General features: G+C 39.3%; 1 pseudogene; it reads left to right on the forward strand.

The window, feature by feature from the left end:
• The first annotated feature begins 8097 nt into the window (after window positions 1-8097).
• Window positions 8098-59571, forward strand: LOC118499361 (annotated as a pseudogene).
• Window positions 59572-67699: the final 8128 nt, after the last annotated feature.

Here is a 67699-nt window from a genome sequence, read left to right on the forward strand (position 1 = left end):
CCTGCCTCCTCAAGGCATCAGCTGCTTTGTTTGTGACCATTTTTCATTTTTTAAAAAAATTTTGTCATGCACAAGAATTTTCCTTACCCTAAAGAAGTTGAATTAAAATACTAGTCCCCCAAACTGGGTTTCAGTACAGGTAACGGAGCCTCAGAGCATTAAAAGAGAAACCCTATTTCATTGACTAGATGTGGTGACCGAGTCTTCTCTCCCTTCCACACATTGTTGGTTATGTGTCTCTCCCAGCTGAACCCAAATACCCCTCAAAAAGGATGCACCTTCTCTTATGAATAAAAGCAAAAAAGGACATACATGCTTCCATTTCCTTTAAAACAGTCACATCCAAAGTTTATCTTTTTAAATCATCTTTAATGAGGAAATTTCCACTGGAAACAGTGATTATCTAGTACCAACTATGTCAAGACAAGGGTAAAGGTCATAAAATCCAAAATACTAGATCAGTGTCCCAGCATAACCCACAATAGTGCCATAAATGGAAACTTTGTAAAAATGTTTGAAAAAATTGGAGTCAGGAACGTAACCACTCACAGACCCTTCTCTCCAGTGAGGAGTTCTCACTCAAGTTTTTATTGGGTTGCATCTACCTTATAGTTTCCTCTGCTGACAAAATGCAGATCCAATGCATCTGGTCCTCGATGCACGTACAAGAGGGAAGAGGCTAACATGACACAGGCTGCCTCGTTCCTGCTCACAGGAGCCGACACCCAGTGTAGGTGCTTCCTGCATAGCACCTGCAGCTCACCTCAAAAACGCACTGCTGTGTCGAGCCACCTCGAGCACTTGTCAGGGAAACTGCGTGGCTTAGACTGGCTCAGGGGAACGCTGCCCACTGAATCCAAAAAGACACTTGATGTTTCTGCTGACATCTTTGGGCTAAGGTGAGGGTATGACTGGATAATCATTAGCCAGGTGGATTCCTAGATATTGAAACAAACTAAGAGAGCTGAATAACGATTCACTTTAAAATGAGGGAAAACTTATAGTCCTTTACGTGAAGACACCACAAGTTCCATAGAAGGTATTATCAAATTTACAGACAACAAAGCAAGAATGGTTAAATATGATTAATATTTAAAAATTATTTCAGTGCTAGGAGGAAAACCTGACTTGATAGTGGTACTGAGACAAAAAAGACCTGGCAGTTTTATTTGACCAAATTTCAATATAAGCTCACTGTATAGCACACCTGGGAGGGCCGCAGGAGGAGAGAACAAAAGCTTTATAAGATTGTATTGAGTCCTGGCTGGTGTGGCTCAGTAAACTGAGTGCCAGCCTGTAAACCAAAGGATCACCAGTCTGATTCCCAATCAGGGCACCTGCCCGGGCTATGGCCCCAGTTGGGGGCACATAAGAGGCAACCACACATTGAGGTTTCTCTCCTTCCCATTCTCCCTCCCTTCCCCTCTCTAGAAATAAATAATAAAACCTTAAAAAAAAAAAAAGTGTATTGAGCCCTGGCCAGGTAGCTCAGTTGGTTAGAGCCTTTCTCAGATACACCAAGGTTGCAGATTCAACCCCTGGTCAGGGCACATATAAGAATCAACCAATAAATGCATAAATAAGTGGAACAACAAATCAAAATTTCTTTTTCTCTCTCTCCCTTCTTCCTTCCCTCCCTCTTCCCTCCCTCTTCCCTCCCTCTCTCTAAAAGCAATATAAATAAGCGTGTATTGATGGAAAAATGTATCCAGATCAAAAGAATAATGCCTCTGGACTCCAATGAGGTAAGATCAATCACAGCTAGAATATCATGTTCTAGGTGTCATATTTTAAGCAGACAATGACCAAGTATTACAGTGTTTGGCTGAGTAAGAACAGAAGGGTGATGACCTTGAGCTTCTTGAGAGAAATATATGAGAGAATTAGGGAAGTTCTGGCTGGAGAAAAATTCAGAAATGTAAGTGAAGCTCTTCAAATTCCTGAACTATATGAGAGAAAGAATAGGATGATTCTGCATTGTAGGAGAAGCCAAAGCTTAGAGAAACGGAAAATACAAGGAGGTTGTAGTTCAGTGTGAGGAAGCAGTTTCTTACAATTATTGTCAATTACAAATACATTCTGTTCCTGCTAAGGAGTATCCAGACAAAGCCTGTGGTTGCCGGGAGTGTTACAAAGGGGACTCCTTCAAGTAGATGTTTGTACTAGATCAGATTCGAGGGTCTCCTCCAGAGTTTAAGATGCAGCAGATACATAATCATCAGAAAAACATCACTCGAGTGAAATGACCATTTACATGTTGGATCTTAGAAATGGCATTTTGATGGGTTCAGCTCCCTCCTACTGCAGGGATATAGTTCAAGCATTTACAGGTGAAGCATCGCTCTCCTCCTCTAATCAGTGACTGCTTATCTGGAGGTTATTATCAGTCTTATGAGTAATCCGATAAGAAAATGGGAGGGTAACAGTTCTCTATGACCATAATAAAACCAAAGGCTCTTACAACATGAATAATGGTTTTCTCCCTTTACAGAATGTACAGTTGCGCTCTGCCCGTCTCTGGAAGGCAGAGAGAGCAGAAGTCTGTGAGTGCCCTAAAATTATGTTGAAATGTCTTTGCACATCGATATGTGCATTTCTTCTAGGGAAGGGATCCCTAGTGTTCATCAGAAAATTTTAAGAGCTACTGTCTTAAACATTTATTTTCTTGTTTTCAAACTTTTGGTTTTGATTTCCATCTGAACACTGTGAAGTGCCCATTACCTTAAGGGCCTGTGCTTTGTACTGAAGGTAGACAAACGACAGCCCCGAACCCAGGTGGTTCGTAGTGTGGAGAGGAAAGCAAGAAAGTGTATAATACATTGAAATAAAGAGTAAAAGAAAGATGGGTATAAAAAGCATTTATGTTGCTTTCTCCCATACTGGTTGGCTGTTGTACCATGACACCTTTGTCCCACAATGTTTTATGACACCACGCGACCTCACACCAAAGGGTGGATTTCCCTTCCTCAGCGTGTCCACAGCAGGGCTAAGTGGTGTTCCTCCATCCTTGCTATAGCCAGGAGTTCCTTAGACCCTGTGGTTAAAGAACTCAGGAGAGAGGGATGCAAATACTCACTTTTACCATTTTTATGAATCGTGATCAAATGACTGTACACTTCTAGCCCTAGAGGGGTGATGTGGGCCACCCCTGGGCCTAGTAAGATGGTCCAGAGTTAGTCAGGATCCCTCACTGCCTCCCACCTGTGTAAATAATTTGGTATTACTTCTAAAAAAGAACTGAAGGAAAAACACCCAACTCTTCAATGCCTTACAGCCTATTTGTAACTGCTTTACACAGCAGCTCCTTAAGCAGATCAGTGAAAGACTGAAAAACTCCAGAGGGCCAGGGTTCACGAAAAGGACTAGAACTGGACTTTGAACTTCCATCCCATTTACTTGTGCAAATGTACGGTAATTTATTTCATCAGTCTTCTGTGGACTTTTAGATTGTTTTCACTCTGAACAGTACTGCCAAGATTATCTTTATAAATATGTTATTTTCCACATCTGTCAGTTTATCTGTTAAATAATTCTTAAAAGTGTAATTCCTGGTTCAAAGGGTAGAAGCATTTCAAATGTTGACAGATACTGTCAAATTCAAGCCATGTCTCTTAATACTGTTTTACTACAATTGTTTAACATTGAGGCAGTCACAGAAGATAAATGAGGAAGATATATCGCATCAGATATCGCATTATATCTGATGCGATATAATTTATAGTGCTTTCTTTCTCCTTTGGGTGAGGAGGACTAAAGGTTACTTCTTTCAGAAAGTAGTAGGAGTGACTCCAGATGGGAATTTTCTTTCTCTATTAATGATTGGGTAGGTCCTAAATCAGGAATGCAAGACTTTTTCCCAGAACAAAGCCATCATCAGTCCCTTTGTATTCAGGGCAAAGTGGGGGAAACCAAAAGATCCATTTTGTCATCCCTTTCCCAAATCAGATGCCTTTCTATGGTCCTAAACATTTGTGTGACAAGTGGGACTTCTGTTGTAATTCACAATGCAATCACTGTTCTACACATGCACATGGCCCACTCTGTCTCAGTTTCAATTATAAAATCTTCAGCCAGAGGCTATTATCCTCTGTTTTGTTCAGTCAGCAACACAGCCAGTGAATTTTCAGCTGGGATCAGGTGACAGGGAGAAATTTCTCACACTTCATCTATCAAGTCTTTATACATACCAGTATGTTTTCTCCTTTTGTGGGTCCCTGATTAGGAAAACTCCTCTGATGCCGTTTGGGAAGATGACCCACTTTACATTTCCTTTTCTAATTCTACTTTGTTAAGGACAGGAAAATAGGAGTAGCTGAACAGTGACGATCTAAATGAAGATAGAACCTCTCAATTCACAGAGCTCAATGCTTCTGCCTTATTATTTAATTGCCACTAATTCTTTAGTAGGTAAACTACATCCTGTGGTCTAACCAGCCATACGAAGTATCTCTTTCCTGCCCTCCCCTCCTTTCATGTTTATCTTCCAAAAAACTAATTAGATGAATGGAAGATTCTGAGCAAATCTCTCCAAATCCCGGCAGGAGCGTGACAGAGGTCTGAGTCAGAGAGGCCCAGGCTAAAATTCTAGATGTTTTTCTCACAGCATCTCATTGTAAATTACAGCCAATATTCTAATGCCTGCAAGCTAAAGAAGATATTTGAAAAGATTAGAATAAGGATAAATTATATAGGATCCCTCTAAAAATAAGTGCCTTTTTAAAAATGTCTATGGAGGATACATTTTAAAAAATAGCTCCTTTCTTAACTCACCTGATTTTAAGTAAGATTAGGAACTTGTTCCAGGAAAGCTAGACTGCTATCTAGTTGACCTGTATCTACCTGTATCTACTGAAGTTCAGGTTAAGGTGGATAAAAGAAAAAAACTAGTGAAGCCCTTTTAAACTTTTTAAGCACTAGTTTAACTTTTCCCTAGTTAAAGCCAGGTTGTTTTATAAGGATTGTGTGTATTTGCATCAGTCTACAAAAACTTGATAAGTTCCTCTGTCTACCTGATAAGTTTCTCAGGACCCTATCAGAATTTGGCTGGGGCGTGTTAATACAGCAACACACTGTTTTCCGTGGTGCCAGTGAAGAAATGTCAATACGCCTGCTGCATTCCTCTGAGATAATAGAAATGAAGTCATCACATTAGAAATGAATCATGTGCCCAGGATACACTTCTCTCTCCCTGAACATACTGACTCTCCCACGTTAAGGTCACTGACCTTGCAGTTGGAATGGTTACATTAGCCAGGAAAGGGTGAGGCAGAAGTGCCACTTAAGGAACATTGGAGGTTTGTAATATTTGAGGTGAAAATGACTGAGCTTGGTGTGGAGTCTGAAGTTCAAATTTGCCTGTGAATGCTGGGAGGTCAGTGTTAAAATGGAGGGCCAAGAACTTGACAGCAGGAAGTGCTGGCTGTGAACTGTGGCAATTTCAGAAAGGCTAGGTGGGGTTAGGGTTAGTGTTTTTGACTTCATGAATGGGCTTAATTAACAAATTATTATTTTAATTCAAGGTGACTAAGGAAATTTTACTTTGCAAAAATAATAGAACATCTAACCACTTCCAAAACGTTTTCAGGTCTTATGAATGAACCTTCAATAATAAAAAGTATGTGTTAGAAGAAAACTAAAATCTTCAGTATTACCTCTTACGTATGAAAGTTTTTGTAGTCATGCTTGAATGGAACATTACCAAAAGTTGACCTTTACTGTGCATGCCAGAAAAATCTAACTGTCATCTGAAGACACTAGAAAAAGCAATAAAAGTAGCTGTTTGAAAAACTTGACGACAGTTTGTTAGATTTCTGAACAGCTTAATCAATAAGCAAAAAGAACAAATTGTGTGGCTCAACTCTCTGGGAACCGACAACCAACATAAATAACTATCCCATCAGAGGCATCTGTCTTAAGTCTTGGAAATTATTATTTGTATTATGATTTTCCTCCTGAATATATCTCCATGCCCAAAAAGCTACCCTGCACCTCCAGACCCTCTCATACACATCATCACTTACACCACAATCTTTGAGCAAAGAAAACACAGTTGTAGGCTGGGTGTTTCTTTTGATACTAAGATTCTTAAAAGGCAAGTATGGAAAGGTGAGAGAAATACATGTTTATTCCTCTTCCATCTGCATTTTGCAAAGCAAACTGCGAGAGAAAACAGTACCGTCTCAATTAGAGTGCATTGTATTCCCCCTGCCCCCACTCTGCCCAGGATTAAATGTTCCCCTTGTCCTCAACCAAAATAGAAATATGATCTCATGTTTGTTTATTATGTTGACTTTATATTTCCTAGGTCAATAGGGTATAAATTTTGACTTACTGATGTGACTGACTTCTTCCTACAAACACAGAAACCCTTTGGGGAGGTTGCTGTAAGCGTATCCAAGTGCAGTTAAATCTCTGAGGTAGACACAGTGTAAAAATAGAGTGTTGCTTCAAGATGCTGAAGGGGCATCATCGAGTAGTGTCATCTCTAAACTCCAGGTGCAAGTCCACGGATTCTGTAGACAGAGTTGCCAAATACTAATTAAACTAATTGGTTATGAATGCTGTTGTTAAATCTTCTGATCTTAGGATGTTCCCAGGAAGAAGAAAGAAGGATATATTCCATTCCCCATACAAAAATGCAAAAATTCAGACCACATTATATACGTAGTCAAGTGAGCAAGAAATTATCAAGAAAAAAATTACCATATCTCAACATGTGTCTGTATATGTCTGTTTGTTCTTTTCTCTCATTATTATTGTTCTATGTCTAACAAATAATAAAATACATTTCAAAGAACAAAACAGTCTACTTAAATAAGATATATCAAGACGAAGAGACTCATAATAGCAACTACAATTTTCTATGATAAAGGAAATTTTTCAATGTAGAAAATAGGATAAATTTACAAAACTGGAAGGTTGTAAACACATAGGAAATATAAGAGAAAAAAGAAATTATTATACTTCTGAAACCAACAATACAATTTCATTTCACAGGTGTCAGATTAGCAGCAATCTGACTATCTATTAAGGCTAAAATGAACACAGGCAGTAGTTCCGTACCAAGGTAGGTGCTGCCAGACAAACTCTTCTGCAAGTGTACCATGAGATACTTACTAGAATGTCCACAAAAGCTTTGTGTGGCATAGTCAAACAGGGTAGAAAAACAGAAGTGGATAATGCATCGGGGTGTATTTGAATGATGGGCTGTGTTGCAGTGAAGGTGTGTGAACCAAAGCTGCAAATATCGACATAGATGTCACCCAAGAACAGTGTCCAACTATTGTGCCATTACAGGAAGATATATAGCCAGATTATCATTTATATATATCATTCATATTTATTATGTATATAAATATATATATTCACATGAAAATGGACACCATATTCAGGACTGTGGTGAGGGAAAATGGAGAATGAGATCTGGGAGAGATATCAGAGGTCTTCAGCTATGACTGCAATCTTTTTGTTTTCTTTAAAAATTCAAAGCAAATGGTGCAAAATATTCAGGGTTTTTTTTTATTGTCAAGCGATCTTTACTTGCAGCATTTTCCTCTGTAGTTCTTCCCTACCTGGGCAGCCCACTGCCCCACTACTGGCGTCATCTCTGATGCCATGAGGGAGGTGGCCGCCAGCATCTTAGCCCTCAGACCCGGCTGTCTCCAGGATCTCTTTATGGGTCTAGAGAGTTCTCTAGCTAAAGGTCTCCACCACATCTGTCGGGCAATGTTAACAATATCATCAAAAGTGGTACTTCCAATGTGCTCAATGTTTCTGCTGCTGTTTCTGTGTCTGGGTGGTTCTTTGGGGCTTTGATGATCAGGGCAGAGGCGGAAGGCACTGCCTCGATCTGGGCCCATCTGTTCAGAATGGTCAGTGTCACCGTAATCCTCAAGATTCATTGAAGGGTAATTCCATGCCCCTTGCCAGTAATTGATTTAGGAGTGGGCATATGACTTAATCTGGGCCAGTGGTAAGTGAGGAGAAGTTTGCTATGGACTTCTGAGGACAGTTTTCTGGTTTTCAAGATAAAGCTACAGAAAGAAAGGGTCTTTTCCTCTGTCATTCTTGGAGGCACAGAACTGCATCAGACTGAAGATGAAGCCACCACTCAGTGAAGGACAGAAACGAGAGAGTAATGAGGAAATAGAGTCAGTGCAGCTAAATGGTGTCAACCCTGAAGACCACTGGCATCCGAGTAAGTGAGCCAATAATTTTCTATGTCATTTAAACCAGTTCAAGCAGGGCTTTTGCCACTTGTGGCCGAAGACATTCTCACTGAAGCATGCATGTGTGATTCAGCTTCCTCAGCTGTAAGCAGGGAGGGACATCAATGCCTGTCCGGCCTGATGACTTCACTCGGTGCTTTGGGAGGTCAGGATCTGCCAGTGTACGTGAATGTGCATTGTAAAGTATAAATTGTTATTCAAGGGCAAACTGATACTATTATTGTTTTAAACTGGTATTATTATTAATAATTTTGCAATGGAGTGTGAAGTAAAAATTGTAGTTCTTTGTATAAATTATGTATGTCTAAGAATGTATAGTTATTTAATTCACTAACTTTAAAGTGATACTTCCAGAAACCTTATAGAATTTATAAGCAATTCTTTGAATCATATAAAGCAGTTACATATTTATAGTATCAGTTGGGAATATGCTTAACAATGCATCTTTGTATACAAATACAGGGCCAAGGTGTTTCAAATAACCATCTATGTTAAAGGTGTTAAAAGATATTTGTCTGTAAAATATGGTTTCCTTACTTAACTGTGTGATCTTTGGCATAACCTGCTGTGTCTGAGTATCTGTAGCACCTGTAAAGATTAAGGGAGAAAATACATATAAAATACTTAGAGCAGAGCCTACCACATAGTTAACAAGTAAAATAATAACAGCCGAGACTTATTTAGCATTTACTATGTTCTAGATATATTCTAAGCACTTCCCATTTATCAACTCATACTGCAGAACCTTCAAATTAAAAAACTAAAATGTATTTAATTTTAGTAAAATAAAAATAAAAATTGTTGAATTTTTAATTTTTAAAATAGCTTTATTCCTTTAGGGAAAATATTACATTCTTATTATTTAAATAATCTAAACAATACAGAAAAGTACAAAAATGCAGGTCACTCCAAATTACATCCTATTACCTGGGTTCTGGATAAGCAACCAGATATTTCTCTGTTTAATGTGGCATGTGCACATACAGGCACATACATGTACACACGGGCATGTGTACCCATTTATGGCATATGTGTGCACATTGCATGCATACATATGCATACACATACATTTTTAGTAGGGCAAGAAATGGCATTATTTCTAAACTACAGAGTTTACTGCACACCCTAGGGATGAAAGAAGTAAGACTTTTCCATATTGCTTGCGATATTGCTCCTCAGTGGGTAGGGTCCCATCAGGCCATGGACACCTGCACGTATCTCTCCGTAGGCAGGGTCACACGTTTTTTACTGGTCTTAACTATTAAGTTAAAGGAACCCTTCAGTTGTAGCACATCATTATCATTTTTTTATCATAAGTACTTATTTCTACCTACTATTTCCCTTGTTAATTTGTTTATTTCCTCTAACAATAGTCACTTTTTTATTTTTTTGCTACTAAATACTTTTTAATTATGGTTAAAAAAACACTAACATAATATTTAACATCTTTAGTGAAGTCTAGTAAAGTATATTTACATTGTTTAGTAAAGTATATTTACTAAATATAGTAAATTCCAGTTTAGTAAAGTATATTTACGTTGTTGTGCAACCAATCTTCAAAACTTTTGCATCTTGCAAAACTGAAACTCTGTACCCACTAAACAAAACTTTCTATTTTCCTCTTTCCCCCATTCCTAGTACCATTTTACTTTCTGTTTCTGTGAATTTGCAAGTCTCATATTTTTATCTATTTGTTTATTTATTTTTAGAGAGAGGGCATGGGAGGGAGAAAGAAAGGGAGAGAAACATCAATGTGTGGTTGTCTCTCACATGCCTCTGACTGGGGACCTGGTCTGAGACCCAGGCATGTGCCCTGACTGGGAATTGAACCAATCGACCATTTAGTTCACAGGCTGGCACTCAGTCCACTGAGCCACACCAGCCAGGGCCAGTCTTATATTTTTTAATTCCACCTTTATTCCCCAGCATCTAGGATAACCATGCCCCCAAATATTTAAGTAAATAAACAAATCTATATTTACACTATACAGAAACAAATGAAACAAAAAGGTCATAGCCTCATTTGTACTAAGAAATCAATAACCTCCAAATAGTTAAAATGTATTAAAAATTTCCTATGTAGGCACTTTACTTTAATTCTGAATGTGGTCCCTACCATCAATTCCTAACAGCAGACAGACCGATCCTTTCAATAAACATGTCAAGTGATGTCACACCTCTGCTCAAAGCCCTGCAATGGCTCCTCCTTATACTAAGATTAAGAGTCAACGTTTTCACAGGGGCTATAAGGCCTTATCTTACCTGGACCTCTTCTCTTACCTGTTCTCATATTATCCCTTTACTCCAACCACGTTGGATTCTCAATAACACCCACCACCCGTCATTGCACATGATGTTCTTTCTATCTGGGACATTCTTATCCTACTGTCCATATTGCTCATGCCCTCACTTCCATCACATCTTTGCTCAAACACTGCTTTACCAGCAATGTGATCTCTGACTCCCCTCTTGCAAAAGACAACACGTGCCCCACCCCCACTCCAGCGCTCCCAATCACTTCCCCTGATTTTGTTCAGTTATCACCATGTGACACACCACATATTTCCTCATTTATTTAGTTTGCTTTCTATTTCCCTCTGCATAACAGCAGCTATTTTTATCTTATTCACTCCTATATTCCAGCACCCAGAACTATGCCTGACACATAGTTGCTCAATGAGTATTTGTTAAAAATTAAATTAACCAATAGTGACAGAAAGCAGGCCGGTGGTTGCTGTGGGCTGGTGTGTCGAGGGAGCTGACTGGGGAGGGGCCGAGGAACTTGTTCTGTATCTTGATTATGTGTGTGATTACACAGGTGCCTAAATTTGTTAAAACTCATTGACATATACACTTCAATAGACACATTATACTATACACACATTATACCTCAAAAAAGGGAATTTATTAAAACTAAGAATTTTCTTAAGGTCTCAGTATTTGCAAAATAGTAGAGGCTTCATTTAAAGCCAGGTGTGTCTGATTCCCAAGTCCCTCATCTTTTCATGAGGCATGCCACCTCCACCTCTGCCCTACGTGGGTTCCACACGGCACCCCTGGGCTCTTCCCCAGATGCCTCAGTCCCACTTGTTTTCAGGTTTCTGCAACTCCAAGACAGACAATACTTTTTTGGTTCTGTCTCTCCCACATTTTTAAGATCTTGGGAACTGAATCAGACGGATAGTTGGACTGCATATGTCTCTGTCTGAGAAACCCTGTATGAAAACAAACAAACAACAAACAGACCCACAGCCTGTTTTCTAGGACAAGAGTCATTATCTCTCAGAGGCTCAGGTTCCAAATCTAAAATCAGATACTTGCCAGATACTCAGTGACATTTAACTGGTGTGCTGGTCATTTTTATTTGTCAACTTGGCTGGGCTATCCAGTCAACTCTAGGTGTTTCTATGAAGAAGGTGTGTTGTAAATGTCGTAAACACCTGCAGTCGGCTGACATCAAGGAAAGTACAATGCGTTATCCTTTAGAATCTGGGTGCACCTGATCCGATTGGTTGACAGTTCTAAGAACAGAAGGGAGGTCTCCCCAAAGAAAAAGACATTCTGCCTGGGAACTGAAGTGTCCACTCCTTCCTGAGAGTTTTCAGCTTACCTTCCAGGCTCTTTCATGTAATTGAAAAATAATATCTTTAAAAAGTAAACAAGTGAGCTATGATGATTGGGGATCATGTAGCAAGTCCATCGCTAATTCTAGTTCTTTTCATTTTTAGAACTCAGGTTCTGATCAACTTACAAGGCAATGACCCATTTTGAGAAATAAAAGTTGACTCATAAAATTGTAAAAAAAATGTAGATACACCATAATGTATTTAATCAGTCCACTAGCAATAAAAGATTTATCTAAATCTTTTTATTTAGAATAAAATCTGCTGTTTCCAACACCTCCTTATTGTAAACAATGCTTCGTGGAGGTCTTGTATGTATATCTACACATATTTGTCTGATTCGTTTACTGGGATAAATTCCCAGAAGTTGAATTTCTGGACCAAAGGATATGCATATTTAATTTTTGATATCCTGTATATTGCCAAATTACCTTCCAGAAAGGCTGGACCAATTTATCCTCTTAGTGTGTGTGAATGCCCATTGTCTCACCCCTTGCCAAATTGGCATGCTTTCAACAATGGTAAAAATAGGGGCTTGTCTGCTTTTCTCCCGTGAATCCTGCCAAAGTGCATGATGTGAACTAAATGAGAGGAATATAAAGTTGACAGATGGAGGTATTTTGGTCACTGTAATGTTTTATCTGAAGCACACCATTTTCCCCTCAGAGCAAATGTGATAGATAAGTCCCTTTCATTTTTTAGTGTAAGTCCTAGGAAGTAATTTCCTAAGTGGATTAATTCCTAAGAGAGATTGTCTTTGAGGATGTAGAAATTATTCAGACCAAATGTGCATTGGGTTGATAGCAGATACACATTTTTTTAACATCTTTTTTTTAAAGATGCAAAGTGTTTTACTCTATTCTATCCCAAGTGTTGTTCCACAGCGTATTCTGAGTGTACTCACTTATTTGCCTGGAGTTCTCACAGAGGAATTTTCCCCCCAATCTTGTTTTATGTTCTTTACATTTTAAAATTGAGGTATAATTTACATTCATTGTGAATTAAGTTTTTCTCTCTAAAATCTGATTGCAGATAAGTGCAACTTCGTAAAGATAATCCTCTTAGTACAAGGTAGTTAGTGAGAGAGAAGTAATTTTAAACGTACTTTCTTTGGAAAGCACAAAGAGGAAAGAATGGAGTTTTAAATTCCCTGGATATATGATCCCAAGCACATAATTTAACATAATATGCTTCTGTTTTCTCATCTGATAATTTAGAAAAATAAAATCTGTTCTACTATAGAGCTGTTGGAAATAATAGGGTTGTCTCAGTATTATAGTGTATTAAATTATACATTAAAAAAAATATGTATCTAATCTACTTGTATCTCACCTTGAATTTTTTGTGCCCAAGATTTTTTAAATGAAAATATGTAAGTCAGATGTCTGCTTTAGCAAATAAAAGTATTTTGGAACTATTTAGATTCAATGATACTACTAATGAAACTTACATGACAAAAGCCAGAAAATAGCTAAGATAATTATAAAATGTAAACTGTACATCAGTAATCACTCTTATTTCCCTCCTTAAGCCAGTTAATAAATTGAGTGTATTAAATTATTATAAATAACAGTGGCATTGCCAATGTTAGCAAAATTATGTTTTAAAAAGCACATACCAATAAAACTGTTTGAGAAAAGAGAAAGATAACCCCAAAGCCTGTTATACTAACAGTAAAACTTTGAAAAACTTCTAAGTTTTTCATATTACCTCCCAGTCTACAGTCTAATGCAGTGATGTTCAACCTTTTTCATCTCATAGTACATATAAACTAATTACTAAAATTCTGCCACACACCAAATACACACACACACACACACGAATGAGGTCTGTCCAGAAATAGTCCAGCCATTGTTAATATAACAAAAATGGTTTGTGTGACATCGACATAATCTGGCAGCCAAGGAAAGTGGACTGGAATGCACATGGGTGAACAATGATGGCTTCACTGTACTAGTTAGTGGGGGTGGTAGATGCCATTGAGTGAGCATGTGTACTCTGTGGCTGCTGCATTCAAAATGACTGAGTGAGTAGAGCAACTGATCTGCATCAAATTTTGTATTAAGCTTGAACATTCCTCCATGGAAAGTATTCGGATGATTCAGAAGGCTGCAGCTGTGGGCAACTGGTGATCGGCACCTTCATCACAACAGTGTGCCCATTCATGCATCATGTCTCCTGCAGAGTTTTCTGGATAAACATCAAATTACCCAGGTGACTCATCCCCACTATAGCCCAGATTTGGCACCCTGCAACTTCTGGCTTTTCCCAAAACTAAAATCACCTTTGAAAGGGAAGAGATTTCAGTCTGTTGATGAGATTCAGGAAAATACGATGGGGCAGCTGATGGTGACTGGGAGAACTGTGTGAGGTCCCGCAGTACCTACTCTGAAGCGCACTGAGGTGTCATTGCCCTATGTACAATGTTTCTTATATCTTATTTCTTCTTCAATAAATGTCTCTATTTTTCTATTACATGCCTGGATACCATCTGGACAGACCTTGTATATTGCCAATCTGACAAAAAAAATAGTATCAATATAATTTTGCTTGATTTAAAAAAAATAATAGTACTTACCTACCCTTTTTGTTCCAAAGTGAGTTTTTGAAAAATCAGATCCTTATACTTGTATATAAAGATTTCTGGCCAATTAGACACAAACTTGTTACGAAATGTGACCAATAACATGCAACTCTATTATATGATTTACTTATTTATGGTTAAAGACAGGGCATTCACACTGGATAGCTACTTCTTCTTAGCTGTTGTCATTTTTTAATTTGCCAATCTAAGAGAAAATAGGCCAGTGACCCTAAATAGTCAGGTATTGCATGTTTTAAAAATTCTTGTGGCATACCAATTGAAAAATCACTGTTCTATGCATTTTCTTTTTAACAGACTGGTTAGGAGTAAATGCTTATTCCCTCGAATCTGTCCACTCCCCCGAAGGAACAACTCAGGAGGCTCAGACCTCTCCCCCTCATTCATTCTCTTCTTAGGAAAAATTCCCTTCTTTGGTAAGACTGAAGGAAGGAACTGCTGATGTGTCACTCAGCTCTCTCCTTCAGAGTGGTTTCTCCTTAAGAACTTACCTTGAGATAAGCTTATGAGTAGGCCCTGTCCTGCAAGAAGGTCTGGAGTTTAAAGAAATTTCTTTTAAACCAGGGAAGTATTAGTAAGCCGTTTGACCAGTGATCTGTCACATTCTCTAACCAACTGTATTAATAATGAAGCTTACTTTAAAAAAATAGTTTTATTGTGGTAAAAAATACATAAAATATAACGTTTTAGTCATTTCTAAGCATACGATTCAGCAGCGTAAATTATATTCACATTGTTGTGCAAACAATCTCCAGAACTTTTCATCTTGCAAGACTGAAACTCTCTACCCATTAATCAACAACTCCTTGTTTCCCCTTTCCTTCAGCCCCTGGCAACTACCGTTCTACTTTGTGCTTCTGTGAATTTGATTATACTAAATAGTTCAGATAAGGGCCATCGTACAATATTTGTCTTTTTGTAATTGGCTTATTTCACTTAGCAAATATCCTCAAGTTCTATCCATGTTGTAGCATGCAACAAAAAATTTACTTTTTTTAGGCTGAATAATATTCTAATGTATGTATATATTACATTTTTAAAATCTATTCATCCATCACTGAAGTTGACATTTTAAGCTCTTACCTGCCTGATCTCGGCTTCTATTTCTCCTTCTCAATTGATTCAAAACCGAGAGTGGGGAAGAGGGGTCCCTTAAGACCCATCACACTGGATAACAGAGTATTGTGGTAGACATCCATTGTTTTCTTTGGTGAACGTTAAATGTAAAATAAATCTAGACTAAGGGAAAGTGAGATTTTTTTATTATAAAGGATTATTGCAGTAAGGAGTGGGGAGCATAGCAATGAGGCAGGTGATCTGATCATGCACCATAAAGTCTGCCAGCATCTCGAAAGTTCAGCAATGTGGAGTAAACAGAATGGGAAGAGCCAGGTGTGGTGGATTGGGATGTGTAGAAGGCTCATTAAGGAAGGGTTGTTCCTTTTTATAAAACAGGCGTACCTCTCTTTATTGCACTTCACAGCTGTTGCTTTTTTTTTTTAAAACAAATTGAAGCAACACCCTCCACCAGCAAAAAGGTATGGCTCACTTTGTTGACCTTATTACTGGGGTCTGGAACCTAATCTGCAATGTCTCCAGGGTATGCCTGTAATCAAAGGTAGGCCAAGTTCCAGGACCAAGTTTGGGGGCAAGAAGAAAAGCCTGACTAAAGTTTAATCAAGCTAAGTTAGTGGACATTTTGTTCAGCATGGTGAGGGGAACAAACAATTCAGCTAATTATTTCTGAGACAGAGAATGGAAAGTTAGAGTTTGTGTCTGGCTGTCATAAGTAGACAAGGAGTCACCGGGAAACTTATCACAGTCACATGGGTGAGGTTCTTTGCAGTGAGCCGTTTCCTGGAACACAAAGTGGGGGCAGTATTTCAGAAGCACAGTCCCAGGTAAATTTCAACATGGTCATCAGTACCCTTTGTCACTCCATGTGGTGACAGAATCCCCTCGTGGAGAATCCACTTCACTTGGTTTGGGTGAGGCTGATCTATTTCCCTCCTTAGATGGACATATATGTGGCCCAGGCCCTACCCACACCCTCCCAATTCAGGTACCTTATTCTCTGTTTACTACTCATGATCCAGCAAAGGGTACAGGATCCACGCAGGACAAATTGGTCTGCTGAGATTTGGTCACATGGATGCTGGAAGAGAGAAGAACCCTGACCTTGTTGAAGCCCCTGGACGTAGCCTTGCCTGGCTTAGTTTCACCTCTAGACTTCACAGCTACACGAGCCAATAAACCCCCTTTTGCTTAACTACGTTCCCCCGCCCCCACAAATAACTTTGTTATAGCTCCCCAGGCTTTGGGTGCCTTGGGATGGTTAAAGATCCCTGACTATCTCCTATTCCAAAAGATTTCAAGGGTCCTGTTTTAATTCCAAGGGTGGGAATGTTAGCTATAGAATTCATGTTCCGTTTCAAACTGGAGTAATTCCAGCTGCCCTTCCTAAAAATTTTTGTTGCAAAAATATTCAATATTCTTAATTTCCTTCACTAGACTTGTGAGCATCATCAAATCTCCTTCATTGTTTTTGCTATTCAAAGTCATGTCCTAATCTTGGGGAAAATTTTTCATTGTTTCCTAAATCTAATTTTTAAAAAATATTTTATTTATTTATATTTTTAGAGAGAGGGAAGAGAGGGAGAAAGGAAGAGAAACATTGATCAATTGCCTCTCATACACCCCCAACCAGTGATCTTACAGTTTGCAGGCCAGTGCTCAATCTGCTGAGCCACACCAGCCAGGGCCTAATTCTAATTTAAAAAAAGAAATCCTAGTTTGTTTGTTTTTTAAATGAGCTGCAATGCCATTAGACATGAAATTGGTTTCTCAAGTTCTATTTAGTAAGCTATATGGGCAATAGATTAACATAAGGAATAAAAGGAATTGTTTCTGCAACTATTCAGGGGGAGTGCACAAGGCATCACAGAAGAAATACAAAGTGATATTAAAATAAATAACAAAGCTTTGTTTACAATAGATATTTTTACTTAATAAGGCAAATTGTCCTGATGAACAAGAAAAGTCATAAAAATGGAACATGGAAAGGATTTTAAATGTTTTAATTATGAAGGAAAAATAAGTAGCAGATAATCCTCATAAGTAAATATAAAAAAAAACAGTTAATTCAACAAATATTTCTGGACTGTCTATTAAGTGCCAGACACTGGGACACAGCAGGGAACAACACAGCCAAAAATATTTGCCCTGTTAGAGCTTCTAGAGGGAAAATGTACCAATAAAATAAAAATGACAAACCTCCCATGATAAACTGGTCTGGTTCCTCGGCCAGGAGAGCCTCTGACCCGCTCTTGTGCAGCGTTCTCTGCCTAGCAGAAATTGTCCTGTGCTGGAATGCTGCAGTGATCATCTCTTGTGTGGTTTTTTGGTTTCTTCCTCCTTAAAATTTTATTTCCCAAATTTTCTGCTAGAAGTCTTTATTACTTTTTAATTTAAATGAAAAGTAACTCATTAAGAGGGGGGAAAACCTGACAAATTAGATGCTCAATAATTACATCTTGGTAATGGGGAGGGCTGACCTTTGAACACCTCCTGTTGGCACCTCACTGCCTCTCCTGAACTGAGTGTTTTTAAAAAGCAGTACTTGTTGCTTTCACTCTGGGGGGCTCTCTCCCTCCCTTCTTTTGTTCTTGAGCTCATCTGATATAATCTAAAGCAGCTTATTTTCCAGTGTCACATACCTTTTTATCTTTCTTAAATTTTATTTATTTATTTTATTTATTTATTTAGTTAACGATTTTATTTATTTATTTTAGAGTGGAAGGGAGAAAGAGAGGGAGAGAAACATCAACGTGTGGTTGTCTCTTGCATGCCCCTCACTGGGGACCTGTCCTGGCCGGGCAACCCAGGCATGTGCCCTGACTGGGAATCAAACCAGCAACCCTTTGGTTCGCAGGCTGGTACTCAATCCACTGAGCCACACCAGCCAGGGCTATTTATTTATTTTGAAAGAGAGAGAAAGTCGGGCTACGAACCAAAGTGTCGCAGGTTCGATTCCCAGTCAGGGTACATGCCTGGGTTGCAGGCCATGACCCCCAGCAACTGCACATTGATGTTTCTCTCTCTCTCTCTCTCTCTCTCTCCCCCCTTCCCTTCCCTCTCTAAAAATAAATAAATTTAAAAAAAAAAAAGAAAGAAAGAGAAAGAGAGAGAAATATCCATTTGTTGTTCCATTTATGTTATGCATTCCTTGGTTGCTGTATGTGCCCTGATCAGGGATTGAACCTACAACCTTGGTACATAGGCATGACCCTCTAGCAAATCGAGCTACCTGGCCAGGGTTTCACATGTCTTTTTGAATTCACTTATAATGATTCTGGATGCCCAGAACCCTGTCTCTTTGCCTTTTTCTCTGACCTCCCTAGTTTTTCTGTTTTGTTTCGTTTTGTTTTTTTCTACAAAGATCACCATTGTTCTGCCTCTCTGTAGACCAGATAAACCTTATTTAATTTACTCAAAATTGCCCTTGTCACTTCCATGTCTAGCTGCCACTTTTCCACAAACTGAAATCTCTCTCCCAGTTACCATGGTGTCCCCTGATAAAATGTCAAAGTGCCACTTATTTGCTTACATTTCTATAAGATGTTTAATACACTTGTAAAAGAACCATTTTGCCCCTAAGCTGAAGCATTGCTTGATAGTTTTAAAGCTTTAGGGTCATTATAGAAAATTCTGTTTTTGTTTTATAATTGTTTTCATCAGAATTTTATTTTTACAATCAATAGTTGCTTCAAACTTTTCTCTTGAGTATATAAAGAAATTTTTAGTATTTTTCCTATTGCTTTGTTTTTAATTGACTCAGTATAAAAATTGCATTGACTTTTTTATGTAAAGGGCAAAACCATCTGACATTTGGTTGAGATTTTTAAAAATTATTTTATCAACATTTTTCAAATCAGTTATATATACTTGTCATGCTTTTTAAAAACTTTAAAAATTTTATAAATGTGTATACAGTAAAATATACTCATCTCCAGTGTAAAGCTTAATTATTTTTACATATGTACAAGTCCATTGCATACATATATTTTACACAGGTATATACTCATTTAACCACCACCCCCTTATGCTACAGAATGCTCCCAACCAAACAGTATCCTTTCCCAGTCAGTATCCTCCCTCCACGCCCTCACCTTGGCCTGACATAATCACTGCTCTGTCACCGTTGATGCATTTTGCCTGTTTTTTGAACTTGAAATATGTAGAATCATCCAGTATTTACACTTTTGTGTTTGATTCTTTAGCTCAACACTATGTCCATAATAAGTTATGTCAGATTATTTTTTTATGCTATGTGGTATTTCATTAAATAGATATACTTCAGGAACCTCCCATGCACATGGGGTGTCTAACTCTCATGTATGTGTGGTTCCCACACATATGTATGTATTAAATTTGGTTACTTTCTCTTGTTAAATAAAGAAATATATCAGTTTATTTGGACATTTGTGTTGTTTTCAGTTTTTGCCTACTATGAGAAAAGCTACCATGAATATTCTTATATATATCTTTTTTCCTGGACATATGCATTTATTTCTCTTGGATCTATGCCTAGGAGTAGAATTACTGGGTTATATAAAGCAAGCATATCTTTAGCTTTAGTCATATTATTGATATGATACAAGGCTCAGAATTCCAAAGGCACAAAAAAAAAAGTAGAGTGAAAAGTCTCTCTCCTACCCTTATATCTGAGTTCCCCCATTCTTTTTTTCAAAGGCATCAGCTTGTACGAGTTTCTTATATATTCCTCCAGAAATGCTGCACATGAAAAGCATGTGTATGAATAATCTCACATTTTACACCAAAGCTACAATACAATGCAAACTCTTTGGTCAACAATTGTGAATCTATCAACCCCAGATGGAAGGGTCAAGGTGTTCCAGATGGAGACAATAATTTCTGCCAAATGGACTGTACAACTGCAGGGAGGTAGTTCAGATAGTTTGATGTGATGGGAGTGAAGCCAGTGAGTCATTCCATCTCATACTGGGTCTTCCTCTGTCTGCTGCCTTCTGTTGTCCCAGCACTAAGGTCTTTTCGAAAGGGCCCTGACTTCTCATGATGTGTCCAAACAGGATTTCATATTTGTCATTTTTGCTGCCAGTGACGTTCCAGTCTTCATTTGCTCTAGGACCCACGTGGTCATCTTTCTAGCAGTCGCAGGTATCTGTAGAGCTCTCCTCCAACACCATATTTGGAATGAATCAACTTTTTTTCCTATCAGCCCTCTTCACTGTCCAACTTTTACATTCATACCTAGTAACTGGGAGGACAAAACTATACTCTCAGTGATCTTTCCTAGTCCTTCCAGTGCTTAGCAGACTTAGCCTTCTCTTGATTTCTTGGCCGAAGTCTCTACTTGAATCAGTGACTGAACCAAGGTAAGCAAACTCTTCAGCAGTTGCAGTGTTTTCATTGTCTATGTTGTAGTTGTGTACTTCTACTGTCATGAGTTTTGTCTTCCTTTTTTTTTTAATTCATTAATTTTAGAGAGAAAGACAGGAAGGTTGAGAGAGAGAGACAGAGAGAGAAACATGCATTTGTTGTTCCACTTATTTATGCATTCATTACTTGCTTCTTGTACGTGCCCTGACTGGGAATCAAACCTCTAACCTTGGCATATTGGGACAATGCTCTAACCAACTGAGCTACCCAGCCTGGGCGATTTTTGTCTTCTTGTTTAAATGCAGTTCTGCTTTTCTTTTTTCCATTTCATCAGAAGTCATTTGAAATCATTGCTGCTTTCTGCCAGTAAGATGGTGTCATCCTACTTTTTCTTTGAATCTAACCTACTTTTTCCTATATGTTCCATATATAGGTTAAACAAATAAGAAGATAAAAATGCACCCTTGTCTGATGCCTTTGCCTGTAGGAAGTCATTGTCTTTCCATATTCTGACAGTGGCTTTCTGTCCACAGTGCAGGTTACACATCAGGGCAATTAAGTGCTGAGGCATGCCTGTTTCTTTCAGAGCAGCCCGTAGCTTTCCATGGGTCCACACAGTCAAAGGCTTCACTGTTGTCTATAAAACATAGACTTTGGAGTACTCCAGTACCCAACAAATGTTCACAGTTAGATCTTGAGTGCCTCTCCCTTTTCTGAATGCAGCTTGCTCCAGCATCTTTTGCTTCCTACAAGGTAGAAGCCTGTGTTGCTTTACCTTGAGGGTTGATTTACTTGTGTGGGAAATGAGGGCAATTGTCCTATACTTACTACACTCCTTGATATGCCCTTTCTAAAAGATTAAATGTTTCCAGTCTACAGGGCATTGTTTTGTTTTCCATGTTGACACATTCTTATTACTATTTTGACAGATTCTGTCTCTATGGCTTGAAATAATTCTAATTGTATCCTATCTACCCCCTGGTGATTTACTTCTTCCCAGTACTTTCAGGGCAGCTTTCGCTTTGCTTTCTACAGTAGAACTACAGGTTCTTCTTCATAGGAACCTGCTTCAAAGGTATGTCCTCATTTTGTTTCTTCTGTGTGGAGGTTCAGTGTACAGCTTCACCTTCCCTGTATTTTCTCCAGGTCGAATACTGTACTTCCTTGTTGGTCAGTCAGCATTCCTAGTCTAGCTGTGGATTTCCCTGTTATTTCTTGAACCTTTTGTTAGACTTTCTTGTTTTTCCTTTTGTGTTGTTCTCTTTCATCTCCTTACACTGACTGTTGTAATAGTGCTCTTTAGTCTCTATGTGATGGTTGTTGAAAACTGCGTCCAGGACTTGAACCCTACTTTTGTCTCCTTTACCTTTTGCTTCTCACCTATCTCTAACAGCTCTCGGTGTTTCTTTCGTCACCCATCTCAATTTTTCTTTTGTTTTTACTCCTGGCATTGTCTTTTTTTTTTGCATTCTTCCCTAATAATATTTTTACTTTTAGTCTACAGTTCTTCTGGGTTTGGTCAGTGAAACTTAACAGTGCAAATTTGTTATTTATGTGGACTTTAAATCCATCAGGAATGTTATTTACATTGTATTTTGGCACTGGGATTCTTTTAGTGCTCTTCTCCAGCTCTACCCTAATGATTGATATCAATAGTTTGTGATCAGTACCACAATCTGCTTCTACTCTTGTTTTGGCAGAGATAATACAGCTTTTCCATCTCCTGCTTTCGATTATATAGTTGATTTGGTTTCTATATTGGCCATCTGGTGATGTCCATGTATACAGTCCTATCCTCGGCCTGGTATAAATCGTTGTTTTCTTTAAGGAAATAGAAGGAACTGTGGGCATATGTCCCAGGTACTTAACATATAAACAGGAAGTAGCATAGAGCCTGAGACAGTCTGGTTTCTTAGCACTGAAATGGAAACTTCAACTATTTTTTAAATTAGTAAGAACTTTTTCTTACTTATATAGGTTATGTGGCATGTGAGTATGAAAAGAGCAATGGACTCAGGGAACAGTCCTGGCTTTGGCATTAACTGTGTGGTCTTGGATGTATTTAAACTTCCGTATTAAATTAATTCAGATTCGGCCTTGTGCCTGCCTGTGAGCACTTCACTGTGACCTTGTGTGTCCACGCCTAGTCTGTGCCCACCTGGGACTGGGGTGAGATCAGCCGTCTCCAGATTGAAAGATCATGATTCAGGGAGAAGTCCCAAAGAAAATTCCATGGAAAAGGGCTATTATCAGAAGGGGAAATGTATTCTGGGCAGGCAAAAATGTCAGATGTCCATCATATCCAGCTGTGATCTTAGTTTCTTTATCTACAAAATGACAAGGTTGATATAAAAATTTTTGTCCCTTAGTCTGTTTAGGTCAATCGGCACAAGATTGAGATTATACTATTGCCTGAGGTAAAGTGTAAGAAAAACTGTGTTCTTCTCTTTGAGTTCTAATTTGTGACAGCCATTCCTTGTGACTTTAGGAAAATCTCATGAGTTCAGACCAAGAGTTTTAAAGCAGGTTCCTGAGTGACTTTCCTGTTTTTGTGAGCTGTCTGTGTATACTTCCTGTAGAGAGGCAGTTGTATTAATAGCAACACACGCCCTGAAACAACATACTTTGGAAAGACTATGATGTGTTACCGGGTGTTAAGAATAGTTATTCTTCAGTGTACAGTTGCCAAACTGAATTTATCTTTATACAAACTAGTAGGGTCTGACTAATACAATGACTTTCCAAAATTAAAGTTTTTCACAGCATGTCTTTTTCTTCTGCAATCCTGGGAGTGCGCTATTATCAAAGGAATGTACAAATGTACTATCCCCAACAACTGTTTCTCTCCAATCTCTACTTTAATGATTATTTTTAATAGACCTGGCTTTAGGAAGAAAATCCTGGCATTACATTTAACGTATATAATTACACAGAGATAATGTCTAAGAGGTTCCCTGCTCTAAAATTGTAACAGCAAATTTGTTTATTATCTTCATTGGGAAACTGTAATAATAATAATAATAGGGGCTTCTTATTTCTGAAGGTTGTTGGACTCATGAAAATTAGATAATGCATGCAGATTAAATCCTTGGCACAATGTCTAGCACAGGCCGAGTGGTTAGAAATGCAGCTATCGTGATTATTTGTAAAAAGAATACCAAACCTACCACAGGAGGTTGTTCTGAGGATCAAAAGAAATGAGCATGTAACGTGTTTAATGTAGTGCTGGGCATGTTGGAAACATTTAGAAATGTTTCTGCTGCTACTCTCAATGGAAGAAATAATAGCATTTCCAAAATCAATACTGTTTACCTTGGTCATGAATGAAAACATTCTTCTAGTTGGAAAAGCAGTTTTACTATTTATTAGTTTGGCACTGTTTTGAGTCAGCAGAGTAGTATTATGGTTAATTATATATAACACATTATATGAAAAGCACACCCCAGCTCTGCCATTTACCAGCTATTCTATCTTGGGGAAATTCCTAATTGTTCTCAGCCTTCCCTTCCTTATCTTTAAAAGGGCTATAATAATACTTATCTTACTTAATTCATTGACTATAATAAAAGTTCACATGAGATTGGGTTAATTAAAGAATTTTGCAAAAGATCAGAAGAATAATAATATAAAAATAATTTCTTGATTCATTGTGAACCTACTAAATGCCAAGTCTATACTTAGTCTTTTTTTTTTTTAATCTTTTTTTTAAAGATTTTATTCATCCATTTTTAGGGAGGGAAGGGGAGGGGGAAAGAGAGAGAGAGAGAGAAAGAGAGAAACATCAATGTGCGGTTGCTGGGGGTTATGGCCTGCAACCCAGGAATGTACCCTGGCTGGGAATCGAACCTGGGACACTTTAGTTCCCAGCCCGTGCTCAATCCACTGAGCTATGCCAGCCAGGGCTACTTAGTCTTTATTTATAGTATTTTATTTAATCCTCACAATAACGCCATGAAGTAGGTACTATTTTATGTCTGTTTTTACAAGTGAAGACACTAATTTACAAACTGAGGTTATGAGGAAAGATATGAACTAACATACTCCAGATTACTCTTAACCTCTACAAAGGCAAGGTATTAATACTGTTTTTTGGATAGTAATATAATAAGCAGCTTTTATGACATGGTGGTATGGAAAGCACATTCAGGTGACTGTTTCAAAGAATAATTTACTGATATGTTTTACTCATACATTTAAAGGAACAGCACTAAATAAAACTAATGACTACCCCCTACAAATGTGTATAGGAAAATGATCATTTCCTAGGAAGACGCAGACTGGTTCCTTTGCCAAATAGTAGCCAAGCCAACCAGTGCCTGTTTCTACTCCAGAAGCCACCCATTTGACAGGCATAGCACTTCAGAAGGAAAACAGAGAAATCCTTTCTTCCAAAGAAATTATGACTCATATCTGGGCCAAATAAAACGGGGTCTGGAACAGCCAGCTGCTTCACACTCCTGAAAGAGCATTTGAACTTTATGAGAAGGAGGAGCATGGTCACACGAGCAACCATTACTACTGATAAATTGACTTAACTCTTGGATTAAAACCTTTTACATTTCACTACATTCCATGGTTCCAGCCCAAGACAAATCAATTTTTAGGCTGTAATTCTTATAAATATTTTTATAAATAAAGTTTTTAAAAGTGCTATTAGCTCAGCTGTCACATAGATCCTTAGAGTCTTTGAAAGTAAATGCTGAGAAACTTGTGGTATAGGCGTGAGTTGGGTTTTGCAGCTCATTAGGCTGAATTTTGAACAACAAAATGTCCTCAGTTCTAATAACTACACTATTATCTTAGCTGTCAATCTATAACTACCCACCAGAAAACCAAGACTGTCTATTCTTAGTGAGGTAGAGCCAGTAGCATGCTGGAGCCTGCTACAGAGAGCTGGACTTTGAGTGCTGATTATTAAACCTCAGTAGGCTAGAATCAGCTACCCCGAGAGTATTTACACCATAGAAATTGACAAATACTGCAAATCAGCCCCCTCACACCTGGCTCCTGCCTCAGAGAACGGCTTAAGCACCTCACCACTGAGTAGTGCCATCCCGTTTGCAGTGAGATGTCAGAAAAATCAATCCTAGGCCTGATGCTCTGTTGCCAGTGATCAGCAATCTGCTTCTCATAATACCTAGAAAGTTACCAACCCAAAGAAATGTTAAACTCAGAATACCAGTAGTCAGAGCTCACAATTTCCGTCTCTGTGGGACAGAAGTCTCAGCTGCTGCTTGGCAATGATAGGTGGACACGCAGCACCAAAATATTCTGAGCTCGGTGGAAAGTGGGTGACTCACTCTCCCAACAGCAAAGTGAAGGGACACTCACGCCATAAAACATGATGGGGTTTTCCTTCTAACATCACGAATCATGGTAAGTATGTTTGAAGATCACGTAGTAACAAGATGGGAGAAATTAGAGCTCTCACTGTTGAAATACCTGAAGCACAATTCAACATTGGACCAGGTCATTCATTATTCTACCAACATTGCCTTACTCAAATCCTGCCTTCTCTGTACGTCAGCCAGGCCAGAGCTGTTCTAACTTGTACATTTCATCTTCCAGGGAATGTTGGAAGAAACAGGTTTGTTTATTTTGTTTACCAGGACTCTATTTAATTCACCCGAGGCCTAACAGAACATCTGACTAAAGCCTGTGAATGCTTATGTTTCTTAGTCTTGTACTCAAAGTGTAGATATGAAGGTGAGCTCTAGGGTACGATCCAGTGTCTTTGCAAAGAGAAGAAATGTATGTTTTTTCAGACTATTACTCTGGAGTGCCAGTTTGAGTCTAGTAAGATCTCCCCCAAACATGGAGCGTATCATACTCTCATGAGAGCCTCAGAAAGAGGAAGCTGTATCAGGCATCTTTGTGATGTGAGTAGGCATGGAGTTCAGAAGCTTTCAAAATGAACATTTAAAGCAGAAATTCTCAATCATGGCTCACATTAGAATCACCTCAAAGGCTTTTTAAAAACCTCAGTGCTCAGGCTGAGATCAAAACAAACGAGAATTTGGGGTGTGAGATCCAGGCAGTGATGGTTTCTAAAGTTCCCCAGGTGATCTCAGTGTGCACCAAGGTTTGAGAGCCATTGACTTAAATAAAGCATTGGAGTAGTTTTCTGACAAGTGAGATTAATTCTGTTTAGTCGCCTTTTTAGTATGTGAGAAATCTTCATTTTCCTAGTTTCTGATTATTCCCAGTTGTTGACTTTACAACTTTAAATAAGCAGTGAATCATGCATTAAAAACAATGATCTGGAAGAGGCCAGCTGCCTGACATACCACAGCTATGATCATGTCACATCCTTGCTCAGAAAGCTTCTTTACTGATAAGATCTGGTACTGGTGAAGGTGCAGAGCAAAAAACATTCAAACACCTTCTTTGACAGCATAAATACATATAATGTTTTCAGAGGACAATTTGAAAATACACATATCAAATTTTAATATGCCAGCAATTCTACTTTTAGGAATTTAGCCTAAAGAAACAATTGGGCAATCCTGCAAGGAAGATAATCCTACAAGGATGTTTATTGCCACATTGGTTATGTTACTATCTATTTTCCAGGGTTTTTTTTTTTTCATTTTAGTAATACAAGCTTTGAAATGCTTGAGTGCTTGAGGCTGTTTGAAAGTCTTCATAGCACGCATTAACATGTAGAGGTGTTCATGATACATTATTGAATAAAAAAAAAAAAACAAGCCCTGGCTGGCATAGCTCAGTGGATTGAGTGCGGGCTGTGAACCAAAGTGTCCAGGGTTCGATTCCCAGTCAGGGTACATCATGGCCTGGGTTGCAGGCCATGACCCCCAGCAACCGCACATTGATGTTTCTCTCTCTCTCTATCTCCCTCCCTTCCCTCTCTAAAAGTAAATAAATAAGATCTTAAAAAATAAAAACCAAACACGTGGCCAAAAGGCATGTATAGTGTAATTCCATTTACATTTTTTTAATCTATATTTTTTGAATTTTAAAGTTTTTGAAAGTGGTAATCAAACTATTAACACTGATTGTTTCTGGGAAGCAAAATTATGGTATGGTGGGAGAGGGGAGAACTTCTGGCATCTTCTTGTGCTTCTGTATTGTTTGAATATTTTTTAAAGGCACATATGTTACTATTAGAATTTAAACTTCTGAAATCATTTTTGACTTACAGCTTTCTGTGGAATAAAGTCTAAACTTTCTAGCTTTATACTTAAGCATTCAACAATTCGTCTCCACACGACTTTTGCCAGTCTTGTAGAAATGTTGTTGGCTTCACTTTCATGCTCCTACTCACACTCACTCAAGCCCAACTGTTCCCAGCAAATTTACTTTTGTGTTTCCAACCTTTGGGAATGCCCTTTCCTTTGCTTGGAATGCTTGCTTCTTCCTCCCCATTAGCTAGAGTCCAACCAAACTAGGAAGCTCAGATCAAGTGCTACCTAGGATAGCTTTCCCTCCCTTGAATTCCTGTATTATATGATATTTGATACTCAAGAAGTGATCAGTATCAAATGAAGGAATGAATCTTAACAATCAAGTTCAAGTTCCTGTTAAGTTTAGTTTTCTCATTTGTAAAATGGAAACATACTACCTGCCATATTGGGTTATTGTGAGGATTATGATAATTATGAAAAAAGCACTTAGCACAATACCATAACATAGTAATTCACAGTTCAAAAAAAAAGCTGATGTCATGATTACTTTTTCATCTATTGACGTCTTAGTTCCCCATGTAGTCAGCCAACTTCTGGACAGCAAAACTGCATGCCATATATTCGAGTGTCCTTCTCCAAATTCTGGGCAGTAGGGCTTTCATATGATACACACTTAATGTGTGTTGTTAATGATGACAATGAAGAATATGAAATATATGAACTTTCTTTTTTTTAATCCTCATCCAAAGATATATCTACTGATTTGGGAGAGACAAACATCGATCAGTTGCCTCCTGTACACACCCGACCAGGGATCGAAATTGCAACCTCTTGGTGCTTGGGACAATGCTCCAACCAGGTGAGCCACCCAGCCAGGGCACAAACTACTAACTTTGAAAAAAATATCAAATCACTTAGTTTGGAAAATACTTCATGTTACCAAGAATAACATATTAACATGGAATTATAATAGTAAAGCATTGCTGACATCAAAACAAAATAATATGCTTTTTTAAGTGAAATCATGGAGAATACGGTAAGTCATTCCTAGAATGCTATTTTCACAGACACAGTCAATACTTACAAGATGCTAGACAATAATAGTAAATTATTTACAAAAAATACCAGATGAATTTGGTTTGTTTAATATCTTTTCGGCAGATGACACATGATGCTTCGGCAGAAGGCTCCATGTGTTCTAGAGTTTTACATGACAAAATTTATCTGCTGTCATAGAGATAGAATGCTGTACTGCAGAGACATAGCAAGAACAACCAAGTCTTACTAAGTTTTGCTTCTCACATTGTTCTAGTTTAAAACTACTGCTAGATTACAGCGTTGAAATCTCAGTGAAGTCACTGGCAGCTTGATTGGAACAGTTCTGTTCTCAGTTAATCCCACCGGATGGACGGGCTCTTCGCGGTGCGGCACAGAGCCACTGCAGCAACTGGTGTCGCCTGACAGAATGCATCACCCTGGACAGATAAAGTCATGTTTTCATTGTACCTTCGGAGGCCTAACGAACCTCTGGCTGAGCATGACTTGTTTGTTTGTGTGACTGCTTGCAACTTTGAAGTCGAATCGACTGTGTCCCTCAGCAGTGTGTGTGTCCAGCTCTAACCGCAACCGAGAGCTCATTAGTTAATCAAAAATGTCGAAGTGTGGAGCATTACAAAAAGCTACACTGATGCCTTAAATACCCCATTTAATCTCACAACTTATATGTGTAACCAGCTCAGCAGTTTTTTGAAGGAAGGTGAAGGCCTTCATACTTGGTCTGCTGATTTATCCACCATCAGTTTTATTTTTTTTTAATTCTTTTCATTTAAAAAAATTCACTTATATTTATTTTTTATTTTTAAGTGAATTTATAGGAGTGATATTAGTTAATAAAATCATGCAGGTTCCAGGTATATGATTCTATAATACATCCACTGTATATTGTATTGTGTGTTTACCACCCAAAGTCAAGTCTCCTTCTATAACTATTTATTCCCTTTTTACTCTCTTCTACCTCCCAACCCCCTTTCCTTCAGGTAGTCACCATACTGTTGTCTGTGTCTACTGAGTTTTTCTGGTGTGTATGTGTGTGTGTGTGCTTAATCCCTCCACCTTTTCCACCCAGCTCCATGACCACCCTGTCCTCTGACAGCTGTCAGACTGTATCTAGGAGTCTGTTTCCATTTTGTTTGTTAGTTTATTTTGTTCATTAGATTCCACATGTGAGTGAGATTATATGCTACTTGTCTTTGTCTCACTGGTTTATTTCACTTAACATAATACTCCCCAGGTCCATCCATGCTGTCACAAAGGGTGAAACTTCCTTTTTCCTTACAGCCGAATAGTATTCCACTGTGTAAATGTACCACAGCTTTTTTATCTACTCATTCACTGATGCACACTTGGGCTGCTTCAAAATCCTGGCTGTTGTAAATAATGCTGTAATGAACATAAGGGTGCATGTATACTTTTGAATGAATATCTTGGGTTTTTTTCATATATATAGCCAGAAGCGGAGTCACTGGGTCATAAGGCAGTTCCACTTTAAATTTTTAGAGGTAACTCTATACTGCTTTCCACAGAGGCTGCACCATCCATGGTCAGTTTTAGTGAGGCACTCAAACCAACCAGCACATCTGGTCTGAGCTCATTTATATAAATGGATAAAAATATTAAGCTAAGAGGTGGAATTATGGAACTTCATGATAATAGGCAAGTGAAAAAGCAGGCTGCAGAATAATGTTTATTTTAGTCCTAGTCCAGTAAAAGCAAACCCCCTGCATGTTAGTACATGGTGAAGGAACAAGGAGAAAAGTGGGAAAGGCTGTTAATACTGGTAAATGGAAGGTGAAGACATAGAATGTGGAATGTGGCAAGAAAGAAGGGAATAATTATCTTTCTTGCAGACATCTTCATATTGTAATGAATTATTACAGAAACATGTTATCAGTTTGATAACATGAGATAGGATTATTAGAAAATAAAAAAGAATCTACAGAAAAATTATTAGAACTGATATAAGAACTTAGTAAGACTGCTAGACAAAAATAAAAATTCATTGTATTTCTAAGCACTAGCAATAAGCTATTGGGAAATACCATTTACAAGACCAACAATGTACAAAGTACCTGGGAATAAATCTAACAAAACATACACAAAACCTATATGGAGATGAGTATACAGATCATTGAATGACATTAAAAAGTATGTCAATATCTGGAGAGAGAAACCATCTTTTTAGACAGGAAGACTCAATATTTTAAGAAAGTATTTTCATATAGACTTCCGGCAAGATGGAGGAATAGGTGGACGCACCGTACCTCCTCGTACAACCAAGATTAGAAAACCAATAATTTACAACAATAATTTACTATCAGAATAACACCCAGATCCGGCAGAGGATTTATCTGAATGGAAGTCGGGCAGCCAAGAAGTTGAAGTAGACGCGTTCATCTGGACTGGTAGGAGAAGACGAGCCGGCGGGCGTGGGGCTGGCTCGGGTCGGTGGCGCGCGGAGGTCGGGGGAAGGTTTGGCGCGAAATCGGCGCAAAAGCCATCCGGGGGCGCAAGAAGGCAGCGGTGATCCCTGAGTACGCAAGCTGCGGCTGGCAGACCCAGAGGGGTAGCGGTTGTGGACCAGGGCAGAACTCGCGGCCCGGAAGCCCAGACAGGGGTCTAAGTCCAGGGGAACGGAACTACCGCCATTGTTTTCTCCCGTCCCGCTCCTGCTCCCACCCCACCCCCACATATAACGTCACAATCTAGCGACTAGGGTGCCCAGCCCCGGTGAGCACCTAAGGCTCCGCCCCGCACCGTAACAAGAGCGACCAGACCGGAAAAAAAAAAAAGGAGAGACAGGGGGAAAAAAAATATGTTTTCAACAGAGCAGATCAGTCCCCCAGGACTCATCCTTTTGAGCGACCAAGAATTAGCCAATCTATCAGATGCGCAGTTCAAAACACTGGTGATCAGAAAGCTCACGGAACTGGTGGATTTTGGACGAAATTTAGATGAAAGAATGCAGATTACCATAAAACAGATGCAGGAAGACACGCGGAGGAGAGCCAATAGTGAAAGGAAGGAATCTGAATCTCAAAACAATACAGTGGACCAGAAGGAAGATAGAATCAACCAAGCAGGAAAGCATGATGAAATAAGAATTCAAAAAATTGAGGAAAAGATTAAGAGCATCCAAGACACCTTTAAACGTTCCAACATCCGAATTATAGGGGTACCAGAATCGGACGGGGAAAAGCAACAGATTGAGCACGTATTTGAACAAATAATAAAGGAGAACTTCCCCAATCTGGCAAAGGGAACAGTCTTCCAAGAAATCCAAGAAGCTCAGAGAGCCCCAAAGAAGTTGGACCCAAGAAGAAACACACCAAGGCACATCATAATTACATTAGCCAAGGTAAAAACGAAGGAGAGAATCCTAGAAGCAGCAAGAGGTAAGGGGACAGTCACCTACAAAGGAGTTCCCATCAGACTGTCAGCTGATTTCTCCAAAGAGACCTTACAGGCAAGAAGGGGCTGGAAAGAAATATTCCAAGTCATGAAAGACAAGGACCTACATCCCAGATTGCTCTATCCAGCAAAGCTCTCATTTAGAATGGAAGGGCAGATAAAGTGCTTCTCAGATAAGGTCAAGTTAAAGGAGTTCATCATCACCAAGCCCTTATTTTATGAAATGCTAAAGGGACTTATCTAAGAAAAGAAGATAAAGAAAAGACATGTATAGTAAAAGGACAGCAAACTCACAAATATTAACAACCACACCTAAAGCAAAACCAAAAGAAACTAAGTAAACAATTAGAACAGGAACAGAACCACAGAAATGGAGGACACATGGAGGGTTAGCAACAGGGGGGGTGGGAGGAGGAAAGAGAGGGAAAAGGTATAGAGAATAAGTAGCATAGAATGTAGGTTGAAAATAGATAGGGAGAGGGCAAGAATAGTACGGGAAATATAGAAACTAAAGAACTCATAAGTATAACACATGGACATGAACTAAAGGGGGAACTGTGGGTGGGAGGGGGGTACAGGGTGGAGGGGAGAGAAGGGGGGAAATGGGACAAATGTAATAGCATAATCAATAAAATATAAAAAAAATTAAAAAATTAAAAAAAGAATCCACATATAAGTGAAATCAAAAAAAAAAAGAAAGTATTTTCACAAAATTGATCTATAGCTACAATCCAGGAGAAGTAATTATGACAATGTGGTCTGGGTAGAATAGACAACAGAGCAGTGGCACACAATAGAGGCATCAGAAACAAAACTACAAACTATGGAAACTTCCTTTATGATGAAGTGTCATAATCAGTTAAAAGGAATTGTCTACCCAAGGTTATGCACTCTCCCTGGCAGTAGCCTGCACCTGTGACAGGTCAGGGGGGTTATAAAGGCCTGTCTAGCAACTTAGCCCCAAACAGGACAACCCTGAAGTATCTCGGCCTCAGAGCTCCTTGTGCAGACAGCTGAGGCTTTCCCTGTGATGACGTCACAGTTCCGGTGCTCCCTCTGTCCAGTCCCGCTCCATTCCTTTTCCCTCCACAGGTGTTGATCCCAAGAGCACTTCCTAATAAACTTTTCTGCACACAGTCTCTGTTTCCAAGTCTACTTCCTTTGTGGGAATGTAAATTAATATGAACATCATAAAACAGTCTGCTTTACGTGGTACAGTTGAAGATGCATACACCTCCAAAATTACAATTCCATCCCTAATATAACCTAGAAAAACCCTCATGAGAAAATACACAATAGGGTTCTTCTGGGTGGGGAGAGATGAAGATGTCATTAGAAAGGTGCCATATGGGGTTTTCTAAGGTACTGGAAAAGACTAAATTGTCTCAAACGAGAACAAAGAAACAAAAGACTTTCTGTAAAATGAAGGCTCACTTGTCTGGAGAGGCAAAGTGCTGAGGGACTCAGGGATGAGCTCCCTGAAGGCTGATAGAATCACGATCGGTGGCGTATCAGTGGAGTGCCTGTAACAGGGGGATCTGGAAGTGGATTCTGGAGCCTCTCCGGGATGGAAGAGGTGGGAGGGAAGCTGAGGGCATGGGCCTGGTAAGGGGAGCCACACTGGCAAAAGCTTTCTAATCTGGTCAAAGCAGAAGGAGTCAGGCAAGAAGTTAGAAAGAAGTTTTGCTACACAGAATGAGGCCAGATAACAGAGTACCTTGAAAGCTAATTAAAATGATACATATTTGGTATGTTGGAAGGAAAAGTCAAGAACAATTGTGAGCGGAGGCGGAGCATCCTGGAAGAGATGTTTCAGGAAGTGGAATCCAGCTGCCGTTTCTGCCCCTGGTCATAGTAGTATTTTCGCCTTTATAAAAATGTGTTCTTCTCTTGACTAGAAAAAAATGCTTCTAGTAAGTGGCATTGGTGACTAAGATCAGTAGCTTGCTGGCAATAGTCTCTGACTGAATCCATTACTGGATTTCTGTTTGCAGAATTCGGTGCTGCTCTCTGACTAGTTGCACACCCTCTGTCCCACACAGCTGTTGTTCTGACAGTGCTGTTGTTTTTGCAGGCTCAAATGGTTAACGTTGTCCTTAAATGACTGCATGGAAAGCCGCCCTGGCCTGATTACAATAGCATCTATGTCTGATCTTGGACAAGCCATGCTATATTCATACACCTCCTCGTTGCAATGAGAGATTCTATCCTGCCATTCTGATATGTGCACTATCCCAGTGACACATTTTTCTCAAAGTGGAATGCCATGCAAGTAATGGACAAGGTCTCATTTCCTGAAAAGGTTCAAAATTGCTTTTGTTTTGAGTACCTATTACCTCTTTGGAAGACACTTGATTAAAATACAATGCTAATGGGCCTCAGGTTTCAGGTGAATCCCTTAGTGAGAGCTAGTTTCCTCTGGTTTCTATGGCCTCAGATGGTATTTCTAATGGTTGCTGTGACTCCTTTCACAAGAATGGGGCCACACAACAATCCTTACCTGTAGTTTAATGCCACTGCAGATCCTGGAACTAATCTTGTTCTTCAACCAGGGGAATCACAGTACCTGGGCTATTAACTCCATGGTATTTAGCAACATTATTGCCATTTCTTGTCCTGTTCTCTTCTTGCACCTTCCAGGCACAAAAGGATGTCTTGTTTTTTTGTGACCAAGTTTTCCTAGTCCCTCTAAGGACCGCATCTTATCTCTACAGATGTCCCTTTCCTTTAGGGCTCCGGACTCGTTCACATCACTCCCAAATTTCAGGAAATAAAGGTCTACTCATGGCCAGACTTTCCTCTGGCACTGTGTAACGTGCTGCTGCATCCTTGGCCCTCTTTAATCATTAGAGGAAATGCAAGGTTGCCCCTCCCTGCACTCTGTTTCCTGAGGAAGAGAAGCTCAGCTATAAATTGGCCAAAATACTTAGGCTGTGCAACTTGTGTGGTGTGAATGGATGTGTGTGTGTGTGTGTGTGTGTGTGTGTGTTAGAAGGAAGGAAGAAAGGGACATGGGATTAAAAATAAGTGTCTTTTTTTCTACTCCTTTTTGAGGTATAGCATACATATTTTAAAGGTGTAGTTTAATAGAATTTTATATATTGGATACACTCAGGTCACCCCTACCCAAAACACACCGGAGGAAAATGTCTTCACTCTTTTCCCAGGCAGTGTCTAACACCCTCACCAGCCAGGACTCAGATATAACTGCTCTTCTGACTTTTATTGCCACCTTAGTTTTGCTGTTCTTGAACTTCATCAGTTGAATCATACAGTATTTTCTTTTTGTGTCTGGCCTCTTTTGCTCATTGTTGTATCTGTGAGGTTAATTCTTGTTAATCTATGTCCTTCTCATTGGTTAATTTTCCCTGGGTATCTCTCCCCTTGACTCATTTCACCATTGCAGAGATGAAACCAAATTCAGTCCGGGGCCTGGAGGACAGGGTATGCTTCCAGGGTAGACCTTAGGTCAGAGGAGAAGCAGTCTCATACGATCTACCAGCTGAAAGACTTAAGGCCCCACATAGGCTTTAGGACCAAAGCTTAACAGTGACTTTCCTGGAGCATAGCAGTAGGCATCTGGACAATGACCACACGTTCCATCTTGCCTCCATTAGTGCCATGTTCCATTTTCTGGCATCTTTCCTTACTATGTTCCTTTGAACATGACACTTGCTTAGACAAGGTCTCCACTGATCATATGATCTTCTGTGAAGGTCTAACTGTAGATTCTGCCAATCCCTAACTTGTTCACCACTCTCACTTCTGACCAAGGAGGATAAGAGTAGAGCTCATTTCAGACAAATCTACTATTCTTCTTCTTCTAAGAAAAAGTCCTACTGACGGCGATGTTGTCGCATCCTTATTGTGGACAAAAATTAATGTATTAAGTGTAAAGTTTATTTTTTCCTGATGGCAGATCTCTTCCAGAAAATTCTTTACTTTCTGACAGTTTGTTCTTTTTTCAGGTATAAGTAATTAATTAATATCTGGGTACAAAATTTTTTGTCCTTCCTATCCTATGCATTTAAACACTAGTGGCTAATACTATTTGGATAGTTTCTCACTTTATAAGAAAGGATTATGAGTCAGTCTTCCTCCTGTCTTCCTGCTGAATCCACATCCCCGTCAAAGTGAGGAGAAGAAAGACAGAACGTGAGCTTTCTGGTGCCCCTGGGGATCCCTGAGTCAGTCTTTGATACAGTCAGAGCTTCTGCGCACAAACCCTTCATTGTCACCTAATCACCCAGTTCCTTTTCCCAGTAAATAACCTGCCCTTCCTATAACAATCTTCTGCTGGAAAGTGTGATTTGTGATTCCTTGGCTACTTTCTTACAGAGAAAAAGTGTGTATGTGTCTCATCAAACTCTAGTTGTCATTGGCATTTATTATTTCATTCCAAAGAATCCTTCACGTTTTACTGTCACTCTAGTATTGATGCTGAACAGGTGTTTTAGAAAGAACATGGCTTGTCTATCTCCAACTTTTTAAATTACTCATCTGTCTTGCTCATTAGGTTAGCCTTCCTAGGGTAGGGCTGCCTTTCTTCTCTCTGACCCCTGGGTTTAGCTCTGTGTCTGGCGTATAGCAGCTTCTCAGTAAATGACAACTTGTGTCAGCAGAGAGGCACTGACTTCCAGTATGTTGCTGGAGAAGTTACAAGACTCATTCACCCTTTCCCCCTGCTTAGAAAATCTACCACTGCTCTGCTAGTGGTAGCCATTTACCACTTGATTCATACTCAACACAAAGGGAAAATAAATTCTGATGTGATCGGCATGACTTTCCTTGACACAGAGTCAACTATAGAAGACAGTCTAATAAGTATCTCTTTTGTTTGTTTGGTAAAGGGCTTAAAACTTCAAGGAGTGAAATAAAAGCCATGTTCATTACTTTTCAACCACATAGTTTGAGTGCTGATTATGTAGTGGGCACTGGGAACACAAAGGCTGGTATGGAAAGGATCCCTCGTTTCATGAGTGAGGCTAGCAATCTGAGAGGCAGGTTGACATGTTCTCGTAACATGCTGTAATGAAAGGAGTAAACCCAGTGCTCTGGTGGCACAGGGAGATAAGGGGCCAACTCAGCCCAGGAAATCTGTAGACCTTCTGTGGACATTACTAACAAAAGAAATGGGCAGACTGAAGAAAATTCATGAAAACAGAGCACATGATGCTCTGTGACCAATACTCACAGCTTGTGGATTCTGGGAAACAGACTCTGAGACAGAGCACAGTGGTGAGGATGTTTATCAGGGTAGAAGAGAGGGAAGGATTAGGCAGAGGGAGAAGTCTCAGTGTGATGCGTGCCTGGCAGCCTCAGCCAGTTCCTGGGAAAGCTCTAGGGCTGAAATTATCTGGGAGTTGTCTCACACTGGGCAAAATTAGCTGGGCCTTTCTGCCCTCACCTCAGTCATTCACTGGATGTGGGCTTCCCCCAGAAAGATGTGACCTTGGGTAAGGTGGGTCTCTGCAGCTGAGGCTATCCCTACCAGACCTAAGGCTGTTGCAGGCAGTCTGGTGGTTGCACTCCCAGACTACCCCTAGTGCTCCTCAGATTCACTGCTTCCTGTATGTCTAGTGGGTCTCTTCTTTAGAAGGGGAAGGTTAGTGGAACAAATTACAACCCCTGCTGCTGAGACTGGTCTTGGGTCTCAAACTGATACAATTCACCTCTCCTCCACTAACTACTATACAGTCCCCCCACTCTCAGCTAGTACATCTGCTGGATTCATTGGTTTAGCTGGTGGAATGACCCACATTCCCATTATCCAGTGAAATGAGCCTGTCGTCTCCATGCCCTTCCCAACCTAAGGACACTACTTCCTTTTATTTCCATCACAATTTGGCAAGGGTGTAACAAGAGGTGCCCAAGTATATCAGCTGAGTTCCACAACATGTTCCTCCATGCCTATATTGTGTAACAGTGGGCCTGCCCCCTCTTAATGATCAGGGTCAATTATCCCTGCCTAGATAGTAGATCCTTTTCTTGCTTGTTGGTTTTTCAGCACAAGAAGATTGACATGCCCAGGGACAGCTTGCTTATGGTTCAATGGGATTCTCATTTTGTTCTCTGGGGGAAGTGTTCCTTCTTTAGAGATTAGAACCTCTAACCCTGCAGAGCCTAATGTGATGGAAATGGCAACACAAATTCCCCAGGTGGGTTATCGGGAGTGATGGTAAGTAGAATCATTCCTGCTTTGACTCCTTGGTTTTCAGTCCCATGAATTTTCCCTACCAGGGACATTGCAGCCTAGAGGATGGTGCCCAATCCTTGCAAAGTATTGGCTCTGAGCTTGCACTTAGGCATGTCTTCAGCAAGCAATTCCAAATTTCTAACTGGCCGGCAGCATGGCATGACATGTGATAAAGCCAGAGGAATTCCATGGTCATGGACCCACTCTCACATTTCCTTTGCTGTGAAGTAGACCCCCTGGTCTGATGGCTCTCATGTGAGATCCCATGTTGGTGTATCAAACACTCCAAATGCTCTAAGATAGTGGTCCTGGCAGAAGCTCTGTAGGCAGGAAAAGCTAACATATACCCAGAATATTTATCTATCACTGTCAGAAAAAAAAATGAGTAGAAGGGGCCCAAAGTGTTCAACCTCTTACCAAGGAGTAGTTTGCTTTCTTTGGGGTTAGAGTTGCAGCGGTGACTCAACACTGGTTACTATTGCTGACATACTGCCGATCAGGCAATGACACTCGTTAGATCAGATTTAGTTAGTGATAGCCCATGTAATTGGGCTCACGTACAACCTCCATCATTCCCCATGGCTCTGTTCATGTGCCCATCGAGCCAGCACTAGAGTGGCCAATGACGTTGGCTAACAGACATCAACCAGCCAAGATGGTTCTTTTTAAAAAATTTTTTAAAAGATTTTATTTATTTATTTTTAGAGAGGGAAGGGAGGGAAAGAGAGAGAGAGAGAGAGAGAGAAACATCAATGTGCAGTTGTTGGGGGTTCTGGCCTGCAACCCAGGAATGTACCCTGGCTGGGAATCGAACCTGGGGCACTTTGGTTCCCAGCCCATGCTCAATCCACTGAGCTATGCCAGCCAGGGCTCAAGATGGTTCTTTAGTGCCTCTTTGATGGTAGATTATCCTTGGTGGGCAATAATGTGTGATAAAAAGATCTTTACACTTCATGCCAACTCTGCATGTCCATCCACAAATATATATGCTGCTTAATGAGAAACACTGGCAAAATAACCCAAATCAATTATTTTCACTTTAATCTTTGGGAACTCATTATCTAAATTTCCCCAGTCTAAGCTCTGGATAACTCCCCAGAAGGTCTACTCATTTATTACTTCCACCTTATCTTCAAACATTCTAAGACCTCTATGCTTAATGTTATTTATCCTTAAGAAATGTCAGCCTGTATTATAAGAGTTAACTTTTACAATGTGTAAATTGTCAGCTTTACAGCCTAAGGGATTAATGAAAAACAAAGCATTCTTATATGCTTTGGATGCTTATATGCTGAAGGATGATTTTTTTTACATGAATTTTTGGACCAGTCAAAAATATTGTGAATGAATTGTAACTTTAAAATTTTTGTAAATATCTCTAATATTAGAAAATATTGAAATGTTGGTATATATTTTATTGTTGAGAGCTAGTCTCCCAGTCTCATTCTGCACGTGAGCAAAGGGTGAAGTTATTTCTGATACCTACACTAAAAAAAGGTATTGTTGTTGAATAAAGGCGTGTCCCTGGAAAGAACACATCTGACCAGTTAGGCATGTGGTAACTGCACAAACAGGGCCATGTTCCCTATTAATGCTAGTATCCCACAAACCCTGTGGGCTCCTATGTAAACAAAGTATGATCACCTTAGCTTATGGATTAATAAGAGCATTTTTCCCTAGTGATCTTGTTCTGATACACAACATGAAAGATCAGAGCATTGCAAGAAGTCCTGGTCCTCAACACCTCCCCATTTCAGCTACTTTCGCCAATTAACTATATAATTCATAAGGCAAAAGACTGATAAAACTCAATGTATATGTCTTGAACAAAGCTATAAAGAACTTTCTGTAGTTGGCTCATTTCCTTCAAGGCTGAGGATGGTGTAGAAGTATTTGGGGGTTCCTTTGAAATAAGTATTTATTGTATTTCTTTTTTCCAGGATGCTTGGCTTCACAAACCATGCATCACAGTTCTCTCCCCCTTGTTTGCACCCAGCATTTTTTCCTCTTTTTAGTTTCTGCATCCCATTCACACCTATGAGGGAACAAAAGAGCATTTGGTTGAGGTGGGGAAGTGCCTCGTACTGGAGAGAGGGGACTGTGTGCTGCTCCATTGCTTCCCCCAAACCAATATGTAGTGGGAGCTTCACTGTATTATATTCTCCTACTGTTTACTCTTGCTAAAGTAGAAATTCAGTGCCCCAATTGAATATTAAGAATCATGAATGCAATTAATTGAAACCCATCTTATTGGACACTGATTAATATAAGTAGGGCACCAATTCCTTGTCAAATAAATGGAAAGAATTAAGCATCAGTCCTCTCTTTAACTTAACAGGCTTCATTGAGGAAGAAAAATTCTTTACAGAAGAATTTTTGCTAATAAATGAGTAAATAATAATAGAATTTAAAAAATAATAGTTTGAACCCCTTGCAATAGCCGATTCATTTTTCGATGTCTTTCAATGCCAGAGATTTGTGAAAAGGAAATACTTATTTAAAGCTATACAGACTTAAGGTAGTGACCTAATGTTTTCATTAAAATATCAAAGACCTTTAGGATACCCACAGACGCACATAGTCCTTCCTTCTCCCTCCGCCCTAATTTGGGGTACCATAACTAAGGAAAAGAAGTAGATTCAGGCTCCCGACACCATCAGCTGTGTGGTCGGCCAGGATCAAGCTGCGTGGTTCACCTTGGCAAAGGTGCAAGGGTCTCCACTCGGCGAAAGCCACATGGTTCTCTCCCGCAGGGCTGCAGGAGTCTCCACTCTGGCCAAAGCCGCTTGATTCTCCCCTTACTAAAGCTACAAGAGGATCTGCACTCTGGCTAAAGCTGCATGGTTCTCTGCTTAATGGCTGCTGCACCTGGGTTTAAATCCCTGCACCAATCCTCCTCTGCAGCTTCTTTTCCGACTCCTCCCACAGTTGGCTACACTTGCCAGCACTCCCATATCCTTCCAGCTTTACTGGGCTACCATAGTGAGTCTGGGCCGGTGTGGCTCCCATGGTATGGAGACAGTCATCTCCAAGCTCTCACACAGGCACTGTAACCAGGGGGAGTTGCCTCCCAGTTAGTTAGTCTTGGGTGGAAGTCACTTCCTTTTCCCTGGCTCAAAGCATAGCCACACCTATTTAACATATCTATGCAACCAGTTAAAGGTTATAGATATGTTAAATAACCATGCCAGAGGTTAGCTGCAAAGCTGTTGCTGTACAAAACAGCCCTGCATGTTCCTGATCTGTGTGTCCCATTCCCCAACTCACACCTTGCAGGGTGAGGTGAGGACATCCTAATATTTCCTGGACACCTTGAGTTCTGGGCCCCATTCCAAATCCCTATTTGGGCCCCCCCTTTTGGCTGCACCCTGTTACAAGTGGTTGATACCATTAGTGAAAAGGCTGACAGGAACTTCCTATGGAGGGACCAGGCTGTCACGATGTGAACTGTCTGGTCATCACAACAGTGGTGCAACCAAACATCCTGGTCCCTAGGATGTAATGGGAAGCTCACCTCCTATGAAGTGTTCTTTCAATTAAAAAAAAAATGAACTTGAATGTAATCAAGCATCTAGAGTTAACTTTCATTTATATTTAATATAGGAGATAGAGAACTAAGTTAAATTTCACAACAAAAAAGCGAACAGAATTTCAGAATGTGGGACATTCTTCAGGGCAATTTACCAGACTTCAGCAAGTAGTCACCAGCGATGGGGGGAGAAAAAGGGAGAGCACGGCTCTCGAGTACAAGAGGCTGACACAACCACCAGATTCCACATGTTTGGATTCTGATTTCAACAAATCAACTATAAAAAGATTTTTTTAAAGGAATGGATTTTAGCTAATACAAAGGCATTGTTAAGAATTTGGTGTGATAATAGCATTGTAACTGATTTAAAAGTTCTTATTTTTAGACATTTATAGGTCAGGTATACAGGGATGAGATAACTTGATGTCTGAGATTTACTTTCTGAAAGTTTGACAAAGACAAAAAGAGACAAATAAAAGTTGCAAAATCTTTATAATTATGTGACTATAATTATATGTAATTATAATTGGTATGAGGGGTAGGTACATGGAAGTTTATTGTAGTATTCTTGCTATGCTTATGTGGGTTTGAAATTTTTTACAATAAAGATTTAGGCATAGGAGAAAGAGAAGGCAAAAAAAGCAAGCACTTATTCTAATATAAAAGGACATGTAAATATTTTAAGACCTAAGGACTACAGCTTAAATGACTTTAACTCTTTATAGGAGCTCACAGGTTTCAAATATCCTATTATGGAGAAAAACATTCCATAGGAAAATGATACAATGAAGTGTGTATGTGTGTGTACTTTTATTTCTAATTGCTTAAATAGCAGGCAACAAATCTAGTCTTCAGCAAAATGATAAATTTCCTATGGGCAGTAGATTTCTAGGCAGACAACTCACATGCAATGTATAAGATAAATATTTTAATCTTACAAAATTTTTTAAAACATCCAAATGTCTTTATTTAAAAATAACATTTAAGAATCATGGTCAACATAGACACCAAATATAGAGATATACCACAGAATGGATGTCCAAATAGTTCACTGTAATTATATACATAGGGACTCAAATGTACCAAAGAAAACTAGAACTGGTTTGGTACCTTGCCCTACATTACAAAATGCCAAATCTTTATGAATTAGAAGATCCGGGATTCATCCTCCCCCTGCCACTGACGTATTATATGACCTTGGGCATGTCACTCATTTCTCTTGGCTTTGTTCCCCCATCTATTGAATGTGCATAATATTTTCCATCTACTTACCTCAGGGAAATGGTGAGGACAAATGAACAAATACCAGTGCAGTGATTTGAGCTCCTCAGGAAAACAAATATTTTTTCAGTACTATAGTATAGTACATTTTTATTTTGACAGAGAAATACACAAAGTTGCTGAATTATAGATAAAAAATCAAGCTTTGTAATAATCAACACTATAAATAACATTTCCTAGCAAGGAATGCTGTTCCTAGCAAGGAATAACTTTTTAAAGATTTTATTTATTTATTTTTAGAGAGAAGGGAAGGGAGGGAGGAAGAGTGGGAGAGGAACATCAATGTGTGAAAGACACATTGATTGGTTGCTTCTCACACACTCCCAGCTGGGGACCTGGTCTGCAACTCAGGCATGTGCCCTGATTGGGAATCAAACCCATGACCTTTCGGTTTGCAGGCCGGCACTCATTCCACCGAACCACACCAGCCAAGGCAGTTCAAATAACTTTTTAATTGCACTCAGATTCAATTCCCCTTTAAACCTCATAGTTTCACTAGAAAAGCTATGTAGATTGCAGTTAAACAGAAGATTTGCAATATTTCAGCTGTATACTTAAAGGTCTAGCCTGAAAGCTTTTAGAACCTGAAATTCTGGTTGTCTGTGACAATAATAAATACGGACTTTAATTGCAATAACCACATGGGAGCAAAAGAGGTTAAAATTAGTAATTAATTTTAGTTCTTAAAATTACTTTCTAATCTACTATTGTGTAGGACAGTTAAAAATTAAGACGTGCAGGGAATATTGATTCTTCACCTGGAATCACTAATGGCAAGGATATTTCTAAGTCCTCCTTCAATGAAGGAAATTCAATGTATAATAAGTGCATTTAATATGTCAACAATTTATTCTGAGTACTGAAATGCTGAAAAAGCACAAACACATGTTTTAGTTCAAGTAGGAGAGGTTTAAAAATACTTCTTTTTCCACTTTTAAGTTCTTCCTCCTCAGTCTATAAATTCAAGGATGTTTTGGTAAAGTCAGTCCCTTGCATAGAAACTCTCCAGTGGCTTCCCAGCATACTGATTATTAAACCCACACTCCCCAGCCCAGGCTCAAGGCTTTGCTCAGCCTGTCCCTCCCTACCTCCTTGCTTTTATCTGCCACCATCACTCCCACCCCCTTCATGATGCTCTTTCTTCTGTTCCTTGAACTTGCAAATTTATTCTTTGCACTTGCTATTTCTTCCAACAGGATTATTCTTCCCTCATTTATTTACATGCTTGCCTCCTTTTCACCAATCAGGTCTCAGCTCAAATGTCACCTCTTCAGAGAGGCCTTCCTTGACCCCCTATTGTCAGCAGCCAGTCCCCACCCTTACCCTCTATCACATCTCTGTCTTGCCATCAGAGCATTGATTGCGTTCTGATTTTATCTGGTTGATTTATTTGTTTGCTTGTTGTCTGACTCTTCCCTTCTCTAGCAGGGACATTGTCTCTTGTTCACCTCTGTTTCTGGCATAGTTGCATAAAAATATTCCAACTATTCAATCCATTCATTCAAAAACTCTGTCTCTGCATTGTTCTCCAGTGCTCTTCATCTTCTCTTGCCTAGCTGTTTTTCTGCAATCTAAGGTTGAATCCATTTGATCCCTAACACAATGTCCTATCAAAGAAAAGGATAGGAAACTCATTTTGCCTAGTTCATAACCCATTTTGGGGATGGCAATGCTTGTATCAGAATCAGGGGTTAGGGACTTTTTATAAGACACGTGCCTCAGACTGGTGAGGGAACGGCTGGCTCTGGAGTCAGTTTAATCTAGGCCAGACCCTCAATCAAAAATCGGAGTCCTGATTTTTCCCAATCTGGCCTAAGTCTGAGGGTTTACTTGCTAATCCAAGCAGTCAGAATAACTCATGCTTTGTTTGCAACTGTTCTAATAGCCAGGGAACCTTTATTTCTATAACTTCATTGGTTCAGCAAATGTTACTTGAGAACTTACTAGGTTCCAGACCTTTACTAGGTTCTTCACAAGACCTTTAAAAGATCACTTCATAGAAATATAAAAGTAAATAAAACATTGTATTTGTCATTAGGGAGCTGACATCTCGTAGGGGATAGAGACAAACAAAAAGTTAAGATTCAGAAGTAAGTATGGGATATTATGGGAGTATTGGGGGGTACCTTACTCAGTCTAGGGCAGGAGTGATACCGGGAAGCCTTCCCAGAAATCAGGGTGCCTGCCCTGAGATCTGAGACTGAGTGTAGTTGATAACCAGTCTCAGGTGATTCAGAGAAGCCAGAGTGTTCCAGGTGGTGGTGAGTATAGTACATGCAAAGGCCAGACAGTAGTAGAGCACACAAAAAGAAACTCATTGTAGCTACAGCAAGGTTTGGGGGAAGGGGAAATGAAAGGGGTGAGGCTATAAAAACAAGAAAGGACAAAAATCATAAAAATTTCATAAAGCCATGTTGAGAAATGTGGACTTGATTCTGAGGGCAGTGAACAGACATCTAGTATATTATCTGTAGCAGGAGACTGTCATGATTAGGTGTGTGTTTTAGGGCAAATCACTCTAGCTACAATGTGTACATTGGATCTTTAAGGACAGAGACCAAAGGCAAGGAAGTAGTTCAGAAGCCATTTGCAGTAGCGGACATGAGAAATGTTAGTGGCCTGGACTGTTAGTGGCAGTGATGGTGAAGAGAAGTGATTTGAGATATGTTTAACAAATAGAATCAACAAGACTTGGCATTTGAGTGTGGGTGATTGTGCACCAGCATGGGTCAAAAATGAGAGTTTGCTGGTTTAGGAAACTAGGTTGATGGTGAGGTCATTCACCTAGGTAGAAAATTAAAGATGAGAGAAGGGAATGGGAAGGAGCCAATAAGTTTTGGATACATAACAGAGGTAGTGCTTCTGGTACCTCTAAACTGAGTTATCTAGCTGGTCGTTAGTTGGTCATCTAGGGCTCAGGAGAGGGATCTGGGCCAGAGATACAGAACTGGGGGACCGCTGGCATAGTGATGGTAACTGGAGCCATGGGAGTGGAGAGGATCTGTCGTTCTTTGTGGCACATGCCGAGGGGTGGGGTGGGCAGGGTGAAAAGCAGTTAATTTTTAAAGAAACAATTAATTTCTTCAATGAGAATGGCTAACACAGAATAAAAATATGCTATCAAAAAAGACAAAAGACACACTGAAGCAATGTATCATTGTTGCTTTCAGACTTCGGAGGCGTTTAAGTTTAAAGCTAAGTGCCCAACCTGCCTCAAAAGTTTGAATGACAGCATCTTGAACAGGTTAGAAAATTTCCTTTTTGGACAGCTCTTCACTGCTAGTTGAGGGAGCCCATGCTTCTTCCCATGACTCTTCTACCAGATGAGATTTTCCAAAAGTACTTTGAGATGTACAAATGTCGGTTGTACTGGCTGTTTCTCCTGAGGTAATATCTTTGTCCTGCTCCTTCCAGGAGTTCAGAGGCCCTGGGACCCAGGGTAGCAATTCTCCAGCACAGTGTCAAAAACTGAGGTTAACTTCGCTTTCCTTGGAAAACCAAACATTTTTCCAAGATGTTTGTTTAAATTTTTACAAAGAAAAAAAAGCATAAAACCTGGAGACTTTTTGTTTGGGTAAGAAACACTACAGACGAAAGAAGGAAAAAGGGTGCTGGAGCTGTTTTGTCCTCTTCTCAGGCATCATGAGAGGGAAAGAAGAGCATTTAACAGAACACCTACTTTCTCCATCATTAACTCATTCAATCAAGTAGTCACACAACCTAGTACCATCTGCAGGCTCTAAAAACCTGATCTCTGTAATGTCCCATTTGTATTAGAATGCGGTTATGTCAGAGGCCCTAATTCATTCTCTGAATGCCCTGAAACACACAATTTCAGATGAAGAGAAAAATTGGCAGCCACACAAGAAATAATGAGCTGAGGACTCTGTAAAAGATGTCTGTGGAATTGCATCCAGAAGGAGGAATGGCATTCCTGTTCAAAGAATAGAAACAGAGCCATAATATCAGACTGAAATGAATAGAATGTGTAGCCCAAAATTCAGACCAGAGTGTATTGATTCATTTCATAGACTGAGAACCCAAACACCTAAGCATCTGAAGAGAAGCAAAAGACATGTTAAATATATCATACCTATTTTTAAGAGTGTTAATTTTTGTAGAGTATGCAAAAAAAAAAAAAATAAAGCTCTCCCCCCTACCCACCCTGTAGAAACCATGGAAAATGTGAAAGGAAAAAACAAAAAATTAATCATAACCCATGCTTCACCAACCTTAATATTTTGCTGTATTTTCTTCCATTCTTTTCTCCAAGCGTATGCATGCTTATGGGTGTATGTGTTTACCTAAGACACAGATTCTTTCATATTATAATGAAGCTGAAATTGTGGTGAATCTGAAATTCTTGGCTAAACTTAATTTGATTTTTTTTCCCTGAAAGGAAAAGAAAAATTTTAGCATCTTAACACAAAGGAACTACACTCAATAATTTTATAAAAATTGAAGTTCGTACCACTTTATTCACAGGAACTCATGTTTGGACAAAATATTATAAACTGGAAAGAGGCTATTTAGGAGTATATTTTGCAGAAGTAGGAACTATGACAGAACAAATAGTGACTTTCAGAAAAATATAATGAAATCTTAATGAAATAAAATTAGATGTCCAGGTGTTCTTATACTACTGAATTCTCCAACAACAGAGCCCGTCTTATTAATGTGCGTCCTGAATATAAATACTCCCTCAGCCCAAAGGAAACATTCTAATGCCTTCCTTCCAGGAATTCAGTAAAGACAATCTTCACAGACAAAACTATATTAACACAATTTAATAAATTAAACTGATAAGGTCCCTCTTCTCTGTGGTTCCTGTCAGGCGAGTTTCCGTTAGCAAATAGGACAACCTTATTTTTCAACGCACGAGAAAGAACAGTTCCTCTCTTCTGCATCCACCTCTAACTGACTGCAGTGCTTATTCATTCCCAGACCTGCGCTAAGGTCTGAGGACATCGCTGTGAGCACGTGCATTTGGTCCCTGTCTTCATGGACCTGAGGGGCTTCTGTGGGAGGAAAGCAGGGAAGTCGAGTAAGTACAGTGCAGTGAAATAATAGACAATGAAAGGAAGCACAGGGAAGGTTTCTTAGCCCAGACTTGCTGGGCTGAGAGGCTTTCCTTGGGCTGTGATATCTAAGTGAGCTCAAGAATAGGAGCCAGCCAGGCTGACTGCTCCAGGAGTGAGAGGCCGGGGTGAGCCCCAGGAATGGAAAGGCTTGATCACAGAAGGGGAGGAAGACAGCAAGAGATGAGGAGGAGGAGGAAGGAGCCACATCCTGAAAGGCCTTACCTCTATTGTATTTTGGCCCCATTTTCCCCTCAAGTCTGAAGCCAACCTTCCCTCTGGATTTTTCAGTTTTAAAAGACTGTACATTCTCTTCAGGGTGTAAACATGACTAATAAAGATGCCTTTTTATAGTTAAGTTTTTCCTCTTATCAGACCCAAACTGCCCCCTTAAAGCTTCCATCCATTTGCATTTTCTATTTATAAAATGAGATTAAGACTATCCTTTTTCAGCAAAACAGCTATTCACATGCAGACACAATCATGCCTACCACACACCATGGCCTTTTCTCGTCAAGTTTAAACTCCTCCAGTTTCTCCAGCTTTTCCTTGCAGAATATGCTTTTTCAGTCTTTTGGCTAAGATCAAACATACATATGTGGTATGGTTTCTAGATATCTCATCATTTTAGTTGCCCTTAGCTATCAATATTTGTTTTAACAAGACTCCCGTAACTAAATGCAGTGTTCCATTACAGAGTAAACTGAGACTTACTCAACCCCCTTTCCCAGTTTAGTAGGTCCCAGGCATTGACCCAGGCCAGAAGTTTCATTTGGTTGTGGGAGTGGACCTTGCTGGGTCTGTGAAGTATAAGTGAAGACAGCTGGGGGTCACTTCCCATGTAAGCATGGACCAGCAGTAAGGGACAGTCCAAAATGTCAGATAAGGGGGACAGTCAGAGGGCAAGAATTGGACCTAAAGCAAATGATTAGTAATCCAGAATAATTAAATTCAAGTATCTTAATCTGTTCTTGGTTACTTGTCTGTATGAGGTAAAATCTACGTATTTCTGGTGATATTACAACACAGGAACACAGGGATAAGCTGAATTTTTTTACAGCCTCCTATCCAAGACATTGGTCAGAGAGGGAAAAGTGAAAGGTTCCGAGCTGATTTGAATAGGACCTTAATGGCTTTAAATGGGATAGTCTATGTTGATTAATGTAGCCTCAGAAGGCACTAGTTTTGTTTTGTTTTGTTTTCAAAAGATTTTATTTATTTATTTTTAGAGAGAGGGGAAGAGAGGGAGAAAGAGAGGGAGAGAAATATCAATGTGCAAGACATACATTGATCAGTTACCTCTCACATGCCTCTACTGGGGACCTGGTCCGCAACCCAGGCATGGACCCCAACTGGGAAATAAACCAGTGACCTTTCAGTTCATGGGTCAGCACTAATCCACTGAGCCACACCAGCCAGGGCAAGGCACTAGTTTTTTTAGCATGCATCATAGCGTGGGCTCAGCTGGGATTGTGGTCAACCAAAGCCATCGGATTTCTCATATGAACTCTTAGCATTAGCAGTATACAATTCTGCACATGTGCTATTTATTTTTTCCTCTTAAATTCAGGAATTTACATTCATCTCTATTAGCATTTCTATTTTGAGCATTTTACCTGGTTTAGATGTTAAGTGCTTTGAGGTAGACAGCCTGGGCTCAGAACCCAGCTCATCCATTTAACCTGGCTATCTAACCCTGGGCAAACTGCTTCACCTTGTAACATTATTTTCTTAAATAACATTGTTTTGTTTTGTTTTTTCACTAACTATATTCATTTTATCCCTAACTTAATTATGTGGCATCCATTTTTCCATTCATTTACTCAAATATGTGCCTTCCTTGTGCCAGGCACTGTGTTAGATATACAGTAAATGCCTTTTCTGGGGCTTTCATTAAATTCGCTGATAAAATTGTTGTGCACAGTAGATTTAAGAATCAGTCCGTCGATACATCTCTTAACTCTTTTTCTCTAAGTGGATAAGTTGATAGAAATCTATTAATGAACATGGGAAAAGTATGACTGTTGAATCAGACATAAATATAACTGAGTCCACAGACACATCTGTACAACTTTCTTGTTAAAAGCTCCACCATGGGCAGACAGCAGAGTTTAGGACCCAGTCAGTATGATTAATGGAAGAACTAGAAGAAATATAGTGTGTATATATATATATATATATATTCTAAAGAATATATGTGCATTTTGTTCAGAAGATTACTAATTTTTTAAAATTTTTATTTATTGATTGATTTTTTTATTATACAGAGAGGAGGGGGGACAGCTAGACAGACAGACATTGATTTGTTGCTCTACTTTATGCATTCATTGGCTGATTCTTGTATGTGCCCTGACTGGAGATCAAACCCGCAACCTTCACATGTTGGGGTGACACTTTAACCCACGGGCAACCTGACCAAGATGAGAATCATTGTTTTTAATAATTCCAAACTGAAAAAAACAAAACAATAGAGAAATTAGTTGTGATATAGTAACTCATTGGAATAATACAGAGCAACGAAAAGAACTAATTAGAGTTACACACAACAACCTCGGTGAATTGCACAAAATGCTGTCCAGTGAGAGAAGCCAGACACAAAAATGGCATACATTATATTATCCCCCTTAGGCAAAGTACAAAAACAGGCAGAAGTTATCTGTGCTGTTAGAAGTCAGTCTAGTGGTTATCCCTGGGGGAGTCGTGACCAGAAGAAACAGTGAGGAGGTTAGACTGCAGGTTGTAGTACTCATCTGCAGGGTACCAAGTATCATCCTGCGTAAGACTTTCTGATAGAAGTAAGATTTTTGTCCATAAAATATATACAAAACACATAAAGAAGGCTAAAATATACTTTGCCTAAAAGCATCAGAAACACCATCCAATGTGTTTAAGTTAAACATCCAATGTATGTTTAAGTTAAACATGGTTACTTCTTTCTTAAAATCCTTAGTCATCACCTCCAAATCTTCTAGGGCCCAATATGCTTTTTGAGATTTGGCTGCACGGCCCAAGTGCCTGGCAGCCCTTCTGCTGGACAGGCTGTCCATGAATGAAAATGCAGCCAGCTCTCCACTGCACGGTGTGTGTCCGTTCATGCAGTTCCGTACAAGGAACACTTGATTTAATCTGCAGTGGCTGAGGTCTGGTGGCTGCGAGGTAATTATAACTATGTCCGGTTTTCATACCAGCCTCAATCACTCACTGTCTACCAGTTAAGAACCTTCGTTCTAATGAGATGCTCACAGCCCTATCTTTAATTTCCATAAATTACTGTTGATTATCTGCATTAAATGCTCTTCGTCTTAGGCCAACTTCTTCTTGTACTCTCTTAGGCTGCTTTCTTTCTCTACCATCCAGCTGTTGTGTGCCAACAGAAATAACAAATTAACTTTGACTTTGGTGTAAATTAGTGGTTTTTAGCTGGGGCTCATTTTGCCTCCCCAGGGGACATTTTTGGTTGTCAAAACTGGCATCTAATGATAGAAGCCAAGGATGCTGATAACATTCTATAATGTACAGGGTACCCACAACAAAGGATGAGCAGGTCCAAAATGTCAGTAGTCTTAAAGTCAGGAAGTTCTGGCCTAAATAAGGATAAAATTCAGAAGCAATTCATAATTAACAATTATGTTTCACATTGAAGTATGAATGATTTGGGGGTTATCCTCAGTTTTGGATTCTCCGTTCCACAGCTTTCCTCCATGAACAAGGATAGCAGACATTGAATATGCACTTCTTATTCATTGTGCATGCTTTTCAGTGGTAAATACCACCTCTTTTCAAATGGGAATGTCTAATGCTGATTGTTTATACAATGGCTGAGGAATGTATATGGGCAGTAGAAATTCAAGTGAAGGACTTTTCATGGAGTCTTAACTAAGGGTATGGAAAATATTCTCAATGTTAAATCTTTTCGACTCCAAGGGGGTGGGTAAAGCCTCTGGAGTTTTTGCTTTCTGCATGTTCATCCAATTTTTATGTATTCTTTTTATACCTCAAAGGCCTATTTCATTACCCTCCTTTGATCGTAATAAACTGAACTACTTGCACGCTCAGACTTCAGTTCGGCATGACTGGACAAATTCTTGGTGTGAAACTTACTTCTTGTCATCACACTAAAAATATTGTTAATATTGAACATTTTTAATTGCTTTTCACGATTCCTTTAGAAGTGAGCTTGTAATGCTCTTAAATTTACATTTGTCCATACAACGTAAAGTTGTAAACAAACTCCCTGGAGAGACACTTTCATTGTGTGGCTGCTCCTCTGCATTTCAAACCATAGGTAACTTACTGACTGCATCTCAAATATGAGTCTTTAGTATCTGAAGGGTTACTTGAAAGGGCCCAAAGAAATGTGTTCATATTAATAGTCTATCTAGAGTGTGGCCACATGTCTGGTTCAGAATTGAAATTCATAATGGCATCTAAGAGACTGGATTAGATCCAGGATCCTTGCAAGAACTCTAAGCCATACCAGAAGATCCAATTCTGCCAACCTGTACTCAGAACTCACTCCCAAGAACTTTGGCCGAATAGAAAGAAGTAAAGAGTGGGCCTGGGGACCCATGTACTGCCATGAGAGTATATTCTCAAAGTGCACATTAAGCTTCCAAATGGAAAGGAGAATGTGTACGGTGGCTGTAGTTCTTAAACTCAGGCCTAACCCAGACCCTGGTCCTCTCCTTGGACCCTGGAGACTCTAAGTTGCTGGGTTTAGAAATATAATTGCATGGTATTTGTAGAATGCTGCTGACCTGGCCTTGGAAAAATCTGTTTAAAATGCATTCTAAATTGCAGCTTATTATTGACTCTGTCTTTAGCTGAAATAGAGTAAATGTACCATTATCACTGTTTGACATGACTATAAAAATAGTAAGAATAATAATCGTGGGAAATGACTATAGATCTTAAGTAAAAGTTCCTACAGGATTACCTTGTTACAATGTCACAGCATTAAATTTGAACTAGAAATATAATTTCAACCAGTATTTTTGTCCTTTTCAAGTAAACGTATTTCCTAGTATTATCTACTGAAAAGGCCTAGAAGCAATGACAATCCAGTAGCAATGATGAAATACTTGGTTTAGGCAACAATCATCATTGAATGAAACCTTGGGATCGGAACTTTACCATGAAGGATAATAAGGCTGTCAACACATGACTGATCAATCTTAGCATCTCTAAAAGTGGAAAAACAGGATATTGTGTGTCTCATGATGTGATGATATTTATGAAGCACATGACACTTATCAAGGACCACGGCATGGGGTGAGAGTGAGTTGACCCTGAGTCTAATCAATTCTTTTGCTCCACCCTTCATTTACAGGAACTACAGGGGATAAAGGAGCAAGTTGAATGATACCACAAGAAAGCAAACATTGCTCAGGCAACTTACATGGTTTCTGCCATTAGTTAATGGCAGGGAAGAAAGGGAAGGAGAGAGTGACTGTGTCAAATGAAAAGAAACTAGGAGGCACAACCACTAAATGTGTGTAGATGTTGTTTGGATCTTTATTCTAAGAACTATGAAAACATATTTGAAACAATCAGGAAATTTGATTGTGGTCTGGATATTAGAGGATGCTGGAGAATTATTGTTAATTTTAAGTGTGATAATGACATTTTGGTTATATAAGAAAATGCCCCTTCTTTTTAGCTATTCATATTGAAGTATCATATGATACTGGACATGACACAATGTCTGGGATTCACTTTAAAATATTTCAGCAAAGAAAAAAAGGTGAAGAGATAAAAGAAACATGAGAAAATTTTAATGTGTTAAATCTAGGTAATTATCTGTTCTGGTTACTAGTTCTGTGTAATATGTCACCTCAAAATTTACTGATTTAAAGGCAATAATCATTATATCTCTTATTTTCTGTGTCCAAAATAAGGAAAGGTTTGGCTGGGCAGTTTTGGCTCTGGAAATTCCTCATGTGGTGATGGCTATAGCTGTAACAGGTGGTGGGGATGGGGGAGCAGGCAGGGTGGGGGAAGGAAGGCTGGAACAGCTTGGGAATGGCCAGGAAGCTCCCTCTTTCTCAATACCTGAATGCAGTAGTCACAGGGCCACTCCCTTTGATTGCTCCCTGAGGGCAAATTTGACCTTTCTCACACAGGGTGGCCTCAGGGCAGACAGATTACTGGCTTGGCAGCTGATGTCTTCAAAAGCTAGTGTTCCAGTGACCAAAGTGGAAGCACATTGCCTTCTATGCCTCACCTGGGCAGTCACATAGTGCCATGTCCTTTGTAGTGTACTCGGAGCAGAAGCAAAAGCCGCACTGTTTTCAAGGAAAGGGTTCATAGATTGTCTTTTGGTGAAAGCACTGTCAAAAAATTTGTGGATATATTTTAAAGCTGCCACATCATCCCACACATGTGGTGAATAGTCCCCAACTCAAAAGACCACAAGAGTTGACATCCTACTTATCATGGTTACTCATAAGTGGGGACTTTTCTGATTCCTCCAACCATGGAACAATTGATTCTTCTTGAAATTCCCATATATTTTGTTGATTTATCTGGAACTTTATAACTTGGAATCTCTTAATTACTTTATGAGTTATCACTTGTGAGACACCAGCCCAGGGCTAGGTCCATAACAGGTAATCTGCAAATGTTGGTAATGTCTGTAGTTTTTTAAACCCTCAGAATTTTTTACTGTTTGAGCACTCCATTAATAAATCATAGTTGGTGAGACCTCATGAGTTTCTGAACGGCCTGGTACAGTTTGAAGGAGAAATGGAACCTTTGTAGAAACTAAAATTCATTCCAAAATATTGCAGTTGGCTTAGAGATAGCAGGAAGTAAGCTGTTACATAGGCCAGAGGTTCTATTTTGTTTTTACTTTCTGTCAGCTTTCTCCTTTCCCAGATTGCCAGAGCAACAGAGAAATGGGAGCATCTCCCTTATGTGAAGTATGAACACATCATGCCAAAGCTTTTTATAGAATACTAATGATGTTTAGAATACAATCTGTTTTAAAATATTCCTGAAGATTAAGCAAAACACACACCAGATTTGAATCTGTAAGAAACCTCATATTTTCTTTTTAAATCTTAAAAATCAAAGATGACCTTAAGCAATGATATAAGACACTGAAATTAATTTGTAATTTAAATTAATGTGTAGTTTCCCAAACTGATAAAAATGTTAATCAGATAACTACTATCTATAGCTATTCAAAGAAAGAAAATCTAATATTTTCTTTCCCTTAAAAGAAAATTAAAATATTTTTAATATTCTAATATTTTCTTTTTTTCCCTAATATTTTATTTTCCCTTAAAAGTTTACTTAAGCTCTAGCCAGTGTGGCTCAGTTGGTTGGGCGTTGTCCTATAGACCAAAAGGTCCCCGGTTTGATTCCTGGTCAGGGCACACGCCTTGGTTGTGGGTTCAGTCCCCAGTCGGGATGCATGTAGGAGGCAACCAATAGATGTTTCTCTGTCACATCGATGTTTCTCTCCCTCTCTTCCTCCCTCCCTTCTCCTCTGTCTAGAATCAATAAAAGGAAAAAATGTATAGTTCCCTTGAAATTACAAGTCACATAAACAATAGTCTAATTATGCGTTATGAATATTTATTAAAATACTTTATTAATTTTCATTGATGTAATTGTTTTACTTAACAATAAAATTACACTATAGCGTTCAAACTATTCACTAATATTCTTCCAAGGATTATATAAACTTCAATAACTTCACTTTTTCTCTTTAGCAACCTTTATTTACCCAGGGATGTTTGTGGAATTGATATTTATTTCCACATACCTTGGTCTAATAACTTTAAGAACTCCATGTTCCTAATCAGTTGATTATGATATATCATAGGGCATAAAATTTCAGAGGTTCAAAGGCTATTGACTGAATTCAATTGTGATTTTATATCATGGGCCAAAAAAAAATCTCAAAAATTGCAAACAGATGAGGCTAGAAAGGGTCTTTACATTCTCAGCAAAATGGTTTATGTACCTTCTAAATCATGTCCTGTAAGAAGAATGCTTTTTGTAGATGACACTTTATTGAAATCAAGAGTAGGCCTGAAAGAAAAAAGAGGAATACTACATATATTTTCATTATTACATTCTTTGTGTTCTGGCAAAAAGAAGGCATTACAGAAATCATTTAACTGAGAAAGAAATTCTACTCCACACACAACTCTCATTGATGTCAGTGGGAGTTCTGTGAATGGAACAAATGTTGAACTTGACCCTGTAATGTTTAAACTGCAATCCTTCCTGCTCTTGGCAGAGCCTGGCTTCCTACTGAAAGGCATTGTAGTCTGTGCAGGGATTACACAGTGGGTTAATAGTCTAGTTTTTCACTTCTTTAGCAACAGATGAAACACATAATACCTTCTTTTAGGGCTATTACATACTTTTTAACACAAAAGACTTTAAATGAGGTGGTGTGAGAAAGTAAAAGGTAGAGTCTGTGGATGGAAATTTATGTTGGTAATGATTCTTAAACTACCCTCTCTACTCGTCACTCAGAAGCATCAGTGAGTCATACATTAAAGGAAAAGAGACGGACACCAAAATATTACACACTGTGTAGCATGTCAGTATGGAGACCATGTTCACTCTACTTTTGTTATATGCCATTAGACATATGCAAAGAATGATTATCAGCAGTATTCTAACACTGGTGCTTTTTGGTAAAATGAGATGAAGTGATTACAAATGAGATTAAGAGAAAAACATAGTATCATTGTTTTCAGGTACACTTCTGCAGCACCAAATTGGAATGGCTTATTTCTTATATTCAGGCCCATGAATAAAGATGGGCCTCTAGTCATGGGTCTAGCACCAACACTGACTGCTGCTCCACAAAAGAGAGAGTTGTGTTCTGGGGGAAAGGCCTTGAAATGCCCTAGTATCCATTGTTCTGCTCAGACACTCAGAAAGCACCAGTATCAGGATCCTGTTTTCAGCTGTTTGTACATGGTGGAGTATTTTCCTCTTATTTGTATACTTTATAAGTCCTTTATTTTCTACAATGCATACAGAGTACCTTTGTAATAAATAGAAAGAAAGGGAAAAATGAAAAGAAAGGGACCAGGTTTTGTCTTAAAGGAGCAGAGGAAGAAGACAAAGAAACAGGAAGTATTTCAAGACAAAATCAAAACTGCTTTTGTTTTTATTCGATAAAAGCTTATGAGTTATGAAAAAAATCCCCAATGATTAAAAGTGAAAATGTTGGCATAGTTATGATGTGGGAAATCTACAGGTACAAGTATTAAAAGTAGACACAGGGGAACATAGCATTTAATGGTTGGCACTTGCACTCTGTCTCAGGCTGCTGGGTTCATATTCCAGTTCTACAACTTCCTAGCAAGGTGATCTTGTGCAGGCAGGTTATCTATTAACTGGCATCTCAATTTATTATTCTGATAAGGATATATTGAAGAAGAGGAGTGAGTCAGAGGCTTGGGCGAAGTATACAGAGGCCAGGCTGTGCTGCTTGGACCAGCTGTGGATGTCAGATACTTGCTTCCAAAGGTAGCTGAGAAGAGCACCTGGGAGCGGTGAGCCTTGGAGTGTTTCCAGTCAGAGTCGCCCTCTGTTCCACTGATTTTCTACCCCAGGGGCTCTTGGTACAGCAGAACCCTGTGTCCTCGGCTATCAGACTCACTCAAAAACTAAATGGCCTTTAGCAGCTATTTTTCTTTTTAACTAATTCATGACTGTGCTTTTATTATTTTTCATATTATAGTTTTTTTAGTTTATCCATACTCAATGCCAACACTATTCATTTTTTAAAACTTTTTTTCTTATATATATATAGTATATGGAAATTAATTTTATTCTTGGCTTTTAGGAAAATTTAGCCTTAAATTTTTTCTCTGCCTGCTCTTTTTGGTGATTTTTAAACTCTCATTTTCTCTCTCCCTTCATCTGTTGTGTTTTCTACAAACTTATTTTAATCTTTTAAAAATATTTTACTGGTCTGGCCACAGCCATCAAGTGCATCCAGGAGCTATGGAGGAAGAAGCTGTCAGACATCATGCGCTTCCTTCTGAGACTGTGCTGCTGGCAGTACCACCAGCTCTCTGTGCTCCACAGGAACACCTGCCCCACCTGCCCTAAAGCTCACAGGCTGGGATACAAGGCCAAGCAAGGGCATATCACATATCGGATTCCTGTACACCATGGTGGCCACAAACACCCAATTCCCCAGTTCCTAAGGTGTGACCTGTGGCCTGTCAACATGGTGCTAACCAGCTAAAGTTTGCTTGGTGCCTTGAGTCTGTTGCGGTGGAGTGAGCTTTATGCCACTGTGGGGCTTTGTGAGTTGAGTTCTGACTGGGTTGATGAAAATTCTATGTATAAACTCTTCGAGGTTATTCTCATTGATCCATTCCATAAGGCTATCAGAAGGAATCCTGACACCCAGTGGATCAGCCAACCTGTCCACAAGCACAGGAAGATGTGAGGGCTGCAAAAGTTGTGGCCTTGGAAAGGGCCACAGTTCTACCACATTATTGGTGGTTCTCATGTGCAGCTTGAAGAAGGCACAACACTCTCCAGTTCCACCATTACTGCTAATAGAAGCAATGTTTGTGAAATTCTCACCTAAAAACAATTTAGGACAGTAAAGGAAAAAATTTCACTAAGTAGTCCTAACCTGCATCTAAGCATCTCACCTTCCTCCTGAAAAAAACATGAGCTTCAGCACCCACTCCAGCTTCTCCACCAACTACCAGATTCTACCTCCATGCAGTTGCCCAGCCACTGGATCTACCAGGCAACAATGCAGCCAGCATCTGTGCAGGCATTGTGTTCTCCAGCTCCCAGATCTATGTGCCCCACTCCACAGCATGTGGGTCAGCTGAGTGACAGGGGCCTGGCTGCACAGATGGCCAGAGGCAGGCATAGGGAGCATCCAGAGCAAGAAGGGGGCTATGAAATCCCTGAATAATCTTCTGGCCTCCTACCTAGAGAGGGTGAGGAGACTGGAGGCTGATAACCAGTGACTGGAGAGCAAAATCCAGGAACAAGTGGAAGAGAAGAGACCCCAGGTCAGAGGTTGGGTGCATTATTTCAAACATACCCACGACCTGGAGGCTCAGATCTTTGCAAGTTCTGCAGACAATGCCTGCATCATTCTGCAGACTGACAATGCCTGTCTTGCTGCTGATGACTTCAGAGTCAAGTATGAGACAGAGCTAGCTGCGTGCCAGTCTGTGGAGAGTGACATCAATGGGCTCTGAAAGGTCAATGATGACACAAATATTACATGTCTGCAGCTGGAGACAGATCAAGGCTCTCAAGGAGGAGCTACTCTTCATAAAGAACCATGAGGAGGAAGTAAATGGTACACAAAACCAGATTGCCAACTCTGGGTTGACCATGGAATTGGATGCCCCTAATCTCAGGACCTCAGCAAGATATGGCAGATATCCAGGCTCAGTATGACAAGCTGGCAAGTACAGGTCTCAGCAGACTGAGGAGAGTGCCATAATGGTCACCTTGCAGACCGCTGAGATAGGAGTGGCTGTGAAGACAGTCATAGAACTGAGACTTTGAGTTCAGTTCTTGGAGATTGACTTGGACCTGATGAAAAATCTAAAGGCCAGCCTGGGAGAGGTGGAGACACATTGTGCCATGCAGATGGAACAGTTCAACAGGATCCTGCTGCACTTGGAGTCAGAGCTGGCCCAGACCAGAGCAGAGGGGCAGCACCAGGCCCAAGAGAATGAAGCCTGTTGAATGAACATCAAGGTTAAGGTGGAGGCTGAGATAACTATCTGCCACCACCTACTGAAAGAAGGGGAGGACTTTGATCTTAATGACACCCTGGACAACAGCAACTCCATGCACTCCATCCAAAAGACCAACACTGCAGGATCTGGATAGCAAAGTAGTCAAGACACTAAAGTTCTGAGGCATTAAGGCAACAAAAGTGGGGCACTGCTTGGGGTGTACAGGAGGCTAATAAAAATTCAGAGATTGAACATAAAAACAAATTTTTTTTACTTCATTTCTTAATTTTAAGTTTTGCATTAGTCTTTTTAAAGGAAGTTTTTTAAAAAAGATTTTATTTATTTATTTTCAGAGAGGGGGGAGGGAGAGGGAGAGAGACATTGACATGTGAGAGAAACATCAGTCCATTACCTCTTACACACCCCCAACTGGGGACCTGACCTGTAACCCTGGCATATGACCTGACAGGGAATCAAACTGGCAACCTTTCAGTTTTCGGGCCTATGCTCAATCCACTGAGCCATATCAGCCAGGGCAAGAAACTATTTAAGCCTACTTGTTTCTCTTTCTCTTCTTCTTCTACCTGATCCCATATTTTTCCCCATTATTTGTCCTTTTTTTTTTTAAGATTTTATTTATTTATTTTTAGAGAGGGAAGGGAGATAGAGATAGAGAGAGATAGAGATAGAGATAGAGAGAGAAACATCAATGTGCGGTTGCTGGGGGTTATGGCCTGCAACCCAGGCATGTACCCTGGCTGGGAATCGAACCTGGGACACTTATTTGTTCTTATAATAGTTGGCAGGAAGGAAGTCCAAGGAAGTGTGAGGAGTAGACAGACTTCACCTTACAAACAGAGGCAGGAGAGAGGCATTCAGTCCCATCTCTCACTTCTATGGGTACTTGGACACATGCCTCCTTGGATCCTTCGCAAGATTCTCCAGCCCCAAAAGAATCTTAGTCTATAAGCCTGCCAGAATTTTGGAGTTATTTCCTTTCAGGGCCTTAAGCTCATTAATGTACTTCTAATTTGTTAGAACAATTTACTAGAGTCTTGCCCTGTTCAACCCTTATTTGAGGATCCTAAAACCTTAAAATCATTGTTTTTAAAGTATGTAATCATTGGAATTTGGGCAAACTGTGGCAAGTATCCAGAAGCCTGGTGGTCTGGCCTAGGGGAATATGCTCAAAGAGGGGCTCACTAGTGTGCGGCCAGACCTGACCCTTTGGACGTGGTGCTGTGGCCTTCTCTACAGAGTCATGGACAGGGGCACCAGAAAAGCTCTGTATCTAGTTTCTGGGACCATGTTTAAATCAGTCTAATTCCAATTTATTTGTCATCAAATTGGTTCATTTCCCTTCCTGTCAGGATCATAGAAGCACCTGTGTTTACTTGGCTTATTGAGAGAGCTGAAAAGGACTTACAACCCTAACGACAACAAAACAGCAAAAGCTAACTAGAGTTTCGAGTTTTCCTCGTTTTTAAACAGATCCCCACCTGATTTTTATTGTTCTTTGTATTTCTTTTTGGTGAACTGTTGGTTTATGTCATTTGTAAATACTTCTATTAGAAAAGAAACTAATGGTTGACACAGGGGAGGGAGTTAGGCTGGGTGAAAAAGGTGAAGGGATTAAGAAGTACAAATTAGTAGTCACAAAATAGTCATGAGGATATAAAGTACAGCATACGGGTTATGTAGTCAATAATATTTCAATAACTATGTAGGGTGCTAGGTGAGTACTTGAAATATCAGGGTATCACTTTGTAAATTATAAGATTATCTAATCACTATGCTGTACAGCTGAAACTAATATTATATTAAATGAAAAAATATTTCTACTGGATTATTTTCTTCTGGATTTATAAGAGCTCTTTATATATTATGAATGTTAGCTATCATTTCTTATACATATTATATTTTCTCTTAAATTGTCATTTGTCTTGTTTGTGCTGTCTTTTGCAAGCAGAAGTTTTAAGAGTTTTAGTTCTATCTATCCAACATTTCTTTGGTGGTTTCTGGTTGTTCATTGTTTGGATTATTATGTAGCAGCAATGTGGCATAGTTGAACACATACTGAACTCGGGGCAAACTGGGTTCTAATTATGCTTCTGCCACTAATCAGTAGTGTGACTTTGGGCAAGTCTTCAAACCTGAGTTCCCTCACCTGTAAAATGTAGCTGGATTAGAAACCAGATGACCCCTAAGGTCCTTTCCTGATTATTCAACCACTACTGAAAATTCTCAGATTCTAAAGTATTAAAAGCTAACTTTCTTTATTTTTTAATATATTTTGTTGGTTATGCTATTATAGCTCTCCCATTTCCCCCCTTCACTCCCTTCCACCCTGCACACCCTCTCCCACCCACATTCTCCCCTTTTAGTTCTTGTACATGTGTCATAAGTTCTTTAGCTTCTACATTTCCCATACTATTCTTACTCTCCCCCTGTCTATTTTCTACCTACCATCTATGCTACATATTCTCTGTACCTTTTCCCCCTCTCTCCTCCTCCCACTCCCCTGTTGCCAACCCTCCATGTGATCTCCATTTCTGTGGTTCTGTTCCTATTCTAGTTGTTTGCTTAGTTTGTTTTTCTTTTTGTTTCAGGTGTGATTGTTAATAATGGTGAGTTTGCTGTCATTTTACTATACATGTTTTTTATCTTCTTTTTCTTAGATAAGTCCCTTTAACATTTCATAGAATAAGGACTTGGTGATGATGAACTCCTTTAACTTGACCTTATCTGAGAAGTACTTTACCTGCCCTTCCATTCTAAATGAAAGCTTTGCTGGATAGAGCAATCTTGGATGTAGGTCCTTGCCTTTCACGACTTGGAATACTTCTTTCCAGGCCCTTCTTGCCTGCAAGGTCTCTTTTGAGAAATCAGCTGACAGTCTGATGGGAACTCTTTTGTAGGTAACTGTCTCCTTATCTCTTGCTGCTTCTAGGATTCTCTCCTTCATTTTTACCTTGGCTAATGTAATTATGATGTGCCTTGGTGTGTTTCTCCTTGGGTCCAACTTCTTTGGGACTCTCTGAGCTTCCTGGAAGTCTATTTCCTTTGCCAGAATGGGGAAGTTCTCCTTTATTATTTGTTCAAATAACTTTTCCACTTGTTGCTCTTCCTCTTCCCCTTCTGGTAGCCCTATAAAGTGGATGTCGGAACATTTAAAGATGTCCTGGAGGTTCCTAAGTCTCTCTTCATTGTTTTGAATTTTTGTTTCTTCATTCTTTTCTTTTCTGTTTGTTTGTTTCTTTCTTCCTTCTGGTCCACTCCATTGATTTGAGTCCCAGTTCTTCCCATCACTATTGGTTCCCTGTGTGTTTTCCTTCATTTCACTTAGTGTAGCCTTCATTTTTTCCTCTAATTTGTGATCAAAATCAACCAATTCTGTGAGCATCCTGATCACCAGTGCTTTGAACTGTGCATCTGATAGGTTGGCTATCTCTAGGTTGCTTAGTTGTATTTGCTGTGGAGCTTTGATCTGTTCTTCGGTTAGGGCCATTTTTTTTCCCCTTGTTGCGCCTGTTATGTATGAGGGGTGGAGCCTTAGGTGTTCACCAGGGCGGGGCAACGCCGTTGCTTGGTTGTGATGCTGTTTGTGGAGGTGGGGTCAAGAGGGAACAATGGTGCTTGCTCCTCTCTCCCTCAGATTTCAGTCCCTTCCGCCGCTTCCCCCAAGCTAACTGGGCCTTTCTGGTGCTAATTCTCATGTGGGTGGGCTTGTGCACATTCTAGGACCCCGTGGGTCTCTCCAACGCACTCTCCTGTGAGGCTGGGAGTCTCTCCCTGTACCTCAACCCCTCACAGGTGTTTTCAGTCAGTGTTCTGAGGTTCTGTTTCCCAGCATGGGGACCCTGGGTTTCACGGTCTGTCTCACTGCCCAATTTCACCTGGTTTATTTGCATGGGAATGTGGGATTGCCCAGCCAGCCAGGCACCTTGCTCACAGTGCCTCCCTTCACAGTCACTGCCAGGCTGGGTCTGCCAGCTGCCAGCCATGCCCAGGGGCCACCCACTGTGGTCTTGTGCTCGGGATGCCTTATATGCCCAGTGCCACCGCTTTTTGTGCCTTGACCCCTCTCCGCCTGGCTACCCAACTCCACTCCTCCTGCTGGTCTGGATGAATGTGTATATTTTAACTCCTTGGTTGTCTGACTTCCATACAGTTCAATTTTCTGTCAGATCTGGCTGTTATCTTGTTTCTGAATTGTTGCTGACCTTATTTTGGTTGTGTGAGGAGGCACAGTGTGTCTACCTATGCCTCCATCTTCGCCAGAAGTCTAAAAACTCATTTTCTTTAAATAGACCAAATAGTCTCCCTGAAATTGATGCTTCTAATTTGCCTAGCAATGTTTTCATAGTGTAAAATGTAGCTAGTTTCTCAATTATCAAAACTTTGGAAGTTTTGGTATCTGAATTAATGACTTGAATTTTTATATAAAATGTGATGAGTTTATATTGCTTCCTCTTATAGGCTTTATAGAGAATAGATTCTGTGTTTAATATGTAATCCAAAGTATGCATACTATTGATTCACTATGTCAATGGACATTGAATATGGCTTACAATAGTTTATTAATGGTAATGAAAAGCATTACTAATGTAAGAGAAAAAAGACATCTTTTATATATTTCATCTTTCTAGTATGCTTTCATATACATCATCTCATTTGGTGCCTATGATAACCCTATGAGATAGATAGGGCTTATCATTTCATTTTATAGATCATGAACTATTACACAGAGAAATCAAATGATTTGTCCAAAGTCACCAGTTAGTAAATAGTAATGCCAGTGCCACAGCTTTTCTGAAAGATGATAATATTGATTAGAAAAAAAATTATTGGCTAGGTTTCATTAGTTCAGAAGACAAAATAGAAATATCAGTTATTTATAAGGTAGGGTGGCCAGAAATCAGGTAAATGAAATAAATATCAAGACTAAAAAAGAGAAGTTATGTTGAAAATTGTGAAATAAATATTTGAAAACGATTTCTTCCCTACATATTTATTTCTGCTTAAGGAAGTACAAACCCTTTGGGAGGAAAGTGACATTTCTATTAATAGTTTGGTATGCTGTATAGTAGGAGATTTGAAAAAATACTATATAAAGTTTTATATAAGAAAACAAAAACCCTCAGAGGAGTTTCCAGAGGTAGAAGGAAGAGAAACTTAGTGTCCATTTCAAAGAAAAACTGAAAAAGAAGAAAACTAAAATACTGCATGAGAGATCTAATGGTTGACATTAATTTAATGGCATAAAAACAAAGGTCAAGACTAGAGAAAATACAGAAGAAACATTAAAAATATGTTATTCAGATCAGCATTTTTGAAGGAAATTTGTGGTCAATTCCCAGAAAATAAATTTCTTTCTAATGGAGAAAAGTACGAATGTAAAACTATATCCAGAATTATTTTAGAAAATCCAATTGAGAATATCATTTTCAAAATATTGATTACACCAGATTTAGGTGAGATTTATCCAATATTCTGATTTAGTCTTGGTTTGAAATAGGAATGACATGCTGCTTAACTAAAAAAAAAAAGTTTTTAGGAAACATAGCATTTTAGAGCACAGCATGTAGCCTCTTGCTAAACCTCAAATTATGCTTGATACCAATGTATTGGCTATTTTCATGACGTATTTGATATTAAACAATTTTTTAAAACAAAAATACTATAGAAAAAAGTAAAGTGTCAGCTTAACAGAAAAAGCAGTTCTGTAACTCAAAGATAATATTCTTCAGTGAAAGCCTGCATTGAAGGGAATTAAGCAGCACTAAACTTTTCTGTTGTTGATTTAATATTGTTATGATTCAGAAAAAAAGTGTACATATTGACATATGATTGAAATAGATTATGATTCATACCAGGGAAAATTCGAGATGGAAGGTAGATCAGAAGAAGGTAATAAAGTTGGAAATTATTGGAATTACTACTTGCTGCAGTTGGCCCAGGACATCCTGGTTTTACATCTATTGTCCCTGTGTAATTATTATTAATGTGTATTAATTAACTCTTGAAAGTGATCTAGCTGAGATGATACACTATATGATGGAATCATGGTATATATTGTCAATGCATTTTAAAGTGCATTATTAATAATAGCTAACACTTTGGAGTCTGCCAAGCACTGTGCTAAGCACTTTATTAGCATTGCCCCATGTAATTCTCACAATAATCTATGAGGCTGTTAATATTATAGTCCCCATTCTAGAGAGGAGGAAATGCAAGTTTATGTTTACAGGTGCTCAGAAAAACTTTCCCAAGGTCACTCAGTAGATAAGTTCCAAAGTCAAGCAGTCTTGTTTTAGAGGTCACACAAATAATCACTATGCATTATTTATTTCCTCCATACTTAAAACAGAATTGTGAGATATCTGAAAAAAAATTTAACTATGATAGGCAACAAAATGTATATGATAGAAAAAGAGATTATCAAACATATATGAGGGGGAAACAACTTCAAAACTTCATAAAGCTTTCCACAAATAGAGGTAGAAATCCCTGTGATTCGTAAAGTGTTTGAAAGGCAGAAATATACTACAGGAGAGATTATTCCATTCCCAAAGTGTTATAAAATCCTTAATTTTGATTGTACTCACATGCACTGCCTCTTTTGAGCCCAGTCATCCCTTTCCCACACACTTGTCACCCTAACCTCCTGAACTTTCTATCAAGGGCTAAGATGGAAGTGAAAACAGGAGAGTCAATTCTGGAAAAATGCATGTTATAATGTTTTGATCTGATCTAATGCTTCTAGACTTTTTTGCTTTTTAATTTAATCTTTATTGTATTTTTTTCTACTACCCTTTAGTCCTCTTATGCTCCCCACCCCCTCTAGACTTTTTGAAATCTACTCTAAGCTAGCCAGAATATTAATTAACTTTTCCCAAACATTACTGTGTTAAAAAAACTTTGGTTTTAGGTAACCAGTTCTTTACTTAGTACTGAGAAAGGGAGAAAAGAAGAATGATCATTCTAAACTTTCCTCTGCTAACTTCACATTGCTTTTACACAGCTCCTTGGCTGACATGGGGAAATGACAGGACCCTGTGTAACACAGTGGAGCCCTGGCTGGAGTGGCTAAGTGGACTGAGCTCCGGCCTTCGAACCAAAGGGTCACTGGTTCAATTCCCAGTCAGGGCACATGCCTGGGTTGCAGGCCAGGTCCCCAAGTAGGGGGCATGCAAGAGGCAACTACACATTGATGTTTTGTTTCTTCTCTTTCTCCCTTCCTTCTCCTTTCTCTAGAAATAACTAAAGTCTTTAAGATAAATAAAACAGTGGATAGGCTCTGTGCTGAGAAGCATTTTATTTTGTTTTGTTTTCCCCTATGGATGCTCTGTGCACTCCTTGGAATGAGTAAGGCCTTGAGACTTTCCTTCAGATATGTGGCTTATCTCCAATAGGCAGTAATTC

The sequence above is a fragment of the Phyllostomus discolor genome, chromosome 3, assembly GCF_004126475.2.
Source record: "Phyllostomus discolor isolate MPI-MPIP mPhyDis1 chromosome 3, mPhyDis1.pri.v3, whole genome shotgun sequence".
NCBI lineage: Eukaryota > Metazoa > Chordata > Mammalia > Chiroptera > Phyllostomidae > Phyllostomus > Phyllostomus discolor.